Below are 72,089 nucleotides of genomic sequence, written 5' to 3'. Positions count from 1 at the left end.
ACCCCTCCACGGGCTATTGTTCATCCAGCCCTCCATCGGCTACTGTTCAACCAGCCCTCCACGGGGTCCTGTTCATCCACCCCTCGGGTCCTGTTCATCCACCGGCTCGTTCGATCGGGGTCCTGTTCATCCAGCGGCAACACCACGGGTTCCTATTCATCCAACCCCCCACCACATCTATGATGATAATGGGTTTTATCACAATTATCGTCATAGAAGTGTCATAAGCATGACAGAAAGAAATTCGTTCGGCCCAAAATGTCACGGATGTGTCTTTTTTTGTAGTGTCTGTTCTTATGAACTTAATACTCTAGATGCAGGCATGAGTCGGTCGATGTGTGGAGTAATAGTAGTAGATGCAGGCAGGAGTCGGTCTACTTGATACGGACGTGATGCCTATATTCATGATCATTGCCTTAGATATCGTCATAACTTTGCGCTTTTCTATCAATTCCTCGGCAGTAATTTGTTCACCCACCATAATAATTTCTATCTTGAGAGAAGCCTCTAAAGAAACCTATGGCCCCCGAGTCTACTTTCCATCATATAAGTTTTCAATCTACAATTTTAGTTTCCTATTTACTTTCTTTGCAATCTTTTACTTTCCGTTCCATAAACCAAAAATACCCAAAATATTACTTTACCATTTATCCATCTCTATAAGATCTCACTTTGCAAATAACTGTGAAGGGATTAACGACCCCTTTATCGCGTTGGGTGCAAGCTAGTGTTTGTTTGTGCAGGTATTCAGGGGCTTGCATGTTGTCTCCTACTGGATTGATACCTTGGTTCTCAAAAGCTGAGGGAAATACTTACTCTACTTTGCTGCATCACCCTTTCCTCTTCAAGGGAAAAACCAACGCAAGCTCAAGAGGTAGAAACCGTCATATGGGCAACGCCGGTCTTCGTCCTCTTCTGCCACCGCTAAGGAGGAATGATGAACACCACCAAGATGATGGGGCTGGGGGCTTCCAAGAGCCTCATGCCATTGCTTGAATCCTAGGCGGCGCTCAGACCCCTGCCTCCCAGCGCATCTTCAAGCAGTTCGCCCGCGAGGTGAACGCGGCCCTCCCCAAGCTTGAGGCAATGCGTCTGCTTAGGTGGTCCAAGTACGCAATCACCTTCGACTCTTCTGACCACCTCAAGTGTGCGGCCACAGCAAGCGCCCTCCCGATGCTCTGCTCGCCTACCATCAGCAACGTCCTCGTCACCAAGACACTCATCGACGGCGGTGTGGGGCTCAATGTTCTCTCCGTCAAGACGTTCGACAGGCTCCAGGTGCTGTACGACCAGCTTCAGCCTACCAAGCCCTTCTCAGGAGTGACCGACGGCTCCACCACCCCGATAGAGCAGATCCGCCTCCTTGTCACCTTCGGCAAGCGTGACAACTACCGCACCAAGCTCATCGACTTCGACATTGCCCACATTCGCCTCCCGTACAACGCCATCCTTGGGTATCCGGCCCTGGCCAAGTTCATGGCTGCAACTCATCATGGCTACAATGTCATCAAGATGCCAGGGAGCTGCGGCATCATCACGGTCGCCTGTGATGAGAAGGACGCGGTGTGTTCTCTCAAGCGCGCCTACCAGGCTGCGGCGGTCGAGAAACCCAGAAGATGAAGGCGCTATCTATCCTCCTTAGGTCGTTCCCAAGAAGAAGAAGTAGCTGCTCCACCGAGGACCTCAGGAGGATGGGGCGGCCGGTGGCCCTGCCTCAGGATCTGCGCCCACTGACGGGGCACCTTCCCCTCTCGCATAGGAAGGCGCGCACGACGCCCCTCTCAAGCTGGGCTCGGGGGCTCTCCTCTGGAGGGCCTCTGACCTAGCCAGCGTCAGGAGGTAGGTGCTCGGGCACCATGTGGAGGCGTGTTTCAACATGCGCCTCTGCGAGGAAAGTGCAGGGTGCAAGGCGCCAGGCGCTCAGAAGTTCATCACCAAGGCGATCGAGGAGCTTCAGGATGCAAGAGCTATATGCGAGGTGACCGTCGCCCCGCACCACCCAGCGCAGCTCCCTCCCTCGGGGAGGGCAGCGAGCTGCGCGCCTGCGTCAACATCCCTGGGCTCAACAGGGCCACGTCTCAGGAGCTCTTCTGGCCGTCCCACGTTGGCCGGTGCGAGGGCCCACCTCACAGCTACGTTCGCATGCCTTTCGGTTTGCTGAACAGGGCTGTCACGCACCAGCGCCACATGCGGGGTGTCCTAGCAGCTCATGAGGCCAGGCACCAGGCGATCCTGTCGGAGGAGGCGATGGATTCTCGCGAGCCCAACGGGCCTCCAGAGCCTCGCGAGGTTCAGGACTTGGGCGACTCGTGAGGAGCGACTTCTGCAGCACGCGTCTTCAGCCTCTCCAACACTTCTTCAGCAATGGTGCCAGGTGATATTTTTGGTTTGTTCAGTTGGGGGCGCCCTTCAGGCTGCATCATCCCAAGGCCGCGTGGGTCCGTCCCTGCGGCATGTATCATTCTTTGCATCTATCAGAAGTGGCCTTACCCTCTTCCATGAGTTGCTTTATGATTATCACCTGTCTGTCCGGTGCTTCGTCGCCATGAACGTCGTACGCCCTTGCAAACCCACCCACGACCGCCTCATGATTAAGGACTGGCACGACGTCTGTGCTCGGGTCCGTCCCTGCAGCGTCGCTAAACCCAAGTGGCTGAGCTCTGGCTCGTGGGCCAGCTCCCGTGCACGTCACCTCCCATGGTCCTTGGTGCCTTGCTCTCGCATGAGCTAACCGGGGGCGGATATGTTAGGGCACGCGACCCGATGCTTCGCCGCCGCGGGAGCCGCGCGCCGGTTGTCTTTCTTCAAGACTTTCGCATGAGAAGACTGGGCACGGCGTCTGTGCTCGGGTCCGTCCTTGCAACATCGACAAACCCAACTGCTGAACTCTGTCTGGCGGGCCAGCCCCGTTCACATCACCTCCTGGGGTCGTTGGTGTTTGGCCTTCTCATGCGATAACCTCAGGAGATTCACTCGGTGCGGACTGCCTAACCATCTCGCAGGACTATCACAGTGTTCCGAATCAAATGCAGGCGCAATCCGCCTTGAGGTAGGGCCTCGTGAGTCCCGCGCCGGCTCACAAGTGCCCATACACACCTCCTCCAGCCCTGCCGTGCAAGCCACGTGTCAAGGCAGGGTTGTACACGCCCCGGAGTCTCCCCTCAGAGGGAACTCCCACCCACATACCAGTGGAAAGCCCCATGCTCCGCGCTGGCGGACGACACTATCGAGGAGCAGCTATGCCCGTGCAAGAGAGGAAGCACCATGCTCCGCGCTGGTGGATAAACAACTAAGCGCAACCTAATGGCTACAGTAACCTCAGGAGAGCCACCAGGATCAGTGCTCAACATCACCATTCCGCTTTCCCCTCGGGAGAGTCGCGCGAGGGGGCTGGGCACGGGGGCTACGCTTAGGTCACGCCTGGCATACGCCACCTCGCCAGGTCTCTCGGACCTAGTCCTCGCGTGCCCCTCCCGAGCGAGAGCTCAGCAAGGAAAGGTATGAAGGTCTATTCGCACGTCAAGGGGGACTCCTGAGCATCGCGAATTAGGAGCCGCACTGGTCACATAGCCCCTCACCCCTTGGTCTCGTCTAGTGATCTGGATGCCCCAACGGCGGCTAAGGTATGCATGGGGCCCGGCCCTGCCGACACAGAATGTTAAGACCTACACCCGCATCTCCTTCCTGAGGGATGTTCGTACATCAAGGGGGACTCCTGAGCATCGCGACTCAGGAGCCTCACTGGTCATGTAACCCCTCACCCCTAGGTCCGATCCTGCTGATCTGGATGTCCCAACGGCGGCTGAGGTATGGGGGGGCCTCTCCCTGCCGATGCAGAACACTAAAACAAACGGAAAGGAAATCGCGAAACCCTAGAAAATTATTACAAAGCATACTGTGTCTTAAAAAGCTCAAAAGCATGAGTTCTTACACCTCCACGAGGCACGATAAATGTTGCGGGTTAAAATAGGGAGGAGCACCCTCTTCGAGCCTCTTCCTCAGCCTTGGACACCACCGTCGCCCACCTAGGGAGGCCCGTCATCGATAACGTTGCCGCTGTCCTTGTCAGTCGCGCCGTCAGGTCGACGCAAAGGAACTTCCGCAGCAAGGCCTCCACCTGCTCCTTCACGGCCTCGGTGGCAGCATCGTGGCGCTTAGGATCCATGGGTTCGAGCAACGCACTAAGGTCGAAGCTGTTGGGTTACGTAGCGTGCAATTTCAAAAAAAATCCTACGCTCACGCAAGATCTATATAGGAGATGCATAGCAACGAGAGGGGGAGAGTGTGTCCACGTACCCTCATAGACCGAAAGCAGAAGCATTTGACAACGCGGTTGATGTATTTGGAAGCGTTTGGCAACGTGGTTGATGTAGTCGAACTTCCTCTCATTCTGACCGATCAATCACCGAATGTACGGCACCACCGAGTTCTGCACACGTTCAGCTCGATGACGTCCCTCGAACTCTTGATCCAGCAAAGTGTTGAGTGAGAGTTCCGTTAGCATGACGGTGTGGTGACGGTGATGGTGAAGTGATCTGCACAGGGCTTCGCCTAAGGGCTACGTGAATATGATCAGAGGCGTAAACTGTGGAGGGGGCCACCGCACACGGCTAGGAATCAATGTTGTTGTTTCTAGCGGTGCCCCCCGCCCTCATATATATAGGTTGGAGGGGAGGAGAGGCAGCAGCCAAGGGGCGCCCAAAGTAGGAGGAATCCTACTTGGGCGCCTCCCAATTCGGCCTCCCCCTTCCATATTCATCCGGAGGGGGAAGGAAGGAGGAGGGAGGAGAGAAGGAAGGGGGAGGCCAAATCCCTCCCCTTCCTTTCTCTCTTCTACTCTTTCCTTCCCCCCTATTTTGGCCTACATGGGGCACACCATTCCCTTAGGGGCTAGTCTGTCCCCTTATTGGCCCGTTAGGCCCATGTAGTTGCCGGGGGGATGCCCGGAACCCCTTCTGATGACCCGATATGTACCCGGTACCCCCAGAACACTTCCGGTCTCCGAATATCATCGTCCGATATATGAAACTTTACCTCTCGGCCATTTCGAGACTCCTCGTCATGTCCGTGATCTCATCCGGGACTCCGAACAACATTCGGTCACCAAATCACATAACTCATATAATACAAAATCGTCATCGAAAGTTAAGCGTGCGGACCCTACGGGTTCGAGAACTATGTAGACATGACTGAGAAACCCCTCCGGTCAATAACCAACAGCGGAATCTGGATGCTCATATTGGTTCCCACATATTCTACGAAGATCTTTATCGGTTGTACCGTAAAGACAACATACGTTATTCCCCTTTGTCATCGGTATGTTACTTGCCCAAGATTTGATCGTCATTATCTTCATACCTAGTTCAATCTCGTTACCGGCAAGTCTCTTTACTCGTTTCGTAAGACATCATCCCGCAACTAACTCAGTAGTCACATTGCTTGCAAGGCTTATCATGATGTGTATTACCGAGAGGGCCTAGAGATACCTCTCCGATACTCGGAGTGACAAATCCTAATCTCGATCTATGCCGACCCAACAAACACCTTCGGAGATACCTGTAGAGCATCTTTATAATCATCCAGTTACGTTGTGACGTTTGATAGCACACAAGGTATTCCTCCGGTATCCGGGAGTTGCATAATCTCATAGTCAAAGGAATATGTATATGACATGAAGAAAACAATAGCAATAAAACTTAACGATCACTATGCTAAGCTAACGGATGGGTCTTTTCCATCACATCATTCTCCTAATGATGTGACCCCATTCATCAAATGACAACTCATGTCTATGGTTAGGAAACTTAACCATCTTTGATCAACGAGCTAGTCTAGTAGAGGCTCACTAGGGACACTGTGTTTTGTCTATGTATCCACACATGTATCAAGTTTCCGATTAATACAATTCTAGCATGATTAATAAACATTTATCATGATATAAGGAAATATAAATAACAACTTTATTATTGCCTCTAGGGCATATTTCCTTCAGTCTCCCACTTGCACTAGAGTAAATAATCAATTTCACATCGCCATGTGATTTAACACCAATAGATCACATCGTCATGTGATTAACACCCATAGTTCACATCGCAATGTGACCAACATCCAAAGGTTTTACTAGAGTCAATAATCTAGTTCACATCGCTACGTGATTAACACCCAAAGAGTACTAAGGTGTGATCATGTTTTGCTTGTGAGAGAAGTTTAGTCAACGGGTCTGCCACATTCAAATCCGTATGTATTTTGCCAATTTCTATGTCTACAATGCTCCGTACGGAGCTACTTTAGCTAAATGCTCCCACTTTCAATATGTATCCAGGTTGAGATTCAGAGTCATCTGGATCAGTGTCAAAGCTTGCATCGACGTAACCCTTTACGACGAACACTTTGTCACCTCCATAACCGAGAAACATTTCCTTAGTCCTCTTTAGGTACCTAAGGATAATTTTGACCGCTGTCCAGTGATCTACTCCTGGATCACTATTGTACCCCTTTGCCAAACTTATGGCAGGTACACAATAGTTCTGGTATATAGCATGGCATACTTTATAGAACCTATGGCTGAGGCATAGGGAATGACTTTCATTCTCTCTCTATCTTCTGCCATGGTCGGGTTTTGAGTCTTACTCAACTTCATACCTTACAACTCAGGCAAGAACTCCTTCTTTGACTGATCCATTTTGAACTCCTTCAAAATCTTATCAAGGTATGTACTCATCGAAAGTCTTATCATGCGTCTTGATCTACCTCTATAGATCTTGATGCCCAGTATGTAAGCAGCTTCACCAAGGTCTTTCTTTGAAAATCTCCTTTCAAACACTCCTTTATGCTTTCTAGAAAATTCTACATCATTTCCAATCAGCAATATGTCATTCACATATACTTATCAAAAAGGCTATAGTGCTCCCACTCACTTTCTTGTAAATACAGGCTTCACCGCAAGTCTGTATAAAACTATATGCTTTGATCAACTCATCAAAGCGTATATCCCACCTCTGAGATGCTTGCACCAGTCCATAAATGGATCGCTGGAGCTTGCACACTTTGTTAGCACCTTTAGGATCGACAAAACCTTCTGGTTGCATCATATACAACTCTTCTTTAAGAAATCCATTAAGTAATGTAGTTTTGACCTCCATTTGCCAGATTTCATAATCATAAAATGCAGCAGTTGCTAACATGATTCGGACAGACTTAAGCATCGCTACGGTGAGAAAGTCTCATTGTAGTCAACTCCTTGAACTTGTCGAAAACCTTTTTCGACAAGTCGAGCTTTGTAGATAGTAACACTACTATTAGTGTTCGTCTTCCTCTTGAAGATCCATTTATTCTCAATGGCTTACTGCTCATCAGGAAAGTCCACCAAAGTCCACACTTTGTTCTTATATATGGATCCTATCTCAGATTTCATGGCCCCAAGCCATTTATCGGAATCTGGGCTCATCATCGCTTCCTCATAGTTTTTACGTTCGTCATGGTCTAGTAACATGACTTCTAGGACAGGATTACCGTACTACTCTGGTGCGGAACGTGCTCTGGTTGACCTACGAGGTTTGGTAGTAACTTGATCTGGAGTTTCATGATCATTATCATTAGCTTCCGGTCTAGTTGGTGTAGGCATCACGGGAACGGTTTTCAGTGATGAGATACTTTCCAATTCGAGAGAAGGTACAATTACCTCATCAAGTTCTACTTTCCTCCCACTCACTTCTTTCGAGAGAAACTCCTTCTATAGAAAGGATCCATTGTTAGCAACAAAGATCTTTCCTTCGGATCTATGATAGAAGGTGTACCCAACAGTTTCTCTTGGGTATCCTATGAAGACGCACTTCTCCGATTTGGGTTCGAGCTTATCAGCCTGAAGCTTTTCCACATAAGCATCGCAACCCCAAACTTTAAGAAATGACAGCTTAGGTTTCTTGCCAAACCATAGTTCATACGGTGTCGTCTCAACGAATTTAGATGGTGCCCTATTTAACGTGAATGCAGATGTCTCTAATGCATAACCCCAAAATGATAGTGGTAAATTGGTATGAGACATCATAGATCGCGCCATATCTAATAAACTACAGTTACGATGTTCGGACACACCATTACGCTGTGGTGTTCTAGCTGGCGTGAGTTGTGAAACTATTCCACATTGTTTTAAATGAAGGCCAAACTCATAACTCAAATATTCGCCTCCACGATTAGATCATAGAAACTTTATTTTCTTGTTATGATTATTCTCCACTTCACTCTGAAATTATTTGAGCTTTTCAAATGTTTCAGACTTGTGTTTCATTAAGTAGATATACCCATATCTGCTCAAATCATCTGTGAAGGTCAGAAAATAACGATACCCACCGCGAGCCTCAACACTCATCGGACCGCATACATCGGTATGTATTATTTCCAATAAGTTAGTGGCTCGCTCCATTGTTTCTGAGAACGAAGTTTTAGTCATCTTGCCCATGAGGCATGGTTCGCAAGCATCAAATGATTCATAATCAAGTGATTCCAAAAGTCCATCCGCATGGAGTTTCTTCATGCGGTTTACACCAATATGACCTAAAGGGTAGTGCCACAAATATGTTGCACTATAATTATCAACTTTGCATCTTTTTGCATCAATATTATGAATATGTGTATCACCACGATCGAGATTCAACAAACCATTCACATTGGGTGTATGACCATAGAAGGTTTTATTCATATAAACAGAACAACAATTATTCTCTGACTTAAATGAATAACCGTATTGCAATAAACATGATCTAATCATATTAATGCTCAACGCAAACACCAAATAACATTTATTTAGGTTCAATTCTAATCCCGAAGGTAGAGGGAGTGTGCGATGGTGATCATATCAACCTTGGAATTATTTCCAACACACATTGTCATGTCATCCTTAACTAGTCTATGTTTATTTTGCAACTCCTGTTTCGAGTTACTACTCTTAGCAACTGAACCAATATCAAATACAGAGGGGTTGCTATAAACACTAGTAAAGTACACACAATAACATGTATATCAAATATACCTTTGTTCACTTTGCCACCATTCTTATCCGCCAAGTATCTAGTGTAGTTCCACTTCCAGTGACCATTTCCTTTGCCGTAGAAGCACTCAGTTTCAGGCTTGGGTCTAGCTTTGGGATTCTTCATGGGAGTGGCAACTTTCTTGCCATTCTTTTTGAAGTTTCCTTTTCTTTCCCTTGCCCTTTTTATTGAAACTAGTGGTCTTGTTAACCATCAACACTTGATGCTATTTCTTGATTTCTACCTTCACTGATTTCAGCATCGCGAAGAGCTTGGGAATCGTTTTTGTCATCCCTTGCATATTGTAGTTCATCACGAAGTTCTAGTAACTTGGTGATAGTGACTAGAGAACTTTGTCAATCACTATCTTATCTGGAACATTAACTCCCACTTGATTCAAGCGATTGTAGTACCCAGACATTCTGAGCACATGCTCACTAGTTGATTTATTCTGCTCCATCTTGTAGGCAAAGTACTTGTGAGAGGTCTCATACCTCTTAACACAGGCATGAGTCTGAAATATCATTTTCAGCTTCTTGGAACATCTCATATGCTCCATGGCGTTCAAAACATTTTTGAAGTGCTGGTTCTAAGCTGTAAAGCATGGTGCACTAAATTATCAAGTAGTCATCATACCAAGCTTGCAAAACATTCATAACGTCTGATCTGCTCCTGCAACAGGTTCGTCACCTAGTGGTGCATCAAGGACATAATTCTTCTGTGCAGCAATGAGGATAATCCTCATATCACGGACCCAGTCTGCATCATTGCTACTATCATCTTTCAACTTAGTTTTCTCTAGGAACATATCAAAAATAAAACAGGGGAGCTATACGCGAGCTATTGATCTATAACATAAATATGTAAAAACTATCAGGGCTAAGTTCATGATAAATTAAGTTCAATTAATCATATTACTTAAGAACTCCCACTTAGATAGACATCTCTCAAGTCATCTAAATGATCACGTGATCCATATCAACTAAACCATGTCCGATCATCACGTGAGATGGAGTAGTTTTCAATGGTGAACATCTCTATGTTGATCATATCTACTATATGATTCACGTTCGACCTTTCGGTCTCCAGTGTTCCGAGACCATGTCTGTACATGCTAGGCTCGTCAAGTTTAACCTGAGTATTCCGCATGTGCAAAACTATCTTGCACCCATTGTATGTGAACGTAGAGCTTGTCACACCCGATCATCACGTGGTATCTCGGCACGACGAACTGCCGCAACGGTGCATACTCAGGGAGAACACTTATATCTTGAATTTTTTTAGTGAGAGATCATCTTATAATGCTACCGTCGTACTAAGCAAAATAAGATGCATAAAAGATAAAAATCACATGCAATCAAAATATGTGACATGATATGGCCATCATCATCGTGTGCCTTTGATCTCCATCTCCAAATTACCGTCATGATCTCCATCGTCACCGGCTTGACACCTTGATCTCCATTGTAGCGTCGTGGTCGTCTCGCCAACTATTTCTTCTACAACTATCGCTAACGCATAGTTATAAAGTAGAGCAATTACATGGTGTTTGCATTTCATACAATAAAGCGACAACCATAAGGCTCCTGCCAGTTGCCGATAACTTTTACAAAACATGATCATCTCATACAATAACGTATATCACATCATGTCTTGACCATATCACATCACAACATGCCCTACAAAGACAAGTTAGACGTCCTCTACTTTGTTGTTGCAAGTTTTACGTGGCTGTTACGGGCTTCTAGTAAGAACCGTTCTTACCTATGCATCAAAACCACAATGGTGATTTATCATGTTTGCTGTTTTAACCTTCAACAAGGACCGGCCGCAGTCAAATTCGATTCAACTAAAGTTGGAGAAACAGACACCCGCCAGCCACCTTTATGTAAAACTAGTTGCATGTTTGTCGGTGGAACCGGTCTCATGAACGTGATCATGTAAGGTTGGTACGGGCCACTTCATCCAACAATACCTCCGAATCAAAATAAGACATTGGTGGTAAGAAGTATGACGATCACCGCCCACAACTTTTTGTGTTCTACTCGTGCATATCATCTACGCATAGACCTCGCTCGGATGCCACTGTTGGATTACGTAGCATGCAATTTCAAAAAAATTCCTATGCTCACGCAAAATCTATCTAGGAGATGCATAGAAACGAGAGGGGGAGAGTGTGTCCACGTACCATAGTAGACCGAAAGCGGAAGTGTTTGCAACGTGGTTGATGTACACTACAAAAAAAGACACTTCCGTGTTGATACGTGTTTGTCACAGTAGGTCATGTAGAAGTGTTCCATGACATTACCAAAATTATCATCATGGAAGTGTCCACTTCCATGACGATAAATGGCGCGTCATGAAAGTGCTTTCGTCAAGGGTGACCGACACGTGGCATCCACCGTAACGGGTCGCCGTTGAGCTATCGGGTCCGGTTTTGGATCCGATAACCCGTTAACAGCCCGGACCAATGAGGATTTTCCACTTGTAAAATTATCATTGGCCGGAGGAAACACGTGTTGGCTCACCGTTGGGACAGATGTCATCCACTCATTGGACATGAGGCGCTTATGATACGTCGACACGTGGCACGGCCCAACAGTGGCCCATTCCGGTGAAAAAGGCCGGCCCAGTAAAAATTAGCAGGCCGGCCCATATAAGGCCTACTTGTGTCAGGTCCATTTAAGCACACATCCCATACGAGATGTGCCAATTCGGCCCGTCAATGGCCCGTTAAAGATTTGACACCATTGCAGCCCATCGTTAGTTCGAGCCCGTTAATACCCCGCTATATATTTGGGCTCATTATCGGCCCGATGTGATTTCGCCCTGTTAACGGCCCATTCAAGGGATGGGCCAATTTTCAGGATATACATCTTTCAGCCTTTTAGCAATCCATTTAAGTGTTGGGCCAATTTCCGGCCCGGTGTGTCTTTCAGCATGTTGACGGTGAAAGTGCAATCATGCCCTTAATCTTATTCTGATGTTCATGACAACATGCATACAAGGGACTAATCATGTTTATCAAGTATATCTCAGGATTAAGTCTCAAGGGCGTGTGTGGATCATAACTAGGGACAAATGCATAACATTCAAGATCGGAGTTACAAGAAAATAGCTTTGGCTTTTCTTTCTTTACGGCTTTGTTTCTTGAGTATAGGGATCCCGCACTATTAAGAGGGGATCGTTGGATCTAGTGAAAGATTTGCTCAAAACCCACCAACTCCATTTTTCACCGGACGTCCGGTACTCTACGGACGTCTGATCCCTCGCAGCTGACTAGACTTCCGGCTCTTCACGGTCGTCCGGTGTTTCTTCACAGAACAATATTTACGGATATTCGAGCTTCTCCGGACGTCCGGTCGCCGGATGTCCGTTTTCCTCCGGAGGTCCGACACTTCCTCAACAGAACATTATTTACGGATTTCCGGTCATCTCTGGACGTCTGTTGGCTATGTGCTGTTTCGTGGCTTGTGGATCTCCAGCGACCGGACGACCGATGGCTGTCGGACATCCGGACCTATCTGTGCCACCGGACGTCCGACCTCTACAGTGCACTTAAGTGGCTCAAACGATTACTTTTCCACGTCCACTATATATAGCCTTCTTCTCCCCACGGGATAATGATCATTCACTTTTAGCTTTCTAGGAACACATCTCACTTCCTCTCTTGTTTCCCTACACCAAATTCTAGATCCCCAAGGGATTTGGGAACATTTGAGAGAAGTTCTCTAATCAAGTGATAGATCCACTCCTTCCCCTTCTTTACACCAAAGGAATTTGTGATTCGAGCAAGTCTTGAGCTTTTCCCCATCGCTCTTGTTACTCTTGGAGGTTGGAGACTCCTAGGAGGTAGGAGTCTTTCGGAGAGGAATCGACCATTGTGATCACCCCCGGAAAAGTTTGTGTGGGTCTGGAGACCACCCCAAGGTCTACCATTAGAGGTTGAGAAACGCCTTCGTGGTGTTGTCTCAAAGAGAGAATAGGGCGAGCCTTCGTGGCGTTGGTGTGCCTTCGTGGTAACATCCACCTCTCTAAACGGTGACGTAGCTTCCCTCCAACGAAGTGAACATCGGCATACATCCTCGTCTCTCGGAGTTGCGGTTATTCCTAACCCTAACTCCCTACTTGTGGTTACTTGTCTCTTAGCTCTTACATATATCATATTGTGCTTGCTTACTCATATACTTGTGCCACTTGTTTATCTTGCTTAGTTCCTAGCATCACTCTTGCAATTGTTAGGCTCACTTTCATATTCCGCATTATTGCCTAAAATTGCTAAGTAATAATTAAAATTTGTAATTGTACCTATTCACCCCCCCTCTAGGTCCATCTTGATCCTTTCAATTGGTATCAGAGCCTCGTGCTCTATTCTTGTGGCTTAACCGCCCTAGAGCGAGATGAACCCCGATGGGACTCCCATCGTTGCAGATCCGAAGAATATGGGTGCGGCTTCCACGGAAGCCAAGTCCTTCACTTCAGAGGATCTGGAACGATCTCTTGCTAAGAAAAAGGAGGAGCATGATGCCTCTCTTGAGGCCTTGGTCCAAATGAGGTTAGCCACACTAACCATGATGCTTGCACCACTTTCTAGTGGTGCGGCCTCGAGGCCAGCTGTGCCTACTCCTTCACTTGGCCAACAACCTCCTAGCAATGAACACTCCAGTGTTCCTTGGCTTTATGCAAGACCTCAAATAGAGAAACCTAAGTATAAACCTCAAGGCAAACCTCCTTTACTAGATGAAACTACCGATTTTTCTTTGTGGAGAGTTGCTATGCAGGATTACCTTTGATATGGAAATGATGAGATGTTGGAGATCTTGGAGTATGGCTACCAAGTTGTTGACCCGAAGAATCTTACTCCAAGAGAGGTATATGACAAGAATATCAATGACACAACAACCATGTGCATAAGAAGAGGTATGACCGACAAGCAAAGGAGACCATGCATACATATCACAAGTGACAAGGAATTATGGGATACCATTGTGAGAACCAAGGCCGGTACCTCCACTCTCCGGCTTGCTCAATATGAAATTGCCAAGGGTCAATTGCAAAACTTTTGTATGGAGAAAGGTGAATCTCCCAAGCAACTACTTGAGCGTCTCATGACTCTCACCGCCGACATTGAGTCATGTGAATGTGACAAGACTCAAGATGGATGCAACTTGACTAAGCGATTTCTCGTGGATAAGTAGCTTCATGCTCTTGCTCCATATCATCACCAAATGGTGTGGGACATAAGACAACACCATGGATTCAAGGAAATGACTCCAGATGACATCATATCCACTTTCAAACTATTTGAAGAGTCAAAGGCAAATGCCATAAAGCATATTGCCATGCATGGTACCTCAACATCAAAGATCAATCTTGCATTGAAGGCCAAGCATGTATGTGGAGAAGAGCAAAGTGAAGAAGAAGATGATGATGATGAGGATGGTGATGAGATTGATTCATATGAGATCCCGTCATATGAAGACATTGCTCTTTTTGTCAAGAAGTTTAGCGCAGGAAAATTCAAGGGAAGATTCGAGAAGAAGAAAGTGAGGAAATGCTACAACTGTGAAGAAACCAACCACTTCTCCAACGAGTGCCCTTATGAGAAGAGAGAAGATAAACCAAGGTTTCCCAAGACCTTTCCTAAGAAGAAGTTGCCAAATCCTTTGAACTCCAAGCTCAAGAAGAAACATGGGAAAGCAATGATTGCTCATGAAGAATCCGATCCAGATGATGTTAGTGGTGTTGCCGGAGTTGCTCAAGATTCTCAAAACACGTTGAGGCTAGTCAACAAGAGTGGTGATGTTGTCACCTACAACTATATGAAGGACTACAAGGGCAATGCTCACAAGTGCCTAATGGCAAAGGCCGTGGTAAAAGATGGAGAGAACCAAATCTCTCCTGACAAGGTCAAGGTAACCCCATGATCAAACCCTCATCTTTTCACTCCTCCTACTCCTAGTGATGAGTATCTTGATGCAGAGGATAGTTATGAGGATGATGATATAGATGATCCTATGCTTTATAAACTAAATAAGTTCATGTGCTCCCTCAAAGGAAAGAAGCTCACTATGTTTCGTATGCTTATGGAGATGGTGAGTAAGCACACCATCACCATTAAGGAACTCGAAACCCTCGTCATCGAGGAAAAGGAAAAATATGAAATCCTTGAGCGAAAAGTCCAGTATGAGGAAGCACGAAATGATGAACTATGATTGAAAATTGGTGCAAACAATGATGTTCATACTAAAGATCTTGCCTCCTTGAAAAAGGCTATTGACTCTTGCGAAGAGTTGATGAATGATAAAAGTAAGCTTGTGAAGTCTAATGCTTATCGCTCTAAGGATTGTGAGCTCCTATCCGTGTCCCTCAAGACTAAGGAAGAAGTGCTCACCCTTCTTACAAAGAGTTTTGAGACACTCAAGCTTACTTATCTTGAAACTCTAGCCAAGGATTACTCTTCTCCTATTATCAATGTTGATGCTTGTACTACTAACTCTAGTAGTGATCTACTCCCTCCGTTCCGAATTACTTGTCGCAGATATGGATGTATCTAGATGTATTTTAGTTCTGGATACATCCATTTCTGCGACGAGTAATTTGGAACGGAGGGAGTAGCATCTATTCTTGAGGAGAATCACTTTCTCAAGGCTTAAATCGAGAAGTTCTCATGACATATGCTCGAGGGCAAAAGAACCTTAATGAGGTATTGAGCCAACACAATGAGGTGTTTGCCAAAGAGGGACTCGGGTTTGACCCAAGCACAAGCAAGAAGAAGACGTCCTCTCAAAAGTGCACCACCCCTCTAAAAGACTCTTTTGTACGAGAAGGGCACAAGGAGAAAGGTAAGGTTGTTGGAGGGAAGGCCACAAGGGGCATGCCCACTCTTAACAAGCCAAAAGAGTTTATGCCTCCATCCTATGTACTTCGTAAGACTAAGGATGGAGAAGTTTGTGCAAAGTTTGTTGGTCCTCGAAATGCATTCCGTTTCTATGCTATTTGGGTCCCTAAGACCCTTGTGACTAACTTGAGAGGTCCCATTGCAAAATAGAACACTTGGGTGATTATATGATTGAACACTTAGGTGTTTATATGTCTAGAGTTAAAGGTGAACTTAAACTCATTAGTAAACATGCTTCTATGGTTACCACTCAAGTAGAACAAGTACTTAAAGCTCAGAATGATTTGCTCAATGAATTGAATAGTAAGAATAATGATTATGCTGTTAGACTGGCTACTAGAACTGGTAAAATGACTCAGGAACCTTTGTATCCTGAAGGCCACCCTAAGAGAATTGAGAAAGATTCTCAGAGAAATAATTTAGAGGCACCTAGTCCTTCTAAAAAGAAGAAAAAGAAAAATGATAGGACTTTGCATGCTTCTAGTGAACCTGTTGCTGAAATACCTGAGAATCCAAATGATATTTCTATTTCTGATGCTGAAACACAATCTGGTAATGAACATGAACCTAGTGATAATGTTAATGAAGATGTTCATGTTGATGCTCAACCTAGTAATGATAATGATGTGGAAATTGAACCTGCTGTTGATCTTGATAACCCACAATCAAAGAATCAACGTTATGATAAGAGAGACTTTGTTGCTAGGAAACATGGTAAAGAAAGAGAACCATGGGTTCAGAAACCCATGCCTTTTCCTCCCAAACCATCCAAGAAAAAGGATGATGAGGATTTTGAGCGCTTTGCTGAAATGATTAGACCTATCTTTTTGCGTATGCGATTAACTGATATGCTTAAAATGAATCCTTATGCTAAATATATGAAAGAAATTGTTACTAATAAAAGAAAGATACCGGAAGCTGAAACTTCCACCGTGCTTGCTAATTATACTTTTAAGGGTGGAATACCAAAGAAACTTGAAGATCCAGGAGTACCTACTATACCATGCTCCATTAAAAGAAACTATGTTAGAACTGCTTTATGTGATCTTGGAGCCGGTGTTAGTGTTATGCCTCTCTCTTTATCTCGTAGACTTGATTTGAATAAGTTGACACCTACTGAAATATCTTTGCAAATGGCTGATAAATTAATTGCTATACCTGTCGGTATTTGTGAGGATGTGCCTGTTGTGGTTGCAAACGTTACTATTTTAACGGACTTTGTTATTCTTGATATTCCCGAGGACGATAGTATGTCTATTATTCTTGGTAGACCCTTTTTGAATACTCCAGGGGCTGTTATTGATTGCAAAAAAGGCAATGTTAATGGTAATGAGCATACGGTACACTTTCCGAGGAAACAACCTCAATCCACAGTATCAATTCTATTGGAAAAATTCCATCGATTATTTTTGGAGGTTTTGAATTTCCTCTTCCTACTGCCAAGAAGAAATATGATATTCTTATTATTGGGAATGTGCATATCCCCGTTGAGGTAACATAGTGTTATTCAAAATTTCTCTGGTTCCATGTTGTTCGGAATGAGTTTGTTAACAAGACTTGATCAACCTTGTTAGTGGATTCCTTTTGATGAGCATGAGATGGATGAAGTTAGAAAGCACAACCTTATGTACCCTCCTTTTACTTTCTGTTATTTAGAATAAATAAAGCAATAATAGTATTTTCTGTCTGTTTTCTGAATTATCCGTGCAATAAAAAAATACCCCGAAAATAAAAGTTCTCCAAATTCCCCAAAATTGAAATATAATTTTTTCTGGAATATTTGGGAATATCTGGCACTGAGAACACATCAAGGGGAGCAAGCACCTGGCCACGAGGGTCCAGGGCGCGCCCACCCCCTGGGCGCGCCCCCTGCCTCGTGGGCCCATGGTGGCTCCCCTCCACTTATTCCTGCACCCACACACTCCTTCTTCCTCCCAAAAAAATCACCAACCAGCTCAAGCACGAGTTCTAGCTCATTTTGCTGCGATTTTTGATCTCCTTGCTCAAAGCACCTCTCACAAAACTGCTTTGGGGGACTGTTCCTTGGTATGTGACTCCTCCAATGGTCCAATTAGTTTTTGTTCTAGTGTTTTATTCATTGCAAATTTGTGCTGCCTAGGTGACCATGTTCTTGAGCTTGCATGTCGAATTTATATGGTTCCAAGTAGTTCTAATGCGTGATATAGTCTCTAGGCACTTGTAGGAGTAGTTGCTATCAATTTTGTTGAGGTTGGTTCACTTTTATTTGAAGTTACTAAAAATTTCAGAAATTTTCAGAAAAAGATGAAGAGATTTTTGAGGGGCTCTTCGAGCCGAAGCTCAAAGGATAAGCAAAGTGAAGAAGAAGAGAGGCCCAAATATAATCTGCCTCGCACCACGGAGGCCTCACCGACTTCCTCCGCGACCAACGCGAACAGTATCTCTTACTCACTAATACCTTTGTGCAAAATTTTCATTTCCATTCTAGGAGGTCACCACCTACGGTGGATTTTTATTTATATGATGAGTATAAGGAGATGAACCTTTGCGAATTCTGTGAGGTTTGCAAGTTACCTTTTCCGGGTTTCATAGAGGAACCACATCGTAACGATGTGGAGGGGTTTATTGATACAATTGCTGTAGGGGAAACGAGGAAGGTTTCCGACGCACGAATCACTAGCATACACTTTCCTGTTCTACGTTACTTTGCTATATTTGCTAGTAGGTGCTTAATTGGTCGCGGAAGCTGTGAAAACCTGAGTGTCCCTGATATTATTATTTTGTGCCATGCCTTATTTCGTGATGACACATTTAGTATGGGCGCTATTGTTGCAAAGCGGTTAAATCTTAACCGTACTAAGGGGCCCATCTTGGGAGGCATCTTCGCCTCGCGCCTCGCTGCATACTATAACATACCTATTAGGCACTATGAGAAAGAAGAAAAATTGCTTCCTACTGTTTTTCTAGACTATAAGAGTGTGGTAGCACATGATTTTATTGTTAAGAATAGGGAAAGGGCGCTTAAATACATATTGTTATTTGATAAAAATCACCCCGAGATTATTACCTTGCCTTCTCCTTCCTTGTTTGATTTATCTGCAGGCCAGTATCTCGTTCCGCTGGCGGCCGTCCACGCCTACCGGAAGCCTACATCAGCTACAGAGCCAGAGCCGGAACCAAAATTTGATCCTCCACGACAGTCTGATTACCAGTGGGATCCGGAGGTGATTACCGACTAGTGGCAATCCGAGGCTTCTTCACAGTACGACCCCAACTATAACTTTGGATATTCGCCAGGCTAGCCGTGTCAATAGACCAACTTAGGCCAAAATCCTAAGCTTGGGGGAGTACGTATTTCTCACCGACATTACATTTATGTTCACACAATCATTGCTAGATGTCGGTGCTCATACTTTTTCAGTGTAATATCCATGCTAGTTATTTTTTATTTATGCTTTCTTCTTGTGTGTTTGATAAACCTTAAGAAAAACCAAAAAAAATTGTAGTAGCTTTTAGCTAGCTTATTTTCTTGCTGTAGTAGTAATAATTAAAAAGAAAACCCAAAAGATTTCATGTTCTTCTTTTGCTTGTTGGGAGCTTTCCCGTGTAAATAGTTTTAGTTCTTTTCTTTTCGTTGGGGGTCGATAGGAGAAGACCATAATGAAAATGTTGAAGTGGCTCTTATATGCATTATTGTTGATTTAACCAAGAGCCCATATTGCCTTGTCTTCTCCTGTTTATTGAATGCTCGCAGATTCCAGCTTACTCCAATGCACGTGCACTATCATTATTACTCACATCGTTCGGTCGTGCAAGTGAAAGGCAATAATGACGATATATGATGGACTAATTGAGATGAGAGAAGCTGGTATGAACTCGACCTCTCTTGTTTTTATAAATACGATTAGTTCACCGTTCCTGATTCGGCCTATTATGAATAAACATGTTTGCAATGACAATTAGAGATTATAGTTGCTTATGCCATGCTTAATTAGCTAGGAGCTTATAATGGTTTACCTTGCGTGCCAACATGCTATTAAAATGGTATCCTCCTTTGAATGATTTAAGTGACTTGACTTGGTACATGTTCACGCATGTAGTTGAAACAAAATCAACATAGCCTTCATGATATTTATGTTCATGGTGGAGTATATCTTGCTCATGCTTGCACTCAATGTTTATTAATTTTAATGCATGTTCATGACTGTTGTCGCTCTCTAGTTGGTCGCTTCCCAGTCTTTTGCTAGCCTTCACTTGTACTAAGCGGGAATACTGCTTGTGCATCCAATCCCTTAAACCCCAAAGTTATTCCATATGAGTCCACTATACCTTCCTATATGCGGTATCTACCTGACATTCCAAGTAAATTTGTATGTGCCAAACTCTAAACCTTCAAATGAAATTATGTTTTGTATGCTCGAATAGCTCATGTATCAACTAGGGCTGTCTGTATCTTCCATGCTAGGCGGGTCATTCTCAAGAGGAGTGGACTCCGCTCCTCACTCACGAGAAAATGGCTGGTCACCGGGATGCCCAGTCCCATGCTTTATGCAAATCAAATCAAAATAATTGCAAACTAAACTCCCCCGGGACTTTTGTTAGATGGAGGCACTTGTTGTTTCGAGCAAGCCATGGATTGATGCTTGTTGGTGGAGGGGGAGTATAAAATTTACCATTCTGTTTGGGAACCGCCTATAATGTGTGTAGCATGGAAGATATCGCCATCTCTTGGTTGTTATGTTGACAATGAAAGTATGCCGCTAAAAATATTATTTATCTCTGCTTTAAAACCGAGCTCTGGCACCTCTACAAATCCCTGCTTCCCTCTGCGAAGGGCCTATCTATTTACTTTTATGTTGAGTCATCACCCTCTTATTAAAAAGCACCAGCTGGAGAGCACTGTTGTCATTTGCATCCATTACTATTAGTTTATATTGTGTATGACTACGATTGTATCTCTTTTACCATGAATTACAATGTCTAGTCAGTCCTTGATCTTCAGAGGTGCTCTGCACTTATGTTTTGCGGTCTCAGAAAGGCTAGCAAGAAACCATCTTGTTATATCATATTATGATTGTTTTGAATGCTGGATTTACATATTTACAACAACAAGAGCAAACTGAGTTTGTAAAAGTTTTTCTTTATCACTTTCAGTTTACCAACTGAATTGCTTGAGGACAAGCAAAGGTTTAAGCTCGGGGGAGTTGATACGTCTCCGTCGTATCTACTTTTCCAAACACTTTTGCCCTTGTTTTGGACTCTAACTTGCATGATTCGAATGGAACTAACCCGGACTGACGCTGTTTTCAGCAGAATTCCCATGGCGTTATTTTTGTGCAGAAACAAAAGTCCTCGGAATGACCTGAAACTTCACGGAGAATATTTTTGGAAAATATAGAAAATACTGGCGAAAGAATCAAGGCCAGGGGCCCACACCCTTTCCACGAGGGTGGGGGCGCGCCTGCCCCCCTGGGCGCGCCCCTTGCCTCGTGGGCCCCTGGAGCTCCACCGACCTCAACTCCAACTCCATATATTCGTGTTCGGGGAGAAAAAAATCAGAGAGAAAGATTCATCGCGTTTTACGATACGGAGCCGCCGCCAAGCCCTAAACTCTCTCGGGAGGGCTGATCTGGAGTCCGTTCGGGGCTCCGGAGAGCGGAATCCGTCGCCATCGTCATCATCAACCATCCTCCATCACCAATTTCATGATGCTCACCGCCGTGCGTGAGTAATTCCATCGTAGGCTTGCTGGAGGGTGATGGGTTGGATGAGATTTATCATGTAATCGAGTTAGTTTTGTTAGGGTTTGATCCCTAGTATCTACTATGTTCTGAGATTGATGTTGCTATGACTTTGCTATGCTTAATGCTTGTCACTAGGGCCTGAGTGCCATGATTTCAGATCTGAACCTATTATGTTTTCACCTACTATGTGTTATGATCCGGCAACCCTGAAGTGACAATAATCGGGACCACTCCCGGCGATGAGTTAATGCTTTGGTCCGGTACTCTATTAAAAGGAGGCCTTAATATCCGTTAGTTTCCGCTAGGACCCCGCTGCCACGGGAGGGTAGGACAAAAGATGTCATGCAAGTTCTTTTCCATAAGCACGTATGACTATATTCTGAATACATGCCTACATTACATTGATGAATTGGAGCTAGTTCTGTGTCACCCTATGTTATGATTGTTACATGATGAACCGCATCCGGCATAATTCTCCATCACCGATGCAATGCCTACGAGCTTTTCACATATTGTTCTTCGCTTATTTACTTTTCCGTTGCTACTGTTACAATCACTACAAAACCCAAAAATATTACTTTTGCTACCATTACCGTTACTTCCATACTACTTTGCTACTAAATACTTTGCTGCAGATACTAAGTTATCCAGGTGTGGTTGAATTGACAACTCAACTGCTAATACTTGAGAATATTCTTTGGCTCCCCTTGTGTTGAATCAATAAATTTGGGTTGAATACTCTACCCTCGAAAACTGTTGCAATCCCCTATACTTGTGGGTTATCATTCCTAACAGGGAACAAGCCAAATGTCATGTACTTTCGTGTATTTGGGTGCAAATGTTTCATCCTCAACAAAAGAGAACGGTTAGGAAAATTTCAATCTAAAACCATTGAGGGCATATTTGTTGGCTATGGATCAAACTCTCACGCCTATAGAGTCTACAACAAATCCAATGGATGTGTTGTAGAAACTTGTGACGTGGTGTTTGATGAATTTAATGGCTCCCATGGAGAGCAAGTTGATCTAAGTGGTGTAGGTGAAGAAGATTCCTCTAAAGATATGTTGACCATGGGTGTTGGTGCACTTCTTCCAATGGAACAAGAACCTCATGATGATGATGAAGAAGATGAAAGCTTCACGCATCATCCAACTACTTCAACACCCCTACCACCACAAGCTCCTATTGCTCAACCAATGCCAGTAGACCAAGTACAAGATGATGATCAAGTTCCTCTTCATGATAATCATCAAGAACAAGATCATCCTCAAGGGCAAGAACAAGAAAGTGCAATCATTGACGATGAACCTCAACAAATGCAAGATGAAGAAGATCTTCCACCACACATTAATGATCCATATGTTGAGGACGTGGATGATGGACATGAAGTTGAACCTCGTGAAACTCTTACCTCCATCATGCCTCGAGTGGCCGGTCATGTTGATGTTGACAAAATTCTCACCGGCATATTGGAAGGTAGAGTCACTCATAAACATTTGACAAAGTTTTGTGCTCACTTCTCGTTTGTGTCTAGTGTTGAGTCTCTCAAGGTACAAGAGGCATTGATGGACAACGATTGGCTCGTTGCTATGCAAGAAGAGTTGAATAGTTTTGAATGCAACCAAGTGTGGTCATTTGTGAAGAGGCCAACTACCGAGCACGACGTCATTGGAACAAAATGGATTTTCAAGAACAAGCAAGATGAGAATGGTGTAATCATCCGTAACAAGGCAAGGTTACTCACAAGTTGAAGGTTTGGACTTTGGTGAGACCTTTGCCCCCGTTGCTCGTCTTGAATCCATTCACATCTTACTTGCTTATGCTGCTTTCAATGGTTTTACATTACATCAAATGGATGTGAAGAGTGCTTTCCTTAACGGTCCTCTACAAGAAGAAGTATATGTATCACAACCACCTGGGTTCGTTGATCCCGATCACAAAGACTATGTGTATAAACTTCATAAGGTTTTGTATGGCCTCAAACAAGCACCTCGTGCTTGGTATGATCATCTTAAGAAGTTTTTACTCGATGATGGTTTTGTGAGAGGGGTGATCGATCCCACTCTTTTTACTAAGAGGGACAAGGGTGATTTGATCTTATGCCAAATCTATGTAGATGATATCATTTTTTGTTCTCCCAACATTAATTTGTCCAAGAAGTTTGCGGCTTCCATGACCAAGAATTTTGTAATGTCACTCAATGCGGATTTGAAGTTCTTCCTCCAATTTCAAATTCAACAATTTCAAGAAGGAATTTTCTTGTGTCAAGCGAAATACCTCAAGGGTATCCTAGAGAAGTTTGGCATATCTGATGCTAGTCCATGTAAGACACCCATGCCAACCAAAATTGCACTCACTGAAGACACAAATGGTATTCCTTTCGACCCATCTATTTACCGCTCTATGATTGGTTCATTTGTTTATCTTTGTGCATCTAGACCAGACATCATGTTTAGTGTATGAATGTGTGCTAGATTTCAAGCTTCCCCTAGGGAAAGTCATCATCAGGCGGTTAAGCATATTCTTAGATACCTTGTTCACACCCCAAAGTTGTGTCTATGGTACCACAAGGATGCTAAGTTTGATCTCATTGGGTACACGGATGCGGATTGGGCTAGAGACAAAGTGGATTGCAAGTCCATCTCTGGCGCATGTCAGTTTCTTGGACGCTCCTTTGTAAGTTGGTCCTCGAAGAAACAAAATTGTATTGCCCTCTCTACCACAGAAGTTGAATACATTGCAACCGCCAGTTGTGCAACTCAATTACTATGGATGAGGCAAACTTTGAAGGATTACCGTATCACCTATAGACATGTGCCTCTTCTATGTGATAATGAAAGTGCAATCAATATTGCTGAGAACCCCAAAGATCATACACGCACCAAGCACATTGATATTAGGTATCACTTCATGAGAGATCATGTGGAGAAGGGTGATATTGACATTTCTCATGTTGGAACAGATATGCAATTTGCAGATATTTTCACCAAGCCATTGGATGAAGCAAGGTTTTGTCGACTTAGGTGTGAGCTTGGTATCTTGGAGCTTGACAATATTATGTGAAATCTAGTACCCATTCATGCATGAACTTAATGTCTTGTCTTGATGTAGGCATATATTTAGGGGGAGACGCTCAACTCATGAGTACTCTCACCCTATGCAATGCATAAATAGAACAAACACTCTCAAAGCTACCATGTTATTCTAACTATGGTGCTTTACAATGATGGAGTAGTGATTATGCACCCAAAGTTCAAATTCTTGCGGTGCCATGTCACGTATACTCAAACATGGGTTAGATCAGTGTGATCTATGTTTGTTGTCGTTGTTTTATTGGCATAGGATACTCACTGCTTGACATTATACTAATTCTTCTTACTCCATACTGAAATCATCGTTGGTACCCTTACACATGGGTTAGATCATCATTGTCATCATCTCCTACGTTTGTCATCATCTCCATTGTCTTTTACAGACAAAGTTCTGTGTGTCGGTCGTCCGGTACTGTCCGGACTTCCGTAAAAAGCCTTCCGTTGCCCTCTTCTGGTCGTCTGGTCTATTCGGTCTTCCATTAATATTTTCCCTGGCCCAGGCACCGGACGTCCGTAGGACTCCGGTCGTCCGTAAAAAGCCTTCGGGCGCTCTCTTTCGGTCGTCCGGTCTATCCGGTCTTCCGTTAATATTTTCCCTGGCTAAGGCATCGGAAGTCCGTAGAACTCCGGTCGTCCGATCTTTTCTCGGGCACCTATATATAGCGTGGGGTGCGGTTTGGGTCAGTTTACCCTAATCCTCGTTCGCTCCCCTCCTCTATTCCCCACTACCGCCACCCCTGTCGCGCGGCTCCCCACCGCCCGTGCCCCTCGCCAACGCCACACCGCTCGGGTGGCCCCAGTCCCCGGCGCGGCCCACTGCCTGTTTCGCTCCGGTCAACGTCTCCCTCCGCGTTCTTCACTCCGAGTTATAACCTATCTCTTCTCCCCTCATCCATCGATTCTTTGATCTATGGTGGGGGTCGTTGATTTGGGTCTTCCTCCTCCTCTAGGTCGAGATGCCCAAGACCAAGCACTCTTCGCGCAAGAAGGCACTACAGGAATCCAGTATTTTGCCGTCTGCCATGGCGGACGGCAAAGGCACGGACGGCGGACGACAAAGAGCTTTGCCGTCAGCGGCGGACGGCAAATAGGGACGGCAAAGACAAGGTTGGCAAACAGGTCCTTTGTCGTCTGCTTTTTATGGCGGACGGCAAAGAGTCCTTTGCCTACAGCGCCGGACGGCAAAGAGGAGGGACGGCAAAATACTGGACGTCCGCCAGCGTTAGTCCGTTAGGCGGCTAACGGCGGCCTTTGCCGTCCGCCAGCGGACGGCAAATTTGAGCGCCTCTTTGCCGTCCGCCAGTTGACGTCAACAATGTATCAGCGCCCGCTGTTTTTTGCCGTCTACCACAGCGGACGGCAAAGGCAAAGTCTTTGCCATCAGCTTAGCTTTGCCGTCCGCCACGGTAGGCAAATTTGCCAAATGGCCCATCTCTCAGGAAGCACAAGTGGGCGCCACGTGCCCCCTTTGCCGTCTGCCACCGATGGCAAAGGTGTCTTTGCCGTCTGCCGCGGACGGCAAAGAGCCTGCACTGCCTCTTTTTTATTCTGTTTTTCTTATATCCAAAAATTATCACAGCAAATATATCACAGGACTCTTTCACAATAAATATCCAGCACATATATATCCATCCATACATACATAGTAGGTTGCACATAGTTCCATCGATCCATACATATTACAATATGCAAAGTTTCATCATAGCAATCTAGTTTCATCATAGCAAGTTAATTCCATCATAGCAAGCGAGCAGAATACAAGAAGTGCATCAAAGGAAAAAACAAGCAATCCATCATAGGAAGCTGGCTTCCGTGAAGTGAATGAAACCTGCAAAATGACAAATAAGAAAGTTAGAAAAAGAAGACTAGAAGAAGAATTAGACTAGAAGAAAAAGAATAGAAGAAGAAGAAGAAGACTAGAAGAAGAATTAGACTAGAAGAAAAAGAATAGAAGAAGAAGAAGAAGACTAGAAGAAGAAGTATATGCCATTTATTAGCTAACTTAGGTGAACTGGATCATTTATGAGCTAAATTAGTTGAAATGGATCGTTTATGAGCTAACTTAGGTGAAATGGATCGTTTATTAGCTAACCTAGGTGAAATGGATCGTTTATGAGCTATCTTAGGTGAAATGGATCGTTTATGAGCCAAGTTAGGTGAAATGGATCGTTTATGAGCTAACCTAGGTGAAATGGATCGTTTATTAGCTAACCTAGGTGAAATGGGTCGTTTATGAGCTAACCTAGGTGAAATAGGTCGTTTATGAGCTAACCTAGGTGAAATGGGTCGTTTATGAGCTAACCTAGGTGAAATGGGTCGTTTATGAGCTAACCTAGGTGAAATGGGTCGTTTATGAGCTAACCTAGGTGAAATGGGTCATTTATGAGCTAATCTAGGTGAAATGGGTCGTTTATGAGCTAACCTAGGTGAAATGGATCTTTTGGAGCTAAGTTAGGTGAAATGGATCATTTATGAGCTAACCTAGGTGAAATGGATTGTTTATGAGCTAACCTAGGTGAAATGGGTCGTTTATGAGCTAACCTAGGTAAAATAGGTCGTTTATGAGCTAACCTAGGTGAAATGGGTCGTTTATGAGCTAACCTAGGTGAAATGGGTCGTTTATGAGTTAACCTAGGTGAAATGGGTTGTTTATGAGCTAATTATGCAATTTTTGACATAAGTAAGCTAAGTACATATCGTTTTAGAGCTAACTTAGGTAAAATGGATGGTTTATGATGTCAGTAAGCTTATTAAGTCATTTTGGAGGAAAAGAAGCTAACTCTAGGTCATTATGGTAAGCATATTGGAGGAAATAAAGCTAAGTCTAGGTCTTTATGCATTTGTTAAGCAAAACACTAGAGAAACTTATCGGGATCAGGGAGGTGTAGGAGCGGGCTGGCTAGTGCCGGTAGCTGGAGAAGGATCGTGTGATGCGTTTCTGGAGTTAAGCTGCACCAAAGATCATTTCCAATGTCTCGTTAGCATTATGACACTCAAATGTTAAGACTAGCAAGTAATGTCCATTCAAATTAAACTCACCGTGGTCCCAGGAGCAATCACTGTCATCGGCGGAGCGGTCTGACCGGTCTTCTCGCACACAGACTGCACATTTGGTTTTGACGACTCGGTCATACTAGTTAGTAATGAGACAAGCACTACATGAATGTTTTGGCTAATCTGCAGAAGAAACTTACCACAAGGAGCTCGTACATGGCCCTTGCCTGCATGTCATTCCGTGCCCTCTCCTCCTCTAGGTCGAGATGCCCAAGACCAAGCACTCTGCGCGCAAGCAGGCACTACAGGAATCCAGTATTTTACCGTCTGCCACGGCGGACGGCAAAGGCACGGACGGCAGACGACAAAGAGCTTTGCCGTCAGCGGCAGACGGCAAATAGGGACGGCAAAGACAGGGTCGGCAAACAGGTCCTTTGCCGTCTGCTTTTTATGGCGGACGGCAAAGAGTCCTTTTCCTACAGCGGCGGACGGCAAAGAGGAGGGACGGCAAAATACTGGACGTCCGCCAGCGTTAGTCCGTTAGGCGGCTAACGGCGGCCTTTGCCGTCCGCCAGCGGACGGCAAATTTGAGCGCCTCTTTGCCTTCCGCCAGTTGACGTCAACAATGCGTCAGCGCCCGCTGTTTTTTGCCATCTGCCACGGCGGACGGCAAAGGCAAAGCCTTTGCCATCAGCTTAGCTTTGCCGTCTGCCACGGTAGGCAAATTTGCCAAATGGCCCATCTCTCAGGAAGCACAGGTGGGCGCCACGTGCCCCCTTTGCCGTCTGCCACCGATGGCAAAGGTGTCTTTGCCGTCTGCCGCGGATGGCAAAGAGCCTGCACTGCCTCTTTTTTATTCTGTTTTTCTTATATCCAACAATTATCACAGCAAATATATCACAGGACTCTTTCACAATAAATATCCAGCACATATATATCCATCCATACATACATAGTAGGTTGCACATAGTTCCATCGATCCATACATATTACAATATGCAAAGTTTTATCATAGCAATCTAGTTTCATCATAGCAAGTTAATTCCATCATAGCAAGCGAGCAGAATACAAGAAGTGCATCAAAGGAAAAAACAAGCAATCCATCATAGGAAGCTGGCTTCCGTGAAGTGAATGAAACCTGCAAAATGACAAATAAGAAAGTTAGAAAAAGAAGACTAGAAGAAGAATTAGACTAGAAGAAAAAGAATAGAAGAAGAAGAAGACTAGAAGAAGAAGTATATGCCATTTATTAGCTAACTTAGGTGAACTGGATCATTTATGAGCTAAATTAGTTGAAATGGATCGTTTATGAGCTAACTTAGGTGAAATGGACGTTTATTAGCTAACCTAGGTGAAATGGATCGTTTATGGGCTATCTTAGGTGAAATGGATCGTTTATGAGCTAAGTTAGGTGAAATGGATCGTTTATGAGCTAACCTAGGTGAAATGGATCGTTTATGAGCTAACCTAGGTGAAATGGGTCGTTTATGAGCTAACCTAGGTGAAATAGGTCGTTTATGAGCTAACCTAGGTGAAATGGGTCGTTTATGAGCTAACCTAGGTGAAATGGGTCGTTTATGAGCTAACCTAGGTGAAATGGGTCGTTTATGAGCTAACCTAGGTGAAATGGGTCGTTTATGAGCTAACCTAGGTGAAATGGGTCATTTATGAGCTAACCTAGGTGAAATGGATCTTTTGGAGCTAAGTTAGGTGAAATGGATCGTTTATGAGCTAACCTAGGTGAAATGGATCGTTTATGAGCTAACCTAGGTGAAATGGGTCGTTTATGAGCTAACCTTGGTGAAATGGGTCGTTTATGAGCTAACCTAGGTGAAATGGGTCGTTTATGTGCTAACCTAGGTGAAATGGGTCGTTTATGAGTTAACCTAGGTGAAATGGGTCGTTTATGAGTTAATTATGCAATTTTTGACATAAGTAAGCTAAGTACATATCGTTTTAGAGCTAACTTAGGTAAAATGGATGGTTTATGAGGTCAGTAAGCTTATTAAGTCATTTTGGAGGAAAAGAAGCTAACTCTAGGTCATTATGGTAAGCATATTGGAGGAAATAAAGCTAAGTCTAGGTCTTTATGCATTTGTTAAGCAAAACACTAGAGAAACTTATCATGATCAGGGAGGTGTAGGAGCGGGCTGGCTAGTGCCGGTAGCTGGAGAAGGATCGTGCGATGCGTTTGTGGAGTTAAGCTGCACCAAAGATCATTTCCAATGTCTCGTTAGCATTATGACACTCAAATGTTAAGACTAGCAAGTAATGTCCATTCAAATTAAACTCACCGTGGTCCCAGGAGCAATCACTGGCATCGGCGGAGCGGTCTGACCGGTCTTCTCGCACACAGACTGCACATTTGGTTTTGACGACTCGGTCATACTAGTTAGTAATGAGACAAGCACTACATGAATGTTTTGGCTAATCTGCAGAAGAAACTTACCACAAGGAGCTCGTACATGGCCCTTGCCTGCATGTCATTCCGTGCCCTCTCCTCCTATAGGTCGAGATGCCCAAGACCAAGCACTCTGCGCGCAAGCAGGCACTACAGGAATCCAGTATTTTACCGTCTGCCACGGCGGACGGCAAAGGCACGGACGGCAGACGACAAAGAGCTTTGCCGTCAGCGGCAGACGGCAAATAGGGACGGCAAAGACAGGGTCGGCAAACAGGTCCTTTGCCGTCTGCTTTTTATGGCGGACGGCAAAGAGTCCTTTGCCTACAGCGGCGGACGGCAAAGAGGAGGGACGGCAAAATACTGGACGTCCGCCAGCGTTAGTCCGTTAGGCGGCTAACGGCAGCCTTTGCCGTCCGCCAGCGGACGGCAAATTTGAGCGCCTCTTTGCCGTCCGCCAGTTGACGTCAACAATGCGTCAGCGCCCGCTGTTTTTTGCCGTCTGCCACGGCGGACGGCAAAGGCAAAGTCTTTGCCATCAGCTTAGCTTTGCCATCTGCCACGGTAGGCAAATTTGCCAAATGGCCCATCTCTCAGGAAGCACAGGTGGGCGCCACGTGCCCCCTTTGCCGTCTGCCACCGATGGCAAAGGTGTCTTTGCCGTCTGCCGCGGATGGCAAAGAGCCTGCACTGCCTCTTTTTTATTCTGTTGTTCTTATATCCAACAATTATCACAGCAAATATATCACAGGACTCTTTCACAATAAATATCCAGCACATATATATCCATCCATACATACATTGTAGGTTGCACATAGTTCCATCGATCCATACATATTACAATATGCAAAGTTTCATCATAGCAATCTAGTTTCATCATAGAAAGTTAATTCCATCATAGCAAGCGAGCAGAATACAAGAAGTGCATCGAAGGAAAAAACAAGCAATCCATCATAGGAAGCTGGCTTCCGTGAAGTGAATGAAACCTGCAAAATGACAAATAAGAAAGTTAGAAAAAGAAGACTAGAAGAAGAATTAGACTAGAAGAAAAAGAATAGAAGAAGAAGAAGACTAGAAGAAGAAGTATATGCCATTTATTAGCTAACTTAGGTGAACTGGATCATTTATGAGCTAAATTAGTTGAAATGGATCGTTTATGAGCTAACTTAGGTGAAATGGACGTTTATTAGCTAACCTAGGTGAAATGGATCGTTTATGGGCTATCTTAGGTGAAATGGATCGTTTATGAGCTAAGTTAGGTGAAATGGATCGTTTATGAGCTAACCTAGGTGAAATGGATCGTTTATGAGCTAACCTAGGTGAAATGGGTCGTTTATGAGCTAACCTAGGTGAAATAGGTTGTTTATGAGCTAACCTAGGTGAAATGGGTCGTTTATGAGCTAACCTAGGTGAAATGGGTCGTTTATGAGCTAACCTAGGTGAAATGGGTCGTTTATGAGCTAACCTAGGTGAAATGGGTCGTTTATGAGCTAACCTAGGTGAAATGGGTCGTTTATGAGCTAACCTAGGTGAAATGGATCTTTTGGAGCTAAGTTAGGTGAAATGGATCGTTTATGAGCTAACCTAGGTGAAATGGATCGTTTATGAGCTAACCTAGGTGAAATGGGTCGTTTATGAGCTAACCTTGGTGAAATAGGTCGTTTATGAGCTAACCTAGGTGAAATGGGTCGTTTATGTGCTAACCTAGGTGAAATGGGTCGTTTATGAGTTAACCTAGGTGAAATGGGTCGTTTATGAGCTAATTATGCAATTTTTGACATAAGTAAGCTAAGTACATATCGTTTTAGAGCTAACTTAGGTAAAATGGATGGTTTATGAGGTCAGTAAGCTTATTAAGTCATTTTGGAGGAAAAAAAGCTAACTCTAGGTCATTATGGTAAGCATATTGGAGGAAATGAAGCTAAGTCTAGGTCTTTATGCATTTGTTAAGCAAAACACTAGAGAAACTTATCGTGATCAGGGAGGTGTAGGAGCGGGCTGGCTAGTGCCGGTAGCTGGAGAAGGATCGTGCGATGCGTTTCTGGAGTTAAGCTGCACCAAAGATCATTTCCAATGTCTCGTTAGCATTATGACACTCAAATGTTAAGACTAGCAAGTAATGTCCATTCAAATTAAACTCACCGTGGTCCCAGGAGCAATCACTGGCATCGGCGGAGCGGTCTGACCGGTCTTCTCGCACACAGACTGCACATTTGGTTTTGACGACTCGGTCATACTAGTTAGTAATGAGACAAGCACTACATGAATGTTTTGGCTAATCTGCAGAAGAAACTTACCACAAGGAGCTCGTACATGGCCCTTGCCTGCATGTCATTCCGTGCCCTCTCCTCCTCCATCATCTTTGTCGTCCTCTCCTCCAACTCCCGCTGCCTCTCCGCCGCCTCCGCCAGAAGTTTCTCCGTTCTATCTTATCATAGGGCATCTTCAGTGCACGGAGGATTTTGTCCGACTGGTACAGGTTTGTAGGCATTACATGGCCTTTGGATAGAAAGCGTCCAAATACTGTCATCATTCCATCGTAGCATTCTCTGCCCAAGTTGAACTGAGCCTTCAGAGCCATTACTTGTGAGATGGCATCCAACTGACAAAGCTCAGTGTGCTCATGGAGCGGACGTTTTGAAGACTCCAACATTTCATTGAAGGCCTTTGCAGATTCCTCCATCTCCTCGTCCGAATCCCGAGCATCATCGAAGTCTTGCACCATGTTTTCCATCCCGGTACCATGCTCGTCGGTGCAACGACGATCCACCTCAGCTCGGTCACGTTGGGCAGACTCACCATGAAATGTCCACACCGTATAATCGGGCGTAAAACCACTCTTCTGCAGGTGTTTGCACATTTCAGCCTCTGTCCTCTTTTCCCAATTGCCGCACCGTAAACAGGGGCACCAGGTTTTCCTCTGGCCATTTGCAAATGCGGCTCGCACAAACCCCTTGGTTTTTGTGAACCATTCAGTGCTCCATTTGTTCTGACCAGTGTGACCGGTGTACATCCACGCACGATCACTCATCTTGACTTTCAGAGCTACTAGACACACAACAAATATATATATATATATATATAATTCACCATGTATATATTCATCAGTTGATCTACTTTGTCAATTTTATTACGTCCATGCAACCTGCACTCTAATAGGTAATGATAGGTCCTAATCCCACCCGAGTATGTTTAGATTGGGTTCATTTTCCCATGCTATGCTCCGGATCCTACGCAAAATTTCGGCAGCACCTCCCCGCTGTTCTCCTGATACACGTCTCTGCAATAAACAGAGAGGATGTGTACCCGGAGAACAACAGGGGAGGCACTGACGAAATTTATGCGTCGGATCCGGAGCAAAGCATATGGGAAAACGAACCCAATGTAAACATACTCGGGCTGTCCATGGATAGCGTTGGACAATTTGAAAGAATCAAGCTTATAAATATGCAAATGCATGCATATTTATAACTATGACACTTTCGAATGGGAGACACATATTGGTTACGCATACTGATGATTCAAGACACATATATAGCTAGCTATCAAGTTTCATCGCAATAGATCAAATAATTAATGGGGGAGGAGGACATGTCATTTGTGCTCACCCACGAACGAAGGGGCAGAGCTCGTCAAATGCACGGCGAGGTCGTCGAACACCAAACCTCGCAGCGATGAAACAACTGCACATTTAAAACTACCCGATCAACACAATTATATATGATGTTTTTCATAACAAAATCGAAAAATATATGACCTAACTAATAAGTCACAAATATATAACCCCGTCGGCCTCTGGAAGGCCAAAGAACACCTTTTCGGGAGGTGTCGGGGGTCGGGGTGTCGTGTCGGTGTCGGGGTGCCGTGTCGGGGTCGGGGTCGGGGTCTCGGGGTCGGGGTGTCGGGTCGGGGTGCCGGGTTGGGGTCGGGGTGCCGTGTCGGTGTCGGGGTGTCGGGTCAGGCTCGGGGTCGGGGTCGGGGTGTTGGGGTCGGGCTCTAGGGGTCGGGGTGTCGTGTCGGGGTGCCGGGTCGGGGTCGGGGTGCCGTGTCGGGTCGGGGTTTTTTCCTCTTTTTTCCTTTTCTTCTTCTTCCTCTTCTTCCTTTTCTTCCTTTTCTTCCTTTTTTTCCTTCTTCTTCTTCTTCTTCTTCTTCTTCTTCTTCTTCCTCCTTTCCTTTTTCCTCTTCTTCTTCTCCTCCTCTCCTCTTTTTTCTTCTTCTTCTTCCTCTTCTTCTTTTTTCTTCTCCTCCTCCTCTTCTTCTTCTTCCTTTCCTTTTTCCTCTTCTTCTTCTCCTCCTCTCCTCTTTTTTTTCTTCTTCTTCTTCTTTCCTCAAACTAAACTAAACCTAAAACTAAACCTAAATCTAAAACTAAAACTAAAACTAAAACTAAATCTAAACTAAACATAAACCTAAAACTAAAAAACAGAAAATAAGAAAAAACTAAATGTAAACCTAAAACTAAACTAAAACTAAAACTAAAACTAAATCTAAACTAAACATAAACCTAAAACTAAAAAAACAGAAAAAGGAAAAAAAATAGGAGGTAGAGCTCACCTGGGGCAGTGCCGGTGGAGGAGGGGGGCGGGGCGGCCTGGGGCGGCGGCGCCGGGCCCGGGGCGGTGGGGGGCGGGGGGGCGCGGCTGCGCCGAGACGGTAGGGCGGCGGGGGCGACGGGGCGGGGGGCCGGTGGGGGAGGTGGCCGGTGGAGGAGGGGGGCGGGGCGGCCTGGGGCGGCGGCGCCGGGCCCGGGGCGGTGGGGCGCGGGGAGGCCGGGGCGCGGCGGCGCCGAGACGGTAGGGCGGCGGGGGGCGACGGGGCGGGGGGCCGGTGGGGCGCCGGGTGGTGGGGCGACGGCGCCGGGCGGCAGTGGCGACGGGGCAGGGGGGCGGTGGGGCGGCGGGGTGGTCGGGCGACCGGGCGGCGGCGAGTGGTGGGGGCGGCGGCGCGTGTGTGAAGAGCAGGGAGAGAAACAGGGCGGGGTGGGGCACGGCCGTTAGATATGTTAAATCTTTGCCGTCCGCCCCCTTTGTCGTCCGCTTTTTTGCTCTTTGCCGTGTGCTAGCAGATGGCAAAGAGGGGGGCCGTTAAGTTTTTTTTAAGCAACTCGTCTGTGGGGCCCCCTCCCTCTTTGCCGTCAGCTAGCGGACGGCAAAGAACTGGCTGATGGCAAAGACTTTCTTTGCCATCAGCCAGTTCTTTGCCGTCAGCTTTTGGGAAGCTGATGGCAAAGAGCTTCTTTGCCGTCAGCTAGCAGACGGCAAAGAGCTGGCAGATGGCAAAGTAGCTGATTCCAGTAGTGAGGTCACCGGTGGGCCTTCTCGTATGTCTCGTCGTGGTGGCTCCGACGATTCACAGGAGCGGGCTCATCCTCGGAAGCGTGCCGCCCGCTCTCACAGCTCTACTAGCAACTCCTCTTTGGAGGAATCCGACTATGAGGATGAACTGGACGATTTGGAGCAGCCTGAATTTGTTGTTGTTCGCACCTCCGCACCCAAGTCGGGAACTCGTAGGCCCACCTTCAAGCCTCCCCCTCCTCCGGTGCAACCTCACAGTGATGCTCGTCATATCTCTCTTGAACCTCCTTTACCACTCAGCCGCAACGTTAAGCGGTTCAACGAGGTTGCCATTGCTGCATATCTTAAGTTGTGTCATGATGTTGATCAATTTACGATTGCTCGTGACTCTCGGGACAATCATTTTCGCACTAATGTCCAAGCTGACATTTTTACCACTGTCATCATTCCTAAAGGTCTCTCTCTGCATGTGTGCATTGATTTAGAGCATATCCGTACTCATCCGGAGAAATACTTCGGGGCTATTGAGCTCATTGAGTCGTCCAATCTTGCTGCTCCGTTTGCATTTCAGCATGACTTTAACCAAGCCGCCATTCATCAATTCTATGCCACATGTTTCTTCAGTCCAAATAACACTATTACTTGGATGACCTCCGACACAAAGCTCATGGCTTCTTATTCTCAATTTGTTGCTGCCCTTGGTTCTCCTGACACCGGGTTCAAAATTCATAAAGATGACCCCTAACATAGGCCCAAGGGCATTGATGCATGTGCTGATCTTCTCAAACCCATAGCTGAACTAACTGATGAGGAGAAACAGAAGGGCCTTAACCAGGTCTCTATTTGGCGCTCTCCTTTCTTCATTATCTATCAATGTGTCATTCGCACCATTTATCCTAAGATGGGTGACAAGGGCTCTTGTAGTAGCTACTGCATCGATCTCATGCATCGCCTCTATGCGGCTCCCAAAGGGAAGATCAATGTCCCTCATTTTCTATGGCATGAAATTCGCCTCGCTTCTCTCCAGCACAAGCGGGCCTTTCCTCATGCTCCCTTTCTTCAGGCATTCATCAAGAGTGTGGCTCCGTTTCCTATTGTCTGCACTCATCTGAATGAGCGATGGGTCATTCCCGCACACATGGCAGATGATTATGTTCCCAAGGACTCTTCCTCTTCTGCTCATCTGCGCCGTACTGCTGCTAGCATTCCTCGGTCTGCTCCTACTGCTCCCTCCGGATCTGCACCATTTGGTCGCATTGCTTGCTTTCTTGGGAGGCTCACTCTGCCTTGATGAAGGCAGTTACCTTTAACTGCTCCCAAAATCACGATGTTGTCACTCGCCTGATCACCTCCAAGAATGCTCCAAAGGCTCGTCTGAGAGACTCCGAAGTTTTTGATGTGAGTGATGATGACTGTCTTCCTGATGCTCCCTCTTTTGACTTTGGATTTCCTTTGAGTCCTGAGTGGTCTGATTTCTTTGAAGAGGCCGGTGGCAGTGGTGCTCATGATGACCATGATGGTGCTGGGTTCTGATGATGATGATGCTGTTCTGGTTGCTCCTCTTGGCCCCTTTTGGGTATTTGATGCCAAGGAGGAGTAAGCACTTATCCTCTTAGTACTATAATATGTGATATTCGCTTGTATCGAACTATGTTATGTATCGTACCATGAACCTTGTTATGACTACTGTTGCTTTATGTTTTATGATGTGAGTGATGTGAAGGAAATATGCCCTAGAGGCAATAATAGGGTTATTATTTATTTCCTTATATCATGATAAAAATTTATTATTCATGCTAGAATTGTATTAACCGGAAACATAATACATGTGTGAATACATAGACAAACAGAGTGTCACTAGTATGCCTCTACTTGACTAGCTCGTTGATCAAAGATGGTTATGTTTCCTAGCTATAGACATGAGTTGTCATTTGATTAACGGGATCACATCATTAGGAGAATGATGTGATTGACACCACCCATTCCGTTAGCTTAGCACTCGATCGTTTAGTATGTTGCTATTGCTTTCTTCATGACTTATACATGTTCCTATGACTATGAGATTATGCAACTCCCGTTTACCGGAGGAACACTTTGTGTGCTACCAAACGTCACAACGTAACTGGGTGATTATAAAGGTGCTCTACAGGTGTCTCCAAAGGTACTTGTTGGGTTGGCGTATTTCGAGATTAGGATTTGTCACTCCGATTGTCGAAGAGGTATCTCTGGGCCCACTCAGTAATACACATCACTATAAGCCTTGCAAGCATTGTGACTAATGAGTTAGTTGCGGGATGATGTATTACGAAACGAGTAAAGAGACTTGCCGGTAACGAGATTGAACTAGGTATCGAGATACCGACGATCGAATCTCGGGCAAGTAACATACCGATGACAAAGGGAACAACGTATGTTGTTATGCGGTCTGACCGATAAAGATCTTCGTAGAATATGTGGGAACCAATATGAGCATCCAGGTTCCGCTATTGGTTATTGACCGGGAGGTGTCTCGGTCATGTCTACATAGTTCTCTAACCCGTAGGCTCCGCACGCTTAACGTTACGATGACAGTTATATTACGAGTTTATATGTTTTGATGTACCGAAAGTTGTTCGGAGTCCCGGATGTGATCACGGACTGACGAGGAGTCTCAAAATGGTCGAGACATAAAGATTGATATATTGGAAGCCTATGTTTGGACATCAGAAGTGTTCCGGGTGAAATCGGGATTTTTCCAGAGTACCGGGAGGTTACCGGAACCCCCCGGTAACTTGATGGGCCTTAGTGGGCCTAGGTGGAAGAGAGGAGAGGAGGCCAGGGCAGGGCCGCACGCCCCTCCCCCCAGTCCGAATAGGACAAGGAGAGGGGGGCGGCGCCCCCCCTTTCCTTCCTCCCCTCCACCTCTTCCCCCTCTCTCTCCTAGTCCAACATGGAAAAGGGGGGAGTCCTACTCCCGGTAGGAGTAGGACTCCTCCTGGCGCGCCTCTCCCCTTGGCCGGCCGAACCCCCCCTTGCTCCTTTATATACGGGGGCAGGGGGTACCTCTAGACAGACAATTGATCATTGATCTCTTAGCCGTGTGCGGTGCCCCCCTCCACCATATTACACCTCGATAATATCATAGCGGTGCTTAGGGGAAGCCCTGCGTCGGTAGAACATCATCATTGTCACCACGCCGTCGTGCTGACGAAACTCTCCCTCAACACTCGGCTGGATCGGAGTTCGAGGGAAGTCATCGAGCTGAACGTGTGCTGAACTCGGAGTTGCCGTACGTTCGGTACTTGATCGGTCGGATCGTGAAGACGTACGACTACATCAACCGCGTTGTGTTAACGCTTCCGCTTTCGGTCTACGAGGGTACGTGGACAACACTCTCCCCTCTCGTTGCTATGCATCACCATGATCTTGCGTGTGCGTAGAATTTTTTTGAAATTACTACGTTCCCCAACAATGGCATCCGAGCCTGGTTTTATGCGTTGATGTTATATGCACGAGTAGAACACAAGTGAGTTGTGGGCGATATAAGTCATACTGCTTACCAGCATGTCATATTTTGGTTCAGCGGTATTGTGAGATGAAGCGGCCCGGACTGACATTACGCGTACGCTTACGCGAGACTGGTTTCACCGTTGTGAGCACTCGTTGCTTAAAGGTGACTGGCGGGTGTCTGTCTCTCTCACATTAGTTGAACCGAGTGTGGCTACGCCTGGTCCTTGCGAAGGTTAAAACAGCACCAACTTGACAAACTATCATTGTGGTTTTGATGCGTAGGTAAGAACGGTTCTTGCTAAGCCCGTAGCAGCCACGTAAAACTTGCAACAACAAAGTAGAGGACGTCTAACTTGTTTTTGCAGGGCATGTTGTGATGTGATATGGTCAAAACATGATGCTATATTTTATTGTATGAGATGATCATGTTTTGTGACCGAGTTATCAGCAACTGGCAGGAGCCATATGGTTGTCGCTTTATTGTATGCAATGCAATCGCCATGTAATTGTTTTACTTTATCACTAAGCGGTAGCGATAGTTGTAAAAGCAATAGTTGGCGAGACGACAACGATGCTACGATGGAGATCAAGGTGTCGCGCCGGTGACGATGGTGATCATGACGGTGCTTCGAAGATGGAGATCACAAGCACAAGATGATGATGGCCATATCATATCACTTATATTGATTGCATGTGATGTTTATCTTTTATGCATCTTATCTTGCTTTGATTGACGGTAGCATTATAAGATGATCTCTCACTAAAATTTCAAGATAAAAGTGTTCTCCCTGAGTATGCACCGTTGCCAAAGTTCGTCGTGCCCAGACACCACGTGATGATCGGGTGTGATAAGCTCTACGTCCATCTACAACGGGTGTAAGCCAGTTTTGCACACGCAAAATACTCAGGTTAAACTTGACGAGCCTAGCATATGCAGATATGGCCTCGGAACACTGAGACCGAAAGGTCGAGCGTGAATCATATAGTAGATATGATCAACATGGTGATGTTCACCATTGAAAACTACTCCATTTCACATGATGATCGGTTATGGTTTAGTTGATTTGGATCACGTAATCACTTAGATGATTAGAGGGATGTCTATCTAAGTGGGAGTTCTTAAGTAATATGATTAATTGAACTTAAATTTATCATGAACTTAGTACCTGATAGTATCTTGCTTGTCTATGTTAATTGTAGATAGATGGCCCGTGTTGTTGTTCCGTTGAATTTTAATGCGTTCCTTGAGCAAGCAAAGTTGAAAGATGATGGTAGCAATTACACGGACAGGGTCCGTAACTTGAGGATTATCCTCATTGCTGCATAGAAGAATTACGTCCTGGAAACACCGCTGGGTGCCAGGCCTGTTGCAAGAGCAACACCAGAAGTTATGAACGTCTGGCAGAGCAAAGCTGATGACTACTCGATAGTTCAGTGTGCCATGCTTTACTGCTTAGAACCGGGTCTTCAACGACGTTTTGAACGTCATGGAGCATATGAGATGTTCCAGGAGTTGAAGTTAATATTTCAAGCAAATGCCCGGATTGAGAGATATGAAGTCTCCAATAAGTTCTACAGCTGCAAGATGGAAGAGAATAGTTCTGTCAGTGAGCATATACTCAAAATGTCTGGGTATAATAATCACTTGATTCAACTGGGAGTTAATCTTCCGGATGATAGCGTCATTGACAGAATTCTTCAATCACTGCCACCAAGCTACAAGAGCTTCGTGATGAACTATAACATGCAAGGGATGAATAAGACAATTCCCGAGCTCTTCGCAATGCTAAAGGCAGCGGAGGTAGAAATCAAAAAGGAGCATCAAGTGTTGATGGTCAATAAGACCACTAGTTTCAAGAAAAAGGGCAAAGGGAAGAAGAAGGGGAACTTCAAGAAGAATAGCAAGCAAGTTGTTGTTCAGGAGAAGAAACCCAAATCTGGACCTAAGCCTGAGATTGAGTGCTTCTATTGCAAGCAGACTGGTCACTGGAAGGGGAACTGCCCCAAGTATTTGGCGGATAAGAAGGATGGCAAGGTGAACAAAGGTATATGTGATATACATGTTATTGATGTGTACCTTACCAGAGCTCGCAGTAGCACCTGGGTATTTGATACTGGTTCTGTTGCTAATATTTGCAACTCGAAACAGGGACTACGGATTAAGCGAACACTGGCCAAGGACGAGGTGACGATGTGCGTGGGAAACGGTTCCCAGGTCGATGTGATCGCCGTCGGCACGCTACCTCTACATCTACCTTCGGGATTTGTATTAGACCTAAATAATTGTTATTTGGTGCCAGCGTTGAGCATGAACATTATATCTGGATCTTGTTTGATGCGAGACGGTTATTCATTTAGATCAGAGAATAATGGTTGTTCTATTTATATGAGTAATATCTTTTATGGTCATGCACCCTTAAAGAATGGTCTATTTTTAATGAATCTTGGTAGTAGTGACACACATATCCATAATGTCGAAGCCAAAAGATGCAGAGTTGATAATGATAGTGCAACTTATTTGTGGCACTTTCATTTAGGTCATATCGTTGTAAAGCGCATGAAGAAACTCCATAATGATGGACTTTTGGAATCACTTGATTATGAATCACTTGGTACTAGCGAACCGTATCTCATGGGCAAGATGACTAAAACACCGTTCTCCGGAACTATGGAGAGAGCAACTGATTTGTTGGAAATCATACATTCAGATGTATGTGGTCCGATGAATATTGAGGCTCGTGGCGGATATCGTTATTTTCTCACCTTCATAGATGATTTGAGCAGATATGGGTATATCTACTTAATGAAACATAAGTCTGAAACATTTGAAAAGTTCAAAGAATTTCAGAGCGAAGTTGAAAATCATCGTAACAAGAAAATAAAGTTTCTACGATCAGATCGTGGAGGAGAATATTTGAGTTACGAGTTTGGCCTACATTTGAAACAATGCGGAATAGTTTCGCAACTCACGCCACCCGGAACACCACAGCGTAATGGTGTGTCCGAACGTCGTAATCGTACTTTACTAGATATGGTGCGATCTATGATGTCTCTTACTGATTTACCGCTATCATTTTGGGGTTATGCTTTAGGGACGGCTGCATTCACTCTAAATAGGGCACCATCGATATCCGTTGAGATGACGCCTTATGAACTATGGTTTGGCAAGAAACCAAAGTTGTCGTTTCTTAAAGTTTGGGGTTGCGATGCTTATGTGAAGAAACTTCAACCTGATAAGCTCGAACCTAAATCAGAAAAATGTGTCTTCATAGGATACCCAAAGGAGACTGTTGGGTACACCTTCTATCACAAATCCGAAGGCAAGACATTCGTTGCTAAGAATGGATCCTTTCTAGAGAAGGAGTTTCTCTCGAAAGAAGTGAGTGGGAGGAAAGTAGAACTTGATGAGGTAACTGTACCTGCTCCCTTATTGGAAAGTAGATCATCACAGAAACCAGTTTCTGCGACACCTACACCAATTAGTGAGGAAGTTAATGATAATGATCATGAAACTTCAGATCAAGTTATTACTGAACCTCATAGGTCAACCAGATTAAGATCCGCACCAGAGTGGTATGGTAATCCTGTTCTGGAGGTTATGTTACTAGACCATGACGAACCTACAAACTATGAAAGAAGCGATGGTGAGCCCAGATTCCGCAAAATGGCTTGAGGCCATGAAATCTGAGATGGGATCCATGTATGAGAACAAAGTATGGACTTTGGTTGACTTGCCCGATGATCGGCAAGCCATTGAAAATAAATGGATCTTCAAGAAGAAGACTGACGCTGACGGTAATGTTACTGTCTATAAAGCTCGACTTGTTGCGAAAGGTTTTCGACAAGTTCAAGGGATTGACTACGATGAGACCTTCTCACCTGTAGCGCTGCTTAAGTCTGTCCGAATCATGTTAGCAATTGCTGCATTTTATGATTATGAAATTTGGCAAATGGATGTCAAAACTACATTCCTGAATGGATTTCTAGAAGAAGAGTTGTATATGATGCAACTGGAAGGTTTTGTTGATCCAAAGGGAGCTAACAAAGTGTGCAAGCTCCAGCGATCCATTTATGGACTGGTGCAAGCCTCTCGGAGTTGGAATAAACGCTTTGATAGTGTGATCAAAGAATTTGGTTTTATACAGACTTTTGGAGAAGCCTGTATTTACAAGAAAGTGAGTGGGAGCTCAGTAGCATTTCTGATATTATATGTGGATGACATATTACTAATTGGAAATGATATAGAATTTCTGGATAGCATAAAGGGATACTTGAATAAGATTTTTTCAATGAAAGACCTCGGTGAAGCTGCATATATATTAGGCATCAAGATCTATAGAGATAGATCAAGATGCTTAATTGGACTTTCACAAAGCACATACCTTGACAAAGTTTTGAAGAAGTTCAAAATGGATCAAGCAAAGAAAGGGTTCTTGCCTGTACTACAAGGTGTGAGATTGAGTAAGACTTAATGCCCGACCACTTCAGAAGATAGAGAAAAGATGAAAGATGTTCCCTATGCTTCAGCCATAGGCTCTATCATGTATGCAATGCTGTGTACCAAACCTGATGTGTGCCTTGCTATAAGTTTAGCAGGGAGGTACCAAAGTAATCCAGGAGTGGATCACTGGACAGCGGTCAAGAACATCCTGAAATACCTGAAAAGGACTAAGGATATGTTTCTCGTTTATGGAGGTGACAAAGAGCTCATCGTAAATGGTTACGTTGATGCAAGCTTTGACACTGATCCGGACAATTCTAAATCGCAAACCGGATACGTGTTTACATTAAACGGTGGAGCTGTCAGTTGGTGCAGTTCTAAGCAAAGTGTCGTGGCGGGACCTACGTATGAAGCGGAGTACATAGCTGCTTCGGAAGAAGCAAATGAAGGAGTCTGGATGAAGGAGTTCATATCCGATCTAGGTGTCATACCTAGTGCATCAGGACCAATGAAAATCTTTTGTGACAATACTGGTGCAATTGCCTTAGCAAAGGAATCCAGATTTCACAAGAGAACCAAGCACATCAAAAGACGCTTCAATTCCATCCGGGATTTAGTCCAGGTGGGAGAAATAGAAATTTGCAAGATACATACGGATCTGAATGTTGCAGACTCGTTGACTAAGCCTCTTCCACGAGCAAAACATGATCAGCACCAAGACTCCATGGGTGTAAGAATCATTAGTGTGTAATCTAGATTATTGACTCTAGTGGAAGTGGGAGACTGAAGGAAATATGCCCTAGAGGCAATAATAAAGTTATTATTTATTTCCTTATATCATGATAAAAGTTTATTATTCATGCTAGAATTGTATTAACCGGAAACATAATACATGTGTGAATACATAGACAAACAGAGTGTCACTAGTATGCCTCTACTTGACTAGCTCGTTGATCAAAGATGGTTATGTTTCCTAGCCATAGACATGAGTTGTCATTTGATTAACGGGATCACATCATTAGGAGAATGATGTGATTGACTTGACCCATTCCGTTAGCTTAGCACTCGATCGTTTAGTATGTTGCTATTGCTTTCTTCATGACTTATACATGTTCCTATGACTATGAGATTATGCAACTCCCGTTTACCGGAGGAACACTTTGTGTGCTACCAAATGTCACAACGTAACTGGGTGATTATAAAGGTGCTCTACAGGTGTCTCCAAAGGTACTTGTTGGGTTGGCGTATTTCGAGATTAGGATTTGTCACTCCGATTGTCGGAGAGGTATCTCTGGGCCCACTCAGTAATACACATCACTATAAGCCTTGCAAGCATTGTGACTAATGAGTTAGTTGCGGGATGATGTATTACGGAACGAGTAAAGAGATTTGCCGGTAACGAGATTGAACTAGGTATCGAGATACCGACGATCGAATCTCGGGCAAGTAACATACCGATGACAAAGGGAACAACGTATGTTGTTATGCGGTCTGACCGATAAAGATCTTCGTAGAATATGTGGGAACCAATATGAGCATCCAGGTTCCGCTATTGGTTATTGACCGGAGAGGTGTCTCGGTCATGTCTACATAGTTCTCGAACCCGTAGGGTCCGCACGCTTAAAGTTACGATGACAGTTATATTATGAGTTTATATGTTTTGATGTACCGAAGGTTGTTCGGAGTCCCGGATGTGATCACGGACATGACGAGGAGTCTCGAAATGGTCGAGACATAAAGATTGATATATTGGAAGCCTATGTTTGGACATCGGAAGTGTTCCGGGTGAAATCGGGATTTTTCCGGAGTACCGGGAGGTTACCCGAACCCCCAGTAACTTGATGGGCCTTAGTGGGCCTAGGTGGAAGAGAGGAGAGGAGGCCAGGGCAGGGCCGCACGCCCCTCCCCCCAGTCCGAATAGGACAAGGAGAGGGGGGCGGCGCCCCCCTTTCCTTCCTCCCCTCCACCTCTTCCCCCTCTCTCTCCTAGTCCAACATGGAAAAGGGGGGCAGGGGGTACCTCTAGACAGACAATTGATCATTGATCTCTTAGCCGTGTGCGGTGCCCCCCTCCACCATATTACACCTCAATAATATCATAGCGGTGCTTAGGCGAAGCCCTGCGTCGGTAGAACATCATCATTGTCACCACGCCGTCGTGCTGACAAAACTCTCCCTCAACACTTGGCTGGATCGGAGTTCGAGGGAAGTCATCAAGCTGAACGTGTCCTAAACTCGGAGGTGTCGTACGTTCGGTACTTGATCGGTCGGATCGTGAAGACGTACGACTACATCAACCGCGTTGTGTTAACGCTTCCGCTTTCGGTCTACGAGGGTACGTGGACAACACTCTCCCCTCTCGTTGCTATGCATCACCATGATCTTGCGTGTGCGTAGAAGTTTTTTGAAATTACTACGTTCCCCAACATGATGAACTTATTTATGGTATTATGGTATCTTGTGTTACTTGAGATTTCGGTGTTTTGGTATCACACTAAGGGGGAGCTCCTCTCATGCTTATTTATAATTGTGCACATAGTTAGGGGGAGCTCCACAACAAATCTTTTCGATATTCAAAGTTTTTATTATTATTATTGAGAAGTGCATGTATGTTGTCATCAACTACCAAAAAGGGGGAGACTGAAAGTGCAATCATGCCCTTAATCTTATTTTGATGTTGATGACAACATGCATACAAGGGACTAATCATGTTTATCAAGTATATCTCAGGATTAAGTCTCAAGGGCGTGTGTGGATCATACCTAGGGACAAATGCATATCATTCAAGATCGGAGTTACAAGAAAATAGCTTTGGCTTTTCTTTCTTTACGACTTTGTTTCTTGAGTATAGGGATCCCGCACTATTAAGAGGGGATCGTTGGATCTAGTGAAAGATTTGCTCAAAACCCACCAACTCCATTTTTCATCGGACGTCCGGTACTCTACGGACGTCCGATACCTCGCAGCTGACTGGACTCCCGGCTCTTCACGGTCGTCCGGTGTTTCTTCACAGAACGATATTTACGGATATCCGAGCTTCTCCGGACGTCCGGTTGCCGGACGTCCGTTTTCCTCCGGAGGTCCGGCACTTCCTCAACAGAACATTATTTACGGATTTCCGGTCATCTCCGGACTTCTAGTCCCGAACGACTAGCACGTTCCGGACGTCCGATGGCTGTGTGCTGTTTCGTGGCCTGCGGATCTCCAGCGACCGGACGACCGATGGCGGTCGGACGCCCGGACCTATCTGTGCTACCGGACGTCCGGTCCTGTCCGGATGTCCGACCTCTACAGTGCACTTAAGTGGCTCAAATGGTTACTTTTCCATGTCCACTATATATAGCCTTCTCCCCCCCACGGGATAATGTTGACCATTCACTTTGAGCTTTCTAAGAACACATCTCTCTCCCTCTCTTGTTTCCCTACACCAAATCCTAGATCCCCAAGGGATTTGGGAACATTTGAGAGAAGTTCTCCAACCAAGTGATAGATCCACTCCTTCCCCTTCTTTGCACCAAAGGAATTTGTGATTTGAGCAAGTCTTGAGGTTTTCCCCATCGTTCTTGTTACTCTTGGAGGTTGGAGACTCCTAGGCGGTAGGAGTCTTTCGGAGAGGAATCGACCATTGTGATTACCCCCGGAAAAGTTTGTGAGGGTTTGGAGACCACCCCAAGGTCTACAACTAGTGGTTGAGAAACGCCTTCGTGGTGTTGTCTCAAAGAGAGAATAGGGTGAGCCTTCGTGGAGTTGGTGTACCTTCGTGGTAACATCCACCTCTCTAAACGGTGACGTAGCTTCCCTCCAAGGAAGTGAACATCGGCATACATCCTCGTCTCTCGGAGTTGCGGTTATTCCTAACCCTAACTCCCTACTTGTGGTTACTTGTCTCTTAGCTCTTACATATATCATATTGTGCTTTCTTACTCATATACTTGTGCCACTTGTTTATCTTGCTTAGATCCTAGCATCACTCTTGCAATTGTTAGGCTCACTTTCATATTCTGCATTATTGCCTAAAATTGCTAAGTAATAATTAAAATTTGTAATTGTACCTATTCACCCCCCTCTAGGTCCATCTCAATCCTTTCAGACGGCCCATAAATTTGTTGGGCCATTTGTAGTCAGACCATAGTTTTGGCCTTTTAGCGACCCATTTAAGTGTTGGGCCAATTCCCGGCCCGGTGTGTCTTTCTGCCTGTTGATGGCCCATAAATGAGTTGGGCCATTTGTAGTCGGACCTGAGTTTTGTCCTTTTAACAGCCCATGCTCTTCATGGTCCAATACCATCCCGGTTTCTCTTTTGGCCTGCTAAAGGCCCACAACACAGTTCGGCCATTTACAGTATGACCTGACTTTCGCCTCTTAGCGGCCCATGCTCTTCATCGTCAAGTACGAGCCCGTTGTCTCTTTCGGCCTACTAAAGGCCCACAGTATAGGTGGGCCATATGTAGCCCGACCTTAGTAACGGCCTGTTAACGGCCCATGAAATCAAATGGGCCCACCTGTTGCCCGCTTCGATGTCGGCCTGTTAACGACCCGGGAGGTAAGAGGGCCGACCAGTAACTTTCGGCCTGGTAATGACCCCTTAACTTAATGGGCCCACTACAGTTCGTACATGTCTTTAGGCCCAATTAGATAATTTGAGCCCATTACGGCGAGCAATTATGCATAGGACCAAAACCGATCAAGCAAAGGTACGACATACAGGGAAAAACGTTGCACATCCAGCATATATTACAGGAAATTACATCCAATGGGGAATCAAAGATTGATGCCAGTGCAAATAAATGAACAGAACCTAACGATCTACAACGTCACAATCTGGAACCTCGGCGTGGATGATGCCCATAAGCATGTGGGCAAGTTCTTGCTCCTTTGCTCCACTGTCTCTGAAAACATTGATCAGTTGTTGTTGTGCACGAATGTGCACCTCTGATTCCTCCACCATTTCCATCATTGCTTCAGCCATTAATTGGTTCACAAACATACATTTTTTCCATTGCATTCGAGACATAGGAAACTGAACAGATTCAGATGGCGATTTTGGCAGGCTTGTATTATTGATAGTGGAGTCACTACTAGGGAAAACCTTACACACAGAATCTTAGCAGCAGCATGGTTTAAAAACAAATGCTACTGCTAATTAGCAGTAGCGAGCTCCAGGAAACCGCGCTACTAACATCTCGATAGCAGTAGTGCTCTAGGTGAAACAAGCGCTACTACTATAATTGCCACGGCGTTGCCTCCAGGCTAGATATAGTAGTAGCGCCCTTCTCCTGGACGCGCTACTGCTAAAGTACTCAGTAGCAGCGTTTTTCTTCAAAACTTGTTGCTGCTAAGCATCACCGCAACTAATTAAGTCTAGTCCCATACTGCTAAGCAAACAAGGTGTTTACCACCTTAAATATGTTACTTCTCAAACTATCTCGAGCACTTGGTCTTCATTGAACAATATGTGTAGGATTTGTGGCTGCAATATGAATCTTCGCCCGTGCCTATACAGGTACGGTGAAGATTCATGTTGACTATTTAGATTCTACACAAAAAGATCAATGATGACCAATGTATATTTGATGTTTTTACATGCTTAGACTTATAGCGTTTTTCCAGGACAAAGCGCTACTGATTTTGGGATAAACAAAAGAAATAACTGCTTCCTTTAGCAGTAGCATTTTTTTTCTAAAACGCGCTATAGCTAAATTAGCTATAGCGCATTTCCTTAAGAGCGCTACTGCTAGTTCGACTTAACCACCCGCGGGCTCAAAATTTTGCTAAGTCCTCCTTTCCCCCTGTTCCCCTACTCCTCTGTCGCCGCCGCCCGAGCCCGAGCCTGCCCTCACCGCCACCGCCCGCCGCCGCTCTCGACCTCACCGTCGCCTCCCTCGACCTCACTGCCGCCGCCCTCGACCTCACCGCCGCCGCCCGAGCCCGCCTAGGACCGCCGCCTCCCGATCCCAAGCCCGCCCTCGCCGCCCCTACCTCAGTTGCCGAGAACCTCCCCGCCACCGTCTCTCCCCTCCCTGTAAGCCCCCCATCCCTCCCCCACCCCCCTCTCTCTCTGCTTAGTTAGTAGATATTTTTCAGTAGTAGTAGATGTTAATTTAGGGTTCATAGATAATGATTTTTAGTAGTAGTAGATGTTAATTAGTAGTAGTGATGGTACTAGTTAACTAGGGCAGTATGGTTAATAGTAGTTGTTTTTTTATTATTGTATAATGTAGTTTTTTTTACTATTTTTAGTAAGTGTTTAAAATAATTAGTAAGTAAATTAATAAACTAGTTGAACTAGTTTAGTTTTAGTTGAACTAGTTTAGTAAGTAAATTAATAAACTAGTTGAACTAGTTGAATTAATAGAACTAATGTATTTTTAGTAAGAAAATTAATATAACTAGTTGAACTACTTTATTTTTAGAAAGAACTAGTTTTTTTTCTATTTATAGTAAGTTTATATTTAGTAAGAACTAGTTGAATTAATAGAACTAGATGAACATGTCATATTTGTTGTTTTTTTAGTTTAAGCAATTATTCGGGATGTATTAGTGATAACTTGTAGGTTTTTTGTTTTTGCAGAAATCAAGGAGCCCCTCCATCATCCCCGCCGTCGTCCCCGTCACCTACCCCCTCCGACCTCGAGGCGAGACCAGCCAAATCTCCATGTCAGTATGAGTCCTATAAGATATGATGTAGATAAAAACATGTATATCTTGTGTTGCTCAAATAGGATATGTGGTTGCCCAAGTGGCTGGTCATGTTCAGGTTACACCTCCGAGTGGCCTATGTTTTGCCCAAGTGTTGATTAATTTCCGTTCCGGCAAATTTCAGGCGCTCGATATGTCTTTTTTTAGGAAAGGTCATGCCGGATTTTTCCGTGAATTCTGGCATGACTTGTGCTAGAATATGTAGGAAATATCGAGTGGCCTGGATTTTCTCGAAAAATAATTAAACGACATTTCGACAGACCGATAGTCAACCCGTGATGAATAATAATGATCTAATTTAGGTTTTTTAGTACATATATTTAATTGTACAAGTTTAATTTTTGAATTATGAACATAGGAAATGTCATACTCGGACGACGAAAGTCCCCCGAGGGAGTGCAGCTGGTGCCACGACGATCGAGGTCTGTGCGAGAGGACTCACCTGGACGAAGATTGGCGCTTCAGCATTAAGCTCGAGGAGACCTTCGATGTTGAAATGGTACGCAACGACGACAAGTGTTTTTTCGTAATTAAGCATGACTTCAACTATTTCAATGTCTAATTTTCATCTTTTACAATTCGACTAGCTTATCCCATGCCATGCAAGATGCTATGTCTTGGAGAGGATGGGTTTTGAAGACCATGAAAAGTTTGAAACAAAGAAAACACACCTAAGGACCCATCATGATATGGATTTTGAAGTAAGTCTGTACAATTCTCAGAGCGTAACCCATTTTGGTTGCCAAAATTGGGAAGAACTTTGCAAAATGTATGGTTGTTATGAGGATATGATTGTCACCATGGATCTTGATGATCCTAACATCGAGCAAGACAATATGGACATTTGGGTCCTTGTTGAGACGCTTCCGATTCTACCGCTATGTGAGTTTCTCAAACATAGTTATTAACTAATTTATATTGTTTATTTAAAAATTGTTGAAAGTTTATTTCCATTGACAGCTTATTTTCATTCTTCAAAGAATGTGCGGAAGATGGTAGACAAAACCCACTACACCGATGGCTCCGAATTAACTTATAAGGAGAAAAATCATCTGATCGCATTTTGTACTGATCTTGAGAATTAAAATACCTATTATCGAACTCCTCCAAATTATGGTGAATACGTGCCACTAGTGCACGTGTTGAACCACGGTAACTTCTATGGAGATACCCTGGTAAGATTTTTTACTATTACGACATCAATGCAGCTTTTGCATACTTCTAAAACTAGTACATCATTGCTAACTACGAAGTTATTACTATGTTTTTCAACAGAAAATCCCGATGGATTGTGTGCCTCATCTGATGTATCAGAATGGTCGCCTTGATGTTCTGAACATACAGCCAGGTCATCCTACGGATCTCACCTATGCCTATCGGATTTCTAAAATCGGTGAACACATGCTAATCAAAGAATGGAAAAAATGTTTGGACAGTCGTAAGGAGGTTCTTGGAAGCAACATTAAGCGAAAGGCAAGAATTGGAGATAGGATAATCTCCATTCTCCATAATGGAGAGTCAGGGGCTATCTTGTTTTTTGCTATTTTACCTTAGAGAATATAGTAGGTCCTAAGAGAATGTAGTAGGTCCTATGAGGTACAATATGTTTATTATGTGGTACAATGTGTTAGAGTTGATGATGAGGAGTAGTTGTGATTATGACTAGTGACCAACTTGCTATGTGATGTCTCATTGATGAAAACGATGATCTTGAGGAGGTTTTATATGACAATGATGTATTATGATGATAAGTTGTTAATGATATGATGATGATGATTTTAATTATATTATTGGGTGAAAGAACCGCATATTAGTTTCAAGTGTATGTCCATCCACTTGAAACTAGTCCACGGTTCTTTCACCCTGTGATGTAATAACTGATTATGATGTAAAAACAATATCTAAATTGCTGCTGTATGAAAACTTGTATAAAGGTGTATGAATACAACATGAAATAAAGTGAAATACAGAATAATAGTAGTAGCGCGGGCTGAGAGAAGCGCTTCTTGTAATTACCAGTAGCGCTCTTTAGTGAAAGCGCTACTACCAAGTCGATATAGCAGTAGCGTGGGTTAACAGACGCTACTGCTAACCTTTAGCTGTAGCGCCTTACTAGTAGCACCGTACCCAGCGCTACTGATAGGCATTATTCCCGGGCTACTGCTAGGGTTTTCCCTAGTAGTTAGTGTCTCAACCACTACATCATAACATAAATTAGGAGGGGAACCGAATAGATTAATCATGAGTTATTGCCATATTACCTGGCCTAGATTTATTGGAAAGAAACAATGGGGTTGCCTTGTTGTTTTCAGAGTTTGTCTTCTTATCTTCAGCAGCCTGCACCAAATTAACACACTAGCATTGCTATCATTGGCCAGGTCAGATAATAGGAAAGCAAAACATTGACACAACGAACATTTGGGCAACCAGACCACACCAGCCTACACCAAATTAACACAATATGGCACATCTATCATCAGCCACGTAAGGTAATACGAAAGCAACATTGACACAATGAATGAATGGGCAACCAGAGCAGGACTACAATTCAGTAATGTGCATGATATGAGATAGTGCACTCATGCAGCTCAGTATGCAAAACTACCAGGCAATTTTCCTTACAAAAATCAACATTGTCGCCTTTAACATTTTGATACAACTAAATTTAGATCAGATAAAGGTTGGATTCACATCGATTAACAAAATACATGCTGATGTAAAAGTATGTGACATACAGCAGGTACTTACATCAGCATTGGAGCACAGAGAATTCCCGCAAGATACTTTCCTTCAATACGATCCCAGTACAGAAAGTCTTCTATCCTTTAAGCTTATTTTCTAAAAGAGAGATGGTAAGAAACATGTAGAAAATATGATCAGAATGCTATAAAATTTCATGATGCGAGGATAGGCACACGCTTCTTAGAATGCAGTTGATATATTTTTGCTGGACTGGAGCGGACTAGTTCTTTGTCCACTGGAATCTGCTTATTATCAGTGGGAGTTGGGTTTCTCTGAGCTGGAGCAGTATCTATGAAAACTGGAGTTGGTTTATTATCTCCTGGCATTTGGATCTTTTACAAAGACCTGGTTTGTAACCCTTCAGATTCTAACATAGCCGTCTTCCCCTTGCATGGCTTATATAAATGGTACTTCAATTATAAAACATGCTATAGCAGAGATGGAATAGGTACTGAAGAATAGAAAGGCATGACATATTGACATGTATTCCCTCCATCCGGAAATAAATGGATGGGCCTAGGCGTATTTCAGTTCTAGATACATCCAGTTTTATCCATTTCTGCGACATGTAATCTGGACGGAGGGAGTGTGATGTAAGAGCTAGGGATACGACAGGACAACAGTGTAAAAAACACTACTTGAATGTAAAACTGTATGCTAGCGGAATACATTACAGAAAAACACTAAGGCAACATATGCGTGTATGATTGGGAACTAAGATGGCATTGCAAGAGACCACTAGAACACCACTTCAATGTAAAAAAAGAACATGGTATGGTAGACAGATGAAGTACATACTGATGAATAACAATGCATAAGATATTGAGAAGCATGATGTCCAAACTAAGCAGATGGCATTGTGATAGAGTAGAATGATAGTACTTGAATTTGAAAACATGTTATCATTAATGGTATAGGTACTGATAAACAGGAAAGCATGCCATATTTACATGCATGATCAGTGATAACCCACAAGTATAGGGGATCGCAACAATTTTTGAGGGTAGAGTATTCAACCCAAATTTATTGATTCGACACAAGGGGAGCCAAAGAATATTCTCAAGTATTAGCAGTTGAGTTGTCAATTCAACCACACCTGGAAAAATTAATATCTGCAGCAAAGTGTTTTAGTAGCAAAGTAGTATGGAAGTAACGGTAACGGTGGCAAAGGTAAGAGTAGCAACTTTGTAGTAATTGTAACAATGGCAACGGAAAAGCAACTAAGCAAAGATCAATATGTGAAAAGCTTGTAGGCATTGGATCAGTGATGGATAATTATGTCGGATGTGATTCCTCATGCAACAGTTGTAACCTAGGGTGACACAGAACTAGCTCCAGTTCATCAATGTAATGTAGGCATGTATTCCGAATATAGTCATACATGCTTATGGAAAAGAACTTGCATGACATCTTTTATCCTACCCTCCCGTGGCAGCGGGGTCCTATTGTAAACTAAGGGATATTAAGGCCTCCTTTTAATAGAGTACCGGACCAAAGCATTAACACTTAGTGAATACATGAACTCCTCAAACTACGGTCATCACCGGGAGTGGTCCCGATTATTGTCACTTCGGGGTTGCCGGATCATAACACATAGTAGGTGACTATTGACTTGCAAGATAGGATCAAGAACTCACATATATTCATGAAAACATAATAGGTTCAGATCTGAAATCATGGCACTCGGGCCCTAGTGACAAGCATTAAGCATAACAAAATCATAGCACCATCAATCTCAGAACATAATGGATACTAGGGATCAAACCCTAACAAAACTAACTTGATTACATGATAAATCTCATCCAACCCATCACCGTCCAGCAAGCCTACAATGGAATTACTCACGCACAGCGGTGAGCATCATGAAATTGGTGATGGAGGAAGGTTGATGATGACGGCGACGACGGATTCCCCTCTCCAGAGCCCCGAACGGACTCCAGATCAGCCCTCCCGAGAGAGATTAGGGCTTGGAGGCGGCTCCGTATCGTAAAACACGATGAATCATTCTCTCTGATTTTTTCTTCCCGAACGTGAATATATGGAGTTGGAGTTGAGGTCGGTGGAGTCTCAGGGGGCCCACGAGGGAGGGGCGCGCCCTCCACCCTCGTGGACAGGGTGTGGGCCCCCTGGTGTTGATTCTTTCGCCAGTATTTTTTGTTAATTCCAAAAATATTCTCCGTGAAGTTTCAGGTCATTCCGAGAACTTTTATTTCTGCAAAAAAATAACACCATGGCAATTCTGCTGAAAACAACGTCAGTCCGGGTTAGTTCCATTCAAATCATGCAAGTTAGAGTCCAAACCAAGGGCAAAAGTGTTTGGAAAAGTAGATACGTTGGAGACGTATCAACTCCCCCAAGCTTAAACCTTTGCTTGTCCTCAAGTAATTCAGTTGACAAAATGAAAGTGATAAAGAAAAACTTTTACAAACTCTGTTTGCTCTTGTTGTTGTAAATATGTAAAGCCAGCATTCAAGTTTTCAGCAAATACTATGAACTAACCATATTCACAATAACACTTAGGTCTCATGTTTACTCATATCAATGGCATAATCAACTAGCGAGCAATAATAATAAATCTCAGATGACAACACTTTCTCAAAACAATCATAATATGATATAACAAGATGGTATCTCGCTAGCCCTTTCTGATACTGCAAAACATAAATGCAGAGCACCTCTGAAGATCAAGGACTGACTAGACATTGTAATTCATGGTAAAAGAGATCCAATCACAGTCATACTCAATGTAAACTAATAGTAATGCATGCAAATGACAGCGGTGCTCTCCAACTGGTGCTTTTTCATAAGAGGATGATGACTCAACATAAAAGTAAATCGATAGGCCCTTCGCAGAGGGAAGCAGGGATTTGTAGAGGTGCCAAAGCTCGATTTTTCAAATAGAGATAAATAGTATTTTGAGTGGCATACATTCATTGTCAACATAACAACCGAGAGATATCGATATCTTCCATGCTACACACATAGGCGGTTCCCAAACAGAATGGTAAAGTTTATACTCCCCCACCACCAACAAGCATCAATCCATGGCTTGCTCGAAACAACGGGTGCCTCCAACTAACAACAGTCCCAGGGGAGTTTTGTTTGCAATTATTTTGATTTGAGCATGGGACTGCGCATCCCGGTTACCGGTCATTTTCTCGTGAGTGAGGAGCGGAGTCCACTCCTCGTGAGAATAGCCCACCTAGCATGGAAGATACAGACAGCCCTAGTTGATACATGAGCTATTCGAGCATACAAAACAAAATTTCATTTGAAGGTTTAGAGTTTGGCACATAAAAATTTACTTGGAACGGCAGGTAGATACAGCATATAGGAAGGTATGGTGGACTCATATGGGATAACTTTGGGGTTTATGGAAGTGGATGCACAAGCAGTATTCCCGCTTAGTACAAGTGAAGGCTAGAAAAAGACTGGGAAGCGACCAACTAGAGAGCGACAACAGTCATGAACATGCATTAAAATTAATAAACATTGAGTTCAAGCATGAGTAGGATATAATTCACCATGAACATAAATATCATGGAGGCTATGTTGATTTTGTTTCAACTACAGGCATGAACATGTGCCAAGTCAAGCCACTGGAATCGTTCAAAGGAGGATACCACCCTATCATACCACATCACAACCATTTTAATAGCATGTTGGCACGCAAGGTAAACCATTATAAACTCCTAGCAAATTAAGCATGGCATGAGCAACTATAATCTCTAATTGTCATTGCAAACATGTTTCATTCATAATAGGCTGAATCAGGAACGATGAACTAATCACATTTACAAAAACAAGATTGGTCGAGTTCATACCAGCTTCTCTCATCTCAATCAGTTCATCATATATCGTCATTATTGCCTTTCACTTGCACGACCGAACGGTGTGGATAATAATAATAGTGCACGTGCATTGGACTAAGCTGGAATCTGCAAGCATTTAATACACAGGAGAAGACAAGGTAATATGGGCTCTTTGTTAAATCAACAATAATGCATATAAAAGCCACTTCAACATTTTCATCATGGTCTTCTCCTCTCGACCCCCAAAGAAAAGAAATAAAACTATTTACACGGGAAAGCTCCCAACAAGCAACCGAAGAACGAGAAATCTTTTTGGGTTTTCTTTTAATTATTACTACTACAGGCATGGAAAGTAAACTAGCTAAAAACTACAACTAATTTTTTTTGGTTTTTCAAACACACAAGAAGAAGGCCTAAAACAGAAAGTAAACTAGCATGGATAGTACAATGAAAAAGTATGAGCACTGACAACTGGCATGAGTGTGTGAACATGAATGTAATATCGGTCAGAAATACGTACTCCCCCAAGCTTAGGCTTTTGGCCTAAGTAGGTCTATGCCCACGGATGGCCTGGCGGATATCCAAACTTGTAGCTGGGGCCGTACAGAGATGCAGGGGCTACTGCCTGACGAGCTGCAGCTTGGAGGCGAGCTACCTCCGTCCTCCTCTCATACTCGTTCGCCTCCTCCCTGGTTATAACATATCTTCTTTTTGCCTGAAAGTCAAAGAAAGTAGGGGCAGGGAGAGCAACATGGACAGTGCGACGTCTGTCGAAGATTAGTCGGTACTGGAGGAACTGTTCATTCCTCTCAACAAACTGATGGCGAACCATAGCATTGTAATCTAGTGTGACGCCCCCGATTTGACCGTACACTAATCATGCACGCAAATGTGTACGATCAAGATCAGGGACTCACGGGAAGATATCACAACACAACTCTACAACATAAATAAGTCATACAAGCATCATAATACAAGCCAGGGGCCTCGAGGGCTCGAATACAAGTGGTCGATCATAGACGAGTCAGCGGAAGCAACAATATCTGAGTAAAGACATAAGTTAAACAAGTTTGCCTTAAGAAGGCTAGCACAAAAGAAGCAACGATCGAAAAGGCAAGGCCTCCTGCCTGGGACCTCCTAACTACTCCTCGAAGCCGAACTCCATGTAGAATCATCCTCGGGATCTCTAGCTCCTGGACTCCAGCATCTGGTTGCGACAACCAGGTAGAAAGGAAAAGGGGAAAAGAGGAAGGAAAGCAACCGTGAGTACTCATCCAAAGTACTCGCAAGCAAGGAGCTACACTACATATGCATGGGTATATTTGTAAAGGGCCATATTGGTGGACTGAACTGCAGAATGCCAGAATAAGAGGGGGATAGCTAATCATGTCGAAGACTACGCTTCTGGCGGCCTCCATCTTGCAGCATGTAGAAGAGAGTAGATTGAAGTCCTCCAACAAGCATCGTATAGCATAATCCTACCCGGAGATCCCCTCCTCGTCGCCCTGTTAGAGAGCGATCACCGGGTTATATCTGGCACTTGGAAGGGTGTGTTTTATTAAGTATCCAGTTCTAGTTGTCATAAGGTCAAGGTACAACTCCGGGTCGTCCTTTTACCGAGGTACACGGCTATTCGAATAGATAAACTTCCCTGCAGGGGTGCACCACATAACCCAACACGCTCGATCCCATTTGGCCGGACACACTTTTCTGGGTCATGCCCGGCCGCGGAAGATTAACAGGTCGCAGCCCCACCTAGGCTCAACAGAGAGGTCAACACGCTGGTCTAAATCCTATGCGCGCAGGGGTCTGGGCCCATTGCCCATTGCACACCTGCACGTTGCGTACGCGGCCGGAAGCAGACCTAGCCTAGCAGGCATTCCAGTCCAATCTGGCACGCGCCGCTCCGTCGCTGACGTCAAGAAGAGCTTTGGCTAATACCACGACGTCGAGTGCCCATAACTGTTCCCGCGTAGCTGGTTAGTGTGTATAGACCAAATGGCCAGACTCAGATCAAATACCAAGATCTCGTTAAGCGTGTTAAGTATCCGCAAACGCCGACCAGGGCCAGGCCCACCTCTCTCCTAGGTGGTCTCAACCTGCCCTGTCGCTCCGCCACAAAGTAACAGTCGGGGGCCGTCGGGAACCCAGGCCCACCTCTACCGGGATGGAGCCACCTGTCCTTTCAGCCCCCTCATCAGAATCACTTGCGGTACTCAACGAGCCGACCCGACTTTAGTCACCACATGTGTCATGTATAGAGTATATAAGTATATACCCGTGCTCACCTCCCGAAGTGATCACGGCCCAGTAGTATAGCATGGCAGACGGACAAGAGTGTAGGGCCTCTGATGGAACACTAGCATCCTATACTAAGCAGTAGGATAGCAGGTAAGGGTAACAACTGTAGCAACAATGAGAGGCTATGCAACAGAATAGGGTTAACCGAAAGCAGTAACATGCTACACTACTCTAATGCAAGCAGTATAGAGAAGAATAGGCGATATCTGGTGATCAAGGGGGGGGGGCTTGCCTGGTTGCTCAGACAAGAAGGAGGGGTCGTCGGTGATGTAGTCGACCACAGGGGCATCAGCATCGTCACGGGGTCTACCGAAGAGAAGAGGGGGGGAACAGTAAATACATAGCAAGCAAGTGCATAACAGGACAACAGGCAGAGCTAGACGTGTTCTAACGCGGTATGAGGTGATACCGGTGAAGGGGGGAAACATCCGGGAAAGTATCCCCGGTGTTTCACGTTTTCGGACAGATGAACCGGAGGTGAAATGTTGCAGGTTCACTATGCTAGGGACGCGTGGCGGACGAACGGACTGCGTATTCGGATTTGTCTCGTCGTTCTGAGCAACTTTCATGTACAAAGTATTTTCATCCGAGTTACGGATTATTTTATATTAATTTATAAAGATTTAATCATTTGCTAGATTTACTGGTTTTAATTTAATTCAAAATTAAATAGCAAAATGCTAGGTGCACCCAGCTCTGCGTACACAGAAGTGTACCAGAGGCTGACAGGTGGCCCAGGGGGTCCCTGTTGACCAGTCAACGTTTGACTGGTCAACAGGGGGTGGGGCCCCCTGTCATTGGCTGTTACATTAACTAACTAGTTAGTTTAGTCTAACTAGGTTATTAGGGTAACAGATTTTAATTAGTTTAATTGAACCTAATTAATATCTTAATTAGTTAATTAAATTAATTAACTTAATATTAATTAACTTAATATTAATTAACTTAATATTAATTAATTAGTTAATTAAATTAATTACTATTTTTATTTACTTATTATCATTTTTTATTCTTTTTTTTAAATGGGCCGGCCCCATATGCAGTGGCTAAGGCCATGGTTTGGTGGCTGGGAACGCACACGGGCGCTCCCAGCGCGACGCTGGCGGCGACTACCTCGGTCAGGAGGCGCAACGCAAGGGCAGATGAGGCCCCAGGCCGGCGAGGCCAGCGCGTGGGCGCGCGGCCAGGAAGTCGGGGCGAGGCCCGGAGTAGTAGGGGATTGGGGGCAAGTGCGTGCAGGCGCGACTCCTCGCATGACCATGGCGAGCGCGACACGGCGCTCCGCGCGTGCGGGCCAGGGGCGCGAGCGTGCGTCCGGGCGGCGCAGGGTACAGGGGGGCGGCGGTCGTGGTGACTGCGAGGGGGAGAGAAAGGGGCAGAGGGGAGGCGGAGGCCGACGAGCAACGGCGTCGGGGCGGCTCCGGCGATGTCGAACGACATCGGCGTCAGGGCGCTCGGGCGCTGCGTCTCCGGTGACGGTGGCTGGAGCCAGACGCGGGGTAAGGGAGGTGATGAGGCGGTCCGGCGGGGAGGTGGCGTCCACGAGGTGGTGGTGGGACGAGGCGGCGTCGGGGGCTGGCACGGCGGCGCCGGCGGGGTCGGGCCCCCGAGTGCCCCGATCCAGAATCGGGAGGGGGAAGGAGGGAGACGTGGGGTGGGGATCATGGGAAGTGGGGACTGGGGTGGTTAGGGTTACGGGGTGTGGGAGGGTTAAGTGGTGGGGGTGGGCCGGCCCGTTCGGGCGGCTGGGGCCAGCTGGGCCACTTGGCCCAGCGCGGGGGGGGGGGGGGGGGGTCTTTTCCTTTTTTTGTTTGATTGTCTTCTGTTTTTTTTGTTTTCTTTTCTTTTATTTATTTCCTTTACTGTTTTATTTTATTTCTTTAATAGTTATAGTTTTATAATAAGTTAAAGCCCACACCTAAATTGGAGTTAAAAAAAGTTTTTAGTGACTAAATAAACTAGTTTAATATTTGTTTATATTTAATAACACTTATATAATTGTTTTTGCTACTGTTTTATTCATCTCATAGTATTTAAACATTTTATAAAGGTGTGGTTTCTCCACCATAATTATCTGTGCAATATTTGGTTCACTCCGAACATTTTTGTTTCAATGTTTGAACACTTTTGTTGTTTGCCATATTTTGAATTGATTTTTGAATCGGTTTTGTACTAACGAAGGATTAGAAACAGTAACGGAGGTGACGTGGCATCATTAGCAGAGTTTTACTGTAGCTTGATTATCCAGGCGTCACAATTCTCCTCCACTACAAGAAATCTCGTCCCGATATTTAAGAGGTGGAAAACGGGGGAAAAGTCTGGTTACGATTTCTAACGAATCTTCTCGGCCTTGGTTGCTCTTCTCGAAGAGGTCAATCCCTTACATTGACGTCTTCCTTTCTCTGCTTTAGGTCATCATGGTGAAGTCGTCCTTTTCTTCGGAAACTCCAACGTACTTACGAATAGGTAAGGGACAGCTCGGCTACGACAGAATGCTTATGAGGGAAACAATCTGGGGTTAACCCATGAATGAGCATAAGATTATCTCTCGAGTTGAACATATAAAATACATCGAGAGTAAGGTACGAAGGTACAATAAGAGGTTCCAAGCGGATAGATAGTTACTCGAAGTCTGAACCAGAGTGAAAAAGGGGTTCAGAGCAGCGAGACTAAGTATTGCGTCTGATACCAGAATAGAGCACTAGGAAGGTGACCCGTGAATTACTTACGAAGTCAAGCAAAATGAATAGCTTTGGCAATAGGGGTGTACAGGAGAGTCAGGTTTCGATCCTGTGGAACTGTGGGTTATGGGCCCACCATGTGGGTTAAAAGTAGAAAGGCCGTTGGCATCTTACACGGTCATGATAGCAAGACATGTCAGAGGGTAGCCTGTCAGTTATGTTGGCAACAACGTTGGTACCAAGGGCGAGGGACAAAGAGAACCATTTTCCTGCTCGTTGAACGAGGTGGACCAATAGGCAAAGTTCTCATCCATCGGTGGTTACCGGAATGTCACCAACAATAGTAACAGGGTCTTACTGACAGAGTTGTACACCGAGGTGTTTGCACCAGCAGGGAATTAATACTGCTTAGATCATAATGATCACCAGAAACGTTAAACCAACCAATGGAAAGGAAAATATGATTATCAGATTAAATAGAACAATGGAAAGGAAAATGTGTTTAAACACATATTTCAGGGGTATATCCTTCCCAAGGACAAGCAGAGCATGATATCCATGACAGGATAGAAAGTAGAAAATCATTTAGGTAAGGGGAGAGGAATTTCATGACATAACCCATACAACGGTGTTTGGATAATTGAGCAAGAAAACATTTAGCATTAGGCTTCAAATGTTCTTATTGAAGATCGGAGTACCACAGACATGCTTCGGGATAGCATTGTCATGGTCTTCAAGCAAAAATCGGACTTTGGATACACAAAGGATCCATCCGGAACTTATTAAACAAGGCATTCAATTTCCTCATGGAAAAATGATTAACCCTGTTAAAAAGGAAACTATAACAATAGGGCCTCTAGGCATGATATCACCCTACTGGGTTATATAAAGACCAATGCTATGACTCTTGGAAAAATTCTCCAACCATCATATCTGACCGAGATTCAGATCTGATTGGTGTCAGGATACCTCAGACTCAGGATGCCTGAGAAGAAAAGGTGCAAAACAAATTGACGAGACGACATTGTAAGATTCTCGGGAAAATTACTACGAAAGCGGGTTCCGAAACAAAAGCTCATCATTAAACCAATGAAGGGAAAAAGGTGGTAGCTGATGAACTCAGCGACAATTCATCGAGACTTCCAAAAGATGGGTTTCCACAATTATGTGAACAAGGAGATAACATTTGTCAGTGCAAATGATATAATGATGTATGCTCGAGGAAAACATACACAATTAAACATTGGTTGAAAGGTGCACCCGAAATATGGGCTGGGTTGCACGACCAACGTCGGAATGGTGATTCAATAATCAATAGTCTAAGAATGAACGTCCGACCATTAACTTCAAAGGAATAGGGTTGGTAGAAGGGCAGAATCCAAACAGCACCGCTCACTTGTTGGTACCCCGGTTGGAATCAACACGAGGACCCCAGAAAGAATGGTGATGGTGAGAAGTATCACCATACCAAGAATTCTTAAGAGGTGGTGAAATTCCCACAACATAGATGACGTAAGAGATGTTAATGTTCCAAGGTAAAGAAGAACAATTGCTGGATAGCAAGGAACTCAAGGTATAACACCAAACACGAACAAGCCTGTGTTGGTGGGAAGGCAATAAAGTGGTCGATGATAACACAGATCATCGAGGGCAAGGATGGTATTTCTCATCATGAACTCAATTGATATCCTGGAAGAGCTCATAAGGTTGATGATGATCACGACGCATTTGCCGAGAGGTTTCATGAAGATATAATCGAATAGCGCCTGCTCAAGCAGAAGGACTGTTTCAGGAAAAGATTATTGGAACTACGGATACAGCACCAACTAGGAATCAAGCTTGCCGTTCGAGGTGAAACGATAAGACAAGGGAGATCGACATAAGCTTAGCTCATCATCGAAGTGGTGCTCCAAGAATAAGGACCATGTAGCACAGTTAAAATCACCACGACAATGATATAGCCATACAGGCTAGGAATGGCGTGATCGGGTACAAACTCGTACTTAAAGAAGATTATCAAGTGTCGTTGAACCGTAGTGCGGACTCGGTTCAGTTATCGGTGTCTTTGAGTGTTTAATAACTGAGAGCCCGTGAAAAATTGGAATCAGTGAGAATATTAGTTGATGAAGAACTCACAAGAAGTTATGTAGTTCCGTGGTATTCTCGAGATACTTGAGGGTACTACTCAAGGGAAGATCAGCATAGAAACTGAACTGGAGTGCAGACTTGCAATAGCAGATACTTTAATCTTGTCATGATAGATGAGGCAATGGAATGGTTTCCTTCCAGATGTATTGAATATGGTTAGAATGGTTGAAACCATAACTGCAAGGGATCCAATTTACTACACCGGAAGAATCATTCGAATGTTTAAATATTCTTGCAATAAGCTTTCACGATAAGTTCCACATCGTGTCCATGGGCATGAACACAAAGGTTCAAGGTCGACTCCCACTTCTTCAATGCATAACCTTTTATTCACTTCTCGCGTTTGATGAAGTTGCAGTGTAGAAAATTTTATCTGGCAAAATACTAGAAGAGTATGACTCATGAAAACTTTCGAGTTCATACGGTTTTTTAGGGAAGGTATAGGTTCAACCCATCGGGCATCTTAGTAACATATACCACAAGTTTCAAAAGTAAATACACAAGATCGAAAGCAGAGCATGGTTGGCCAAGCAGAGGATACAAAGTACCAAAGGCATTATGTATCAGGGGAAGATGTCACAAGGTGATTGAATATGAAGGACATTGTCGGACAAAATCCAACAAGGTTCTGATGGTCCATAAAGGATCTGAGGTGAGTATCGGCACTCAACCAGAAGAAAAAGCATGTAAGGAGATCAGATGATAGAAACAACTGACTACTTCAGAGCTCATTTGCAAAAAATTATGAATTCCAAGACAAGGGATCAGAAGCAATGCTCTGATTAGGGATGGATAAGCTGAATAGCCTTAGGGGTACAAACGACGACGATTTGATTGGTCGAGATCCAGCTCATGTTAAAAAAGATGTCTGAGCCGGAAGGATGAATTCTAGGATCTGATTGAGGATTGCAAGCATTTGCAACATATTGAATCAATGGACTCAAAAAGATAATGACAAAGGGTGCCAATAAGATTTCGAGACTTATGGGATTAATCGTAATGCTAGTAAGCAAGAAGTTCAAGAGCAATAGGCTCTTGAGGATTTTCGGAAGATCGAATAGTATTTTGAAGACTATTATGAAATACATGAATCAACTGGGGATGAGCCGATACTCGGTAGGTGCGAGTAATTATCCGTATGGGTATTTCTGCGGCAAGGAACTACAAGGCAGTGGTACAAGGGATTCTTAAAAAGCCTGAGAGCAATTCGATGTATCTGGTAATAACAAGAGAAACTCAGAGTAATTTTATGAACAACAAGTGTATGTTGTTATCCATATGGATATATCAGTAGTAGGGAATTGAAAAGGCAGAGGGCACAAGGGTCTCGGGAATGATCGAAGAGTATCTTCAACATCTTCTGGTGTAGTCAGCGACCATCTGTGATAAAGGGCTCTCCAGGAGAAAGTATTTACGAGAACCTACAGTTAGTCTTTTTAGCAAAATCATTTAACCCGAATAGGAGAGAGATCAGAGTCCCAGAGTGTAGACAAGGAGTAAAAGATCCTAATACCACCCAATGGCGACGTGGGCCCGTAAGACACACAGCCATGTTAGTAAAAGTTTTGTAATGTCTAGACTCGACTTCGGCCAAGGAGTGTGGAAAGGGGGATTCCTACAGGCAGTTGGCTCTGATACCAACTTGTGATGCCCCCGATTTGACCGTACCCTAATCATGCACGCAAATGTGTACGATCAAGATCAGGGACTCACGGGAAGATATCACAACACAACTCTACAACATAAATAAGTCATACAAGCATCATAATACAAGCCAGGGGCCTCAAGGGCTCGAATACAAGTGCTCGATCATAGACGAGTCAGCGGAAGCAACAATATCTGAGTAAAGACATAAGTTAAACAAGTTTGCCTTAAGAAGGATAGCACAAAAGAAGCAACGATCGAAAAGGCAAGGCCTCCTGCCTGGGACCTCATAACTACTCCTCGAAGCCGAACTCCATGTAGAATCATCCTCGGGATCTCTAGCTCCTGTGCTCCAGCATCTGGTTGCGACAACCAGGTAGAAAGGAAAAGGGGAAATGAGGAAGGAAAGCAACCGTGAGTACTCATCCAAAGTACTCGCAAGCACGGAGCTACACTACATATGCATGGGTATATGTGTAAAGGGCCATATCGGTGGACTGAACTGCAGAATGCCAGAATAAGAGGGGGATAGCTAATCCTGTCGAAGACTACGCTTCTGGCAGGCTCCATCTTGCAGCATGTAGAAGAGAGTAGATTGAAGTCCTCCAAGTAGCATCGTATAGCATAATCCTACCCGGAGATCCCCTCCTCGTCGCCCTGTTAGAGAGCGATCACCGGGTTATATCTGGCACTTGGAAGGGTGTGTTTTATTAAGTATCCAGTTCTAGTTGTCATAAGGTCAAGGTACAACTCCGGGTCGTCCTTTTACCGAGGGACACGGCTATTCCAATAGATAAACTTCCCTCCAGGGGTGCACCACATAACCCAACACGCTCGATCCCATTTGGCCGGACACACTTTTCTGGGTCATGCCCGGCCGCGGAAGATCAACACGTCGCAGCCCCACCTAGGCTCAACAGAGAGGTCAACACACCGGTCTAAATCCTATGCGCGCAGGGGTCTGGGCCCATCGCCCATTGCACACCTGCATGTTGCGTACGCGGCCGGAAGCAGACCTAGCCTAGCAGGCATTCCAGTCCAATCCGGCGCGCGCCGCTCCGTCGCTGACGTCAAGAAGAGCTTCGGCTAATACCACGATGTCGAGTGCCCATAACTGTTCCCGCGTAGCTGGTTAGTGCTTATAGACCAAATGGGCAGACTTAGATCAAATACCAAGATCTCGTTAAGCGTGTTAAGTATCCGCGAACGCCGACCAGGGCCAGGCCCACCTCTCTCCTAGGTGGTCTCAACCTGCCCTGTCGCTCCGCCACAAAGTAACAGTCGGGGGCCGTCGGGAACCCAGGCCCACCTCTACCGGGATGGAGCCACCTGTCCTTTCAGCCCCCTCATCAGAATCACTTGCGGGTACTCAACGAGCCGACCCGACTTTAGTCACCACATGTGTCATGTATAGAGTATATAAGTATATACCCGTGATCACCTCCCGAAGTGATCACGGCCCAGTAGTATAGCATGGCAGACGGACAAGAGTGTAGGGCCTCTGATGGAACACTGGCATCCTATACTAAGCAGTAGGATAGCAGGTAAGGGTAACAACTGTAGCAACAATGAGAGGCTATGCAACAGAATAGGGTTAACCGAAAGCAGTAACATGCTACACTACTCTAATGCAAGCAGTATAGAGAAGAATATGCGATATCTGGTGATCAAGGGGGGGGCTTGCCTGGTTGCTCAGACAAGAAGGAGGGGTCTTCGGTGACGTAGTCGACCACAGGGGCATCCGCATCGTCACGGGGTCTACCGAAGACAAGAGGGGGGAGAAACAGTAAATACATAGCAAGCAAGTGCATAACAGGACAACAGGCAGAGCTAGACGTGTTCTAACGCGGTATGAGGTGATACCGGTGAAGGGGGGGAAACATCCGGGAAAGTATCCCCGGTGTTTCACGTTTTCGGACAGATGAACCGGAGGTGAAATGTTGCAGGTTCACTATGCTAGGGACGCGTGGCGGACGAACGGACTGCGTATTCGGATTCGTCTCGTCGTTCTGAGCAACATTCATGTACAAAGTATTTTCATCCGAGTTACAGATTATTTTATATTAATTTATAAAGATTTAATCATTTTCTAGATTTACTGGTTTTAATTTAATTCGAAATTAAATAGCTAAATGCTAGGTGCACCCAGCTCTGCGTAGACAGAAGTGTACCAGAGGCTGACAGGTGGGCCAGGGGGTCCCTGTTGACCAGTTAACGTTTGACTGGTCAACAAGGGGTGGGGCCCCCTGTCATTGGCTGTTACATTAACTAACTAGTTAATTTAGTCTAACTAGGTTATTAGGGTAACAGATTTTAATTAGTTTAATTGAACCTTATTAATTAATTAGTTAATTAAATTAATTAACTTAATATTAATTAATTAGTTAATTAAATTAATTAATATTTTTATTTACTTATTATCATTTTTTTATTCTTTTTTTAATGGGCCGGCCCCATATGCAGTGGCTAAGGCCACGGTTTGGTGGCTGGGAACGCACACGGGCGCTCCCAGCGCGACGCTGGCGGCGACGACCTCGGTCAGGAGGTGCAATGCAGGGGCGGATGAGGCCCCAAGCCGGCGAGGCCAGCGCGTGGGCGCGCGGCCAGGAAGTCGGGGCGAGGCCCGGTGCAGTAGGGGATTGGGGGCAAGTGCGTGCAGGCGCGACTCCCCGCACGACCATGGCGAGCGCGACACGGCGCTCTGCGCGTGCGGGCCAGGGGGCGCGAGCGTGCGTCCCGGCGGCGCAGGGTACAAGGGGGCAGCGGTCGTGGTGAGCGCGAGGGGGAGAGAAATGGGCAGAGGGGAGGCGGAGGCCGACGAGCAACGCTGTCGGGGCGGCTCCGGCGATGTCGAATGACATCGGCGTCAGGGCGCTCGGGCGCTTCGTCTCCGGTGACGGTGGCTGGAGCCAGACGCGGGGTAAGGGAGGTGACGAGGCGGTCCGGCGGGGAGGTGGCGTCCGCTAGGTGGTGGCGGGACGAGGCGGCGGCGTCGGGGGCTGGCACGGCGGCGCCGGCGGGGTCGGGCCCCCGAGTGCCCCGATCCAAAATCGGGAGGGGGAAGGAGGGAGACGTGGGTGGGGATCGTGGGAAGTGGGGACTGGGGTGGTTAGGGTTACGGGGTGTGGGAGGGTTAAGTGGTGGGGGTGGGCCGGCCCGTTCGGGCGGCTGGGGCCAGCTGGGCCACATGGCCCAGCGCGGGGGGGCGGGTGGTTCTTTTCTTTTTTTTGTTTGATTGTCTTCTGTTTTTTTGTTTTCTTTTATTTATTTTCCTTTACTATTTTATTTTATTTCTTTAATAGTTATAGTTTTATAATAAGTTAAAGCCCACACCTAAATTGGAGTTGTAAAAAGTTTTTAGTGACTAAATAAACTAGTTTAATATTTGTTTATATTTAATAACACTTATATAATTGTTTTTGCTACTGTTTTATTCATCTCATAGTATTTAAACATTTTATAAAGGTGTGGTTTCTCCACCATAATTATCTGTGCAATATTTGGTTCACTCCGAACATTTTTGTTTCAATGTTTGAAAACTTTTGTTGTTTGCCATTTTTTGAATTGATTTTTGAATCGGTTTTGTACTAACGAAGGATTAGAAACAGTAACGGAGGTGACGTGGCATCATTATCAGAATTTTACTGTAGCTTGATTATCCGGGCGTCACATCTAGATAAGAAGGAGGCAATTCCATGTCATTTACATGTATGGGTACATCAAGATAATTAAGTACACGAGTTGCATAAATTCCACCAAACAAGTCTCCACTTAAACTGTTAAGATGCAACCTTCATGCAACAATGGCCCCCAAATTATATTGTTTATCTCCTAATACCGCACTCTTGAGGACACAAAGATCCGGAACGGACATGTGACAAGCTTCATCTTTACCGTTAATGCATCTACCTATAAAGAGAGCAAAATAATGTATGGAAGGAAAATGAATGCTCCCTATGGTAGCTTGTGTGATTTCTCTAGATTCCTCCACAGTGATACTAGCAAGAAAGTCTTTATATTCAGATTTGCGAGGTTCACTAACATTGCCCCATAGTGGGAGTTTACAAGCAATATTAAAATCTTCTAAATCCATGGTATATGATTTATCATAAAGATCAAATAAAACAATGTGACAATTGCATGAGGATCTAAATTTAAACCTTCTCACAAAGGAATCAGTTAGGTAACGATATTGCGGGCACCTATCTGACACGGAGCCCTCAAGATCAACATTACGCTCCGACCATAAACTCCTCTGACGGCTATTCACAATTCCGCACTTGAGCTTCCCTTGCTAGTTCATTGTCCGGCTCACGTATCGCGAGCCTTGGGCCTTGCTTCCTGGAGGAACCACCTTGGTACATTTTCCTAAATATATTTCTTCCTCTAAAAAATTTCTAAAATTTTTAGTGACTCAAAAATAAAAGTGAACCAAACTCAACAAGATTGATAGCAACTACTCCCACAAGTGCCTAGAGACTATATCATCCATTAGAACTACTTAGGACCATATAAATTTGACATGCAAGCTCAAGAACAGGTTCACCTAAGCAGCAAAAATTTGCAATAAACAAAGCACTAGAACAAAAACTAATTGGACCATTGGAGGAGTCACATACCAAAGAACAATCCCCCAAAACAGTTTTGTGAATGAAGCTTTGAGCAAGGAGATCGAAAATGGTAGCAAGATGAGCTAGAACACGGGTTTGAGCTATGGGAGGATTTTTTTCTGGAGGAAGACGAAGTGAGTGGATGCAGGAATAAGTGGAGGGGGTCCACATGGGACCCACGAGGCAGGGGGCGCGCCGTAGGGGGTGGGCGCGCCCTGGACCCTCGTGACTAGGTGGTGGCCCCCTCTAGTGTGTTCTGAGTGCCAGATATTCTTAAATATTCTACAAAAAAATCATATTTCAATTTTGGGACATTTGGAGAACTTTTATTTTTGGCGTGTTTTTTATTGCAAGGATAATTCAGAAAACAGACATAAAATACTATTTTTGCTTTATTTAATCTAAATAACAGAAAGTAAAAGGAGGGTACAGAGAGTTGTGCTTTCTAACTTCATCAATCTCATGCTTATCAAAAGGAATCCACTAGCAAGGTTGATCAAGTCTTGTTAACAAACTCTTTCCGAATTGCATGAAATCGGAGAATTTTCGAATAACACTAAGTTACCTCAACGGTGATATGCATGTCCCCAATAATAAGAATATCATATTTCTTCTTGACAGTAGGAAGAGGAAATTCAAAACCTCCAATAGTAATTGTTGAAAATTTTCCAATAGAATTTATACTGTGGACTTGAGGTTGTTTCCTCGGAAAGTGTACCGTATGATCATCACCATTAACATGAAAAGTGACATTGCCTTTGTTGCAATCAATAACAGCCCCTGCAGTATTCAAAAAGGGTCTACCAAGAATAATAGACATACTATCGTCCTCGGGAATATCAAGAATAACAAAGTCCGTTACAATAGTAACGTTTGCAACCACAACAGGCACATTCTCACAAATACCGACAGGTATAGCATTTGATTTATCGGCCATTTGTAAAGATATTTCAGTAGGTGTCAACTTACTCAAATCAAGTCTACGATATAATTTGAGAGGCATAACACTAACACCGGCTCCAAGATCACATAAAGCAGTTTTAACATAGTTCCTTTTAATGGAGCATGGTATAGTTGGTACTCCTGGATCTCCAAGTTTCATTGGTATTCCACCCTTAAAAAGTATAATTAGCAAGCATGGTGGAAATTTCAGCTTCCGGTATCTTTCTTTTATTTCTAACAATATCTTTCATGTACTTAGCATATGGATTCATTTTAAGCATATCAGTCAAACGCATATGCAAAAAGATAGGTCTAATCATTTCAGCAAAGCGCTCAAAATCCTCATCATCATTTTTCTTGGATGGTTTAGGAGGAAAAGGCATGGGTTTCTGAACCCATGGTTCTCTTTCTTTACCGTGCTTCATAGCAACGAAGTCTCTCTTATCATAACGTTGATTCTTTGATTGTGGGTTATCAAGATCAACAGCAGGCTCAATCTCTACATCATTGTTATTTCTAGGTTGAGCATCAACATGAACATCATCATTAACATTATCACTAGGTTCATGTTCATTACCAGATTGTGTTTCAGCATCAGAAATAGAAATATCATTGGGATTCTCCAGGTGTGTCAACAACAGGTTCACTAGAAGCATGCAAAGTCCTATCATTTTTCTTTTTCTTCTTCTTAGAAGAACTAGGTGCATCAACATTAGTTCTCTGAGAATCTTGCTCAACTCTCTTAGGGTGGCCCTCAGGATACAAAGGTTCCTGAGCCATTTTACCACCTCTAGTCATAACTCTAACAGCATTATCATTTTTCTTATTATTTAATTCATTGAGCAAATCATTCTGAGCTTTAAACACTTGTTCTACTTGAGTGGTAACCATAGAAGCATGTTTACTAATAAGTTTAAGTTAACCTTTAACTCTGGACATATAATCACTCAAGTGTTCAATCCTATAAGCATTACGTTTCAATTGTCTACCAACATAAGCATTGAAGTTTTCTTGTTTAACAATAAAATTATCAAACTCATATAAGCATTGGCTAGCAGACTTATAAAGAGGAATATCACCTTCATCAAATCTATAGAGAGAATTTACCTTTACTACCTGTGTCGGGTTATCAAGACCATGTATTTCTTCA

Source organism: Aegilops tauschii, chromosome 6, assembly GCF_002575655.3.
Source record: "Aegilops tauschii subsp. strangulata cultivar AL8/78 chromosome 6, Aet v6.0, whole genome shotgun sequence".
Taxonomy (NCBI): Eukaryota; Viridiplantae; Streptophyta; class Magnoliopsida; order Poales; family Poaceae; genus Aegilops; species Aegilops tauschii.
The sequence above is the reverse complement of the archived record's forward strand: the minus strand, read 5'-3'. Positions refer to the sequence as shown.